The sequence below is a fragment of the Setaria viridis genome, chromosome 3, assembly GCF_005286985.2.
Source record: "Setaria viridis chromosome 3, Setaria_viridis_v4.0, whole genome shotgun sequence".
Taxonomy (NCBI): domain Eukaryota; kingdom Viridiplantae; phylum Streptophyta; class Magnoliopsida; order Poales; family Poaceae; genus Setaria; species Setaria viridis.
The window spans coordinates 46,018,700-46,087,625 of NC_048265.2; the positions used below are offsets into that span (position 1 = coordinate 46,018,700).

The 68,926-nt window shown below is 43.1% G+C and overlaps 6 protein-coding genes across 9 annotated transcripts; 2 read left to right on the forward strand and 4 right to left on the reverse strand.

The window, feature by feature from the left end:
• The first annotated feature begins 4,381 nt into the window (after window positions 1-4,381).
• LOC117850374 (uncharacterized protein At2g34160) lies at window positions 4,382-5,987 on the forward strand. Its single transcript, XM_034732200.2, has 5 exons — window positions 4,382-4,911; window positions 5,053-5,101; window positions 5,208-5,270; window positions 5,368-5,432; window positions 5,521-5,987. Exons 1-5 carry the CDS (start codon window positions 4,609-4,611, stop codon window positions 5,617-5,619), a joined length of 579 nt encoding a protein of 192 aa, XP_034588091.1. The 5' UTR covers window positions 4,382-4,608; the 3' UTR covers window positions 5,620-5,987.
• A 2,882-nt stretch (window positions 5,988-8,869) lies between these two features.
• LOC117848201 (ubiquitin C-terminal hydrolase 12) lies at window positions 8,870-21,722 on the reverse strand. 2 transcript variants are annotated; one of them, XM_034729531.2, is made up of 31 exons: window positions 21,572-21,722; window positions 21,317-21,401; window positions 21,009-21,159; window positions 20,758-20,915; window positions 19,182-19,447; window positions 18,874-19,092; window positions 18,700-18,808; window positions 18,499-18,614; window positions 18,216-18,314; window positions 16,979-17,088; window positions 16,019-16,093; window positions 15,361-15,439; window positions 15,108-15,254; window positions 14,937-15,017; window positions 14,737-14,856; window positions 14,238-14,360; window positions 13,637-13,714; window positions 13,442-13,530; window positions 13,246-13,354; window positions 12,954-13,022; window positions 12,739-12,849; window positions 12,283-12,338; window positions 12,018-12,195; window positions 11,801-11,902; window positions 11,653-11,724; window positions 11,409-11,474; window positions 11,165-11,230; window positions 10,818-11,018; window positions 9,996-10,070; window positions 9,824-9,910; window positions 8,870-9,439 (listed from the first exon to the last, which is right to left on the reverse strand). In XM_034729531.2, exons 1-31 carry the CDS (start codon window positions 21,599-21,601, stop codon window positions 9,398-9,400), a joined length of 3,369 nt encoding a protein of 1,122 aa, XP_034585422.1. In that variant the 5' UTR covers window positions 21,602-21,722; the 3' UTR covers window positions 8,870-9,397. The 2 variants fall into 2 exon arrangements, with proteins under 2 accessions (XP_034585422.1, XP_034585423.1); XM_034729532.2 differs by having other exon boundaries at window positions 21,317-21,398; window positions 21,572-21,616.
• An 11,013-nt stretch (window positions 21,723-32,735) lies between these two features.
• LOC117850030 (small ribosomal subunit protein eS6) lies at window positions 32,736-35,424 on the reverse strand. Its single transcript, XM_034731809.2, has 6 exons — window positions 35,291-35,424; window positions 35,087-35,151; window positions 34,067-34,124; window positions 33,875-33,983; window positions 33,507-33,779; window positions 32,736-33,259 (listed from the first exon to the last, which is right to left on the reverse strand). The coding sequence occupies exons 1-6, from the start codon at window positions 35,294-35,296 to the stop codon at window positions 33,015-33,017; spliced, it is 756 nt and encodes a 251-aa protein (XP_034587700.1). The 5' UTR covers window positions 35,297-35,424; the 3' UTR covers window positions 32,736-33,014.
• Window positions 35,425-37,295: 1,871 nt separating this feature from the next.
• On the forward strand, window positions 37,296-39,870 carry LOC117846978 (uncharacterized). 2 transcript variants are annotated; one of them, XM_034728109.2, is made up of 6 exons: window positions 37,296-37,455; window positions 37,938-38,045; window positions 38,206-38,323; window positions 38,435-38,587; window positions 39,277-39,549; window positions 39,668-39,870. In XM_034728109.2, exons 1-5 carry the CDS (start codon window positions 37,325-37,327, stop codon window positions 39,499-39,501), a joined length of 735 nt encoding a protein of 244 aa, XP_034584000.1. In that variant the 5' UTR covers window positions 37,296-37,324; the 3' UTR covers window positions 39,502-39,549; window positions 39,668-39,870. The 2 variants fall into 2 exon arrangements, with proteins under 2 accessions (XP_034584000.1, XP_034584001.1); XM_034728110.2 differs by having other exon boundaries at window positions 39,277-39,503.
• A 9,491-nt stretch (window positions 39,871-49,361) lies between these two features.
• On the reverse strand, window positions 49,362-61,378 carry LOC117848046 (ubiquitin carboxyl-terminal hydrolase 26). Of its 2 annotated transcripts, XM_034729350.2 has the most exons (16): window positions 61,226-61,378; window positions 60,188-60,295; window positions 59,144-59,294; window positions 58,451-59,047; window positions 57,484-57,739; window positions 56,658-57,349; window positions 54,968-55,076; window positions 54,582-54,763; window positions 53,769-54,044; window positions 53,469-53,676; window positions 52,900-52,971; window positions 51,647-51,880; window positions 50,747-51,010; window positions 50,396-50,537; window positions 50,130-50,306; window positions 49,362-49,738 (listed from the first exon to the last, which is right to left on the reverse strand). In XM_034729350.2, the coding sequence occupies exons 3-15, from the start codon at window positions 59,221-59,223 to the stop codon at window positions 50,191-50,193; spliced, it is 3,228 nt and encodes a 1,075-aa protein (XP_034585241.1). In that variant the 5' UTR covers window positions 59,224-59,294; window positions 60,188-60,295; window positions 61,226-61,378; the 3' UTR covers window positions 49,362-49,738; window positions 50,130-50,190. The 2 variants fall into 2 exon arrangements, with proteins under 2 accessions (XP_034585241.1, XP_072148995.1); XM_072292894.1 differs by lacking the exon at window positions 60,188-60,295 and having other exon boundaries at window positions 61,226-61,329.
• A 4,887-nt stretch (window positions 61,379-66,265) lies between these two features.
• On the reverse strand, window positions 66,266-68,116 carry LOC117847092 (myosin-binding protein 7). Its single transcript, XM_034728251.2, has 3 exons — window positions 66,809-68,116; window positions 66,683-66,729; window positions 66,266-66,584 (listed from the first exon to the last, which is right to left on the reverse strand). The coding sequence occupies exons 1-3, from the start codon at window positions 68,114-68,116 to the stop codon at window positions 66,479-66,481; spliced, it is 1,461 nt and encodes a 486-aa protein (XP_034584142.1). The 3' UTR covers window positions 66,266-66,478.
• Between the last annotated feature and the right edge of the window lie 810 nt (window positions 68,117-68,926).

Consider the following 68,926-nt stretch of genomic DNA (forward strand, 5'->3'; position numbering starts at 1 on the left):
CGGCTAGCTGGAGTTAAACCACCGATCCATTCGGTGGTGCACACTGAGGTGCACCGAATCGATCGATGACTGCAGTTTTGGTGACCGTTGGAGCAACGGCTAGTTCTTGGGGTTGAGGCTATAAATACCCTATTGCCCGACCATTTCAAGTGTGTTAGAGCTTAGTGAAGCTATATGCTTGGTTCTAACATATACACAAGTTCTCTATCCACAAAAAGTGCTCAAGAGAAGAATTTAAGGCAATTAGCATAAATCTTAGGTCTTTATTAGTGCTAGTTTAGGCCTATTAACGCATTGCTTTATGGATTAGCCTCGAGTTAGGCAAGGTTTGCACATCTCCTTGTTATCGGTGCTTGCATTAACCAAGAGTTGTAAATTCGGAGCTTGTAAGTCTTGATGGCTCTGTGACAAGTTGGACTGAAATTGTCTTATACGAGACCCCCCAGCCGCGTTTGTGGAGTGGCCGCCGGTGCATGTGAAAGGGAGGAGAGGCCCTTGACGTTTTGCCGGAGCTCTACCAAGTGAAGAGTAGCAATGAACATCCGAGAGAGGCTACATGAAAACCCACATGCATGTAGGGAAGGACCATCGGCTATCCTACGGAATTAGTTGACCAACCTTGCGTAGGCATTCCCCTTAGAGAGGGGCTCCAACACCGAGGACTAGTGGAAAGTTTTGCTTTCCAATACCTTGGTAAAAATCACCGCGTCACCGTGCCGGGAGTCTGCCTTCTCTACCTCATTTACCTTCCGCTTTTTATATTGCACTTTACGTTCCATGTTACCTTTCCTTGAATTGTCATATGCAGTTTATAGGATTGGAACCTAGGGTGCGAAACTCTTTTGCGGTACATATAGAAAAAACTAGTGCACATCTAGGTAGAAATTCGAATAGGTTTCAGAACACCCAGCCAATTCACGCCAAGAGGGTGTCACAGTCACTTCACAAATGATGAGTAATACAATAAGAAACATACGTTAATTTGGTGAACGGATTCATTCATACAACATGGACCCACTTGTTCGTCATGTGTGTTACTTGTTCCTCATTGTCGTCAAGTGTACATGTTACGGAAAAGATTTATGACATTAATTTATACAGAAACAGACATTCATTTTGTGAACGGATTCATTTATACAACGTGGACCTATTTGTTTGTTATGTTGCGTGAATGGGATTCATTCATCTAAGCTTCTCTACTTAATATATGTAACAAGTTTTCTCTACACATAGCCATGTGCGTGTTTAATGCTGATAGACGTATAGCTATATGCTCATTTATACAACCGTTGCCGGATGGCCCGCCATACTTAGAAGGAAGAACTAGCTACGGATAGGAGGTATCAGCGAATTTATGCTCACCTGGTAGCAGGTCCGTACCTAAGTTTACTGCGAAATACAAAATGGTAGCCCCATATTTCCAAAATGAATAACAAAAATGTATTTATACTTCATAATGTAATTATCATAAGCATTAATACATGCTACAATACGAGGATAATAGAATTGAACTCCAAACTGGCCAAGCATCCACTGTAAGTTATTGGGCTCGATGTGAAAAAGATTGGATTATAACATGCTTAATAGGCTAATTGCTGCTTAGAATGGCTTCTGGAAATTGGAGGCCCACCGCGGTCGCCCCATTTGCACCTCCTAATGTACGGCCCTGCCAGCTGGTGGCAAACCCTATATCCCATGGAGAGGTTTGAGCATTGCCCACCCACCATCTATTTTGTGCATGTTCAGTTCTTCGCTGATTGTAACAGTTCCCTAACAACGTTTCACCAATCCATGTGTACAGAGTTTGAATGGGATACACGCAAATGTATACATGCACTAGTAGAGAAATGACTTCGATCCTTAACAAAAATCTCGGAACGAATTGGACCCAGGACTAAAGAAGTTTTAGTCCCGGGTCTAAATTTCGTAGTCCGTGGAGACCTCTTTAGTTCTTGTTTGTAACACCGACCAGGACTAAAGGGTCACTTTTAGTCCCAGTTGGTATTACAATCGGGACTAATGGGTCCCCACGGATGACTACCAAAGGATAGCATCCCCTACTTAGTTAGATGTGTTGTGTAGGTGAGATGGTAAGGAAGCTACACGCAAGGTAGAAGGTTGTGGGTTTGAATCCCACACACCGCACGCTCGCGTGACTTGTGACTTGCGGCGCCTCCCAGGAATTTTCTAATTTATTTTTGCGCAAAACCCTTTAGTCCTAGTTGTGTTTTTGAGCTCTATGCGGCTCTGCAACCGGGAATAAAAGCCATTTCTCTACCAGTGATACGTTAAGATTCAGATATTAGAAGGGAAATATATACCCCTAATAATCAAACTATGTCCAACAATGTCCCCAACTTCATATGCATACCTCAATTCTCATTTATCCAGATAGTCGTCGTCCCGCGATTATCAATTCATATGGAATGGGAAGAGTGCTTGTGAGGAACTGAGGTTGTTTATATGGAGAAACTAATTGCATGAGTACATTTTGAATAACACACTTAACATTGGGTTGCATCTTAGTTGTCACAATTTGTATTTAAAATTAATTATTTGTCAGGAAATAAACACGGAGTAAACGATGATGAAACGAACAAAGTTCCGTCCATGGACTCCAATGTAGATCAAAGTCAGTATGTATATACTCCATGGGTTTGATAGGTATATTTTACTTTGACACAATGATCAAGAAAAATAATCCTTCTTATCATCTAATTAGTGCAAATAAGATTCTTCTCATTAGTTCACCATTTGCTGCGATAACTTCTTGTTCAATACAATTTATTATTGCAGTCCACATTTATGACGAGTAGGACTGTTTGGTTCACAAAATGGTAGTACAAACAGAAATAGGATCAGATCGTGGCATATCTGCTGGCGTAACACCAATACCTCTCTTTATTTGGTTGCACTCCTAACATTATCAGATGACATCCTTGAGAACCAAATCAGAAAACTGACAGATGAACGAGAAAAGATCCAAATCAGAAAGGAATCATCGATCCAACACCACTGGAAAACCAATTGATGACGTGAGGAACTAATTGATTTGTAATTGGAGGATGAATTGCAACAAAAGAATCAGTAAAAAAAATCAATTATTTGAAGCTGCAGAGCATGTCGTCCATTGAGAACAAGATCCATGAGGACAAATCCAACCAAAAACAAAAACTGACGAAGAGAGCCACAACCCAAGGATACATACTTGCTCTTGCTGCGGATGGCACCATGGTTATCTCCTTCACCCTCCTTTCCTATCTCCTCCATCCTCCTGCAATTCCTGTTCTCTCCCTCAGATATAGGGGTATGTGGGAAGAGGTGTTTTGCCTACAGAGTGATGGATGAGAGAGGAGGGAACTGTGGCTCGCTTGCAAGCATAAGGACGATGGAGCGCCGAGGCTTCTCACCATCGGCCATGTGAAGTTGCTCTCGCTGCCATGGGTGAGAGGACGTGGAGAGCCGGAGCCCGAAGAGAACGCAGAGGCACTGCACCGTGTAAAGCAGAGAAGAAGACTGTATCTGATTACACTGCGTCATGAGCGTTATGAGCTTTATGAAAGCCCGTATCGGTTAACGGTGTGAACCGATTATGCGATGACCAAAACAAGCAGCATGAAATGGGATTTGTTTAACATATGTAATCATATCGCATTAGACATTACAATCACCTAACCCAAACGCCACCTAAGAAAATATGATTTTGGAAATATGCCTATCAAAAGAGATTGGAGGGAGTAGTTATCTAACATATCCATAATGTCCATATCAAATAGAACGTGCATGCTGCACATTAAAACGTTTCTAGGGGAAAATCAAGCCAACAGTAAAGTAGAGCAATTGTGTTCCGGGTGCATTATTAGTGGATAAAACTAGTCGACATTTCGTGCATTTGCACAGGCTAGAGTTGACCCAAATTACTCCACATTAGATTTTGTGATTTTCGCTGGGGCCGAGCTAGAGGGTGGTCCGGGTGGGCCATGGACCACCCTAGAATTTTGACCCAAAAGTCCCTTATACCTTAGTTTTTTTTTAATATCTCTTCTGTTCGTGTCATTTCCTTACGTATCCCTGGTGGTGTGCGCAGATGGTGGCTGTAGGTGAATGGCCGGTGACGAGCAGCAGCTAATTCCATCCAGTGGCAAGCAGCAGTTAACTCCAACCCTGTCTCCATTTGTTAAATTGGACCACCCTATCATGAAATCCTAGCTACGCCACTAATCTCATGTGCCCCATAATCATTGACTATTACAGTAATTTGTTGTTGGTGTAACTACAATAATAATTTGTTAATACTCGTAATAACTAATATTGATTTACTATTCAGGTCCAGATCATGGACGCACGTACATGTCATCCATCGGTTGCCGCACGCACGCATGCATGCGTGGGGAGGCGAGTGGGCGGGTCTCGAAATAACCACCGGGGCAACCGCCAGGCCCGGGCAACCGCGCGTCCCCGCGCAACCGCCGGCGCCACGCATCCCGGCGCTACTTAATTCTGCACCACCGCCACCACCACCGTCTCGATCGGCCTTCCCCTTCTCCAACGCACGCGAAACCGCCCCCCACCACCCCCCAGCGAACGAGTGACCGGCGGAGAGACACCATGCAGGCGGTGCGCCCGGCGGCGGCGGAGGAGGAGGCCCATCAGGCCCAGGCGGCGCAGCAGGAGCAGGCGGTGAGGGAGGAGGCCGCCGCCGAGGTGAAGAGGGAGGTGGCGAAGGCGCACGAGGAGGAGGAGGCGCCGGAGGAGAAGGACGTGGCGGTGGTCGGGGAGGAGGCGGAGACCGAGGGGGAGGCGGAGGCGGAGGCGGAGGGGGAAGGGGAGGCTGGGGTGTCGGCGAAGAAGAACCGCATCCAGGTGTCCACCAACAAGAAGCCGCTCTATTTCTACGTCAATCTCGCCAAGGTTCGTAGTAATAATGTCGGATTAATTCATTTTTAGTGAGATTTTAATTTGCGGGGATTATAAATATGCATGTGTGATTATGAATTATCGAAAGGGAGAGGCCTCTGATTGAACTGATGGACACATGAATGTTGGGTGCAGAGGTACATGCAGAATTACGACGAGGTTGAACTCTCTGCTCTGGGCATGGGTAACAATCTATTCTATTATTCCTACTTGATCTTGATCACCTCCCCCCTGCATGGTTCAAAGTTGATGGCGCTGTTTTTCTTTTTCTGGGCCATCTTTGGTTGCAGCCATTGGCACCGTTGTGACCGTCGCCGAGATCCTCAAGAACAACGGCCTCGCCACTGAAAAGAGTAGGGCGTCGTCATGGCTGTGGTTTTTCTTTCTTTTTTGAAACTCCACATAATTTTCTTAGCCTGTGTTTCACTCCCTTTGTTTTATCTTGTTCAGAGATCCTGACATCAACCATCGGCACCAAAGACGAGTCAAAGGGTCGGCTTGTCCGTAAAGCCAAGGTGAGATACGTCTTTTATTTGCTAATTTCTGAACCCCTCTGAGACTCGGATTCTGACCATATGCATGTGTCTTGCATTGGTGTTTCAGATCGAGATCCTGCTTTGCAAATCGGAGAACTTCAACAGCATCATGTCCAGCAAGAAGTCGGACCGCCCGAAATCCGCCGAGGAAGAGATCAAGGTGTGATCTGATCGATCAACTTCATTCTCCAGGCCTCCTCCCGTTCCTTTCCAGAGGTTGGCGAGTGACGACAACATGGATGGATATGGGGCACCAGCAGTCTGATTACGTACCAAGTACTAGTAATTAGGGTCTTAGTCCTTATTGTTGAGATGGATCAGATCTTGTGAGCTGAGCAAGCCATGCAAGAAGTGTCAACGGCGTCCGTTTGAGATGATGTAGGATTTGATCAGAGGCTGGAAGTGTTATTCCTTATGTCTCCTTAATTACCAGTTTGTGTGTGCCTTTCACTTATGTAAGCAAAGGCTAAGGTTTATGTAAGTTGTGCTGGCGAATTCAATTAATTTTTCAGGAGGGGAACCGTTATTTATTAATTTAAAGCATAACGTGCTAATTTAAAGCAAGCTGTAGTAGTACTATATATGCAAAGACATCGTTATTACGCAACTATAGTTTCACACACACTATCAGTAAAATATGCCTGCTGAAACGCTGGAGATGTGTATTTGCTTACGATTATCTCACTCCATCGTCATAGCTCAATTGTTTGTTGAAAAAATACTGATTATTTATGCTAGCGGAGGGGTTACATATGCCAGTTTAATTTGCTCTTTGAAAAATGAATTATCTCCTAAACGTGGACGGAGGGAGTAGTTCCTGATGCCTGTTCTAAAAAATAATAATGAAATGTGTGTGTTACCTTTACTCACTGGATATATAAATGTTTAAACTTGATTTTATTTTCTTCTTTACGTGGAGCTATCATAAGCTTCATTATTAACAAAACATGGATCCATTTGGTGGTAGTCCATTTGGAGTTTTTAATTTTTGGAAGTGTCTATTTCGTGAATCCTTTATAATAAGCAAGTTTGTTTGCTAGAACCTGCTACGCAGATGCTGTTCACATAAAGCGGTTCCAACTTCTGCTTCTATCAGGTCAGGGAGGACAACCTGTTTACAGTCTCTCAGCTGGTTCCATTTAACAATAATTATGCTTTCATTCTTTGCTTACCAGCTTGTATTTTGATCTATATATTTGTTGAAATGCGGCAATGGATTTGATTCTGGAGTTGACACATGGATCGACAACGCCATCAAGATAAGGGGGGTTTGATTTCAGCAACTGGGCCTGCATATTAGGGTGGTTTTTGCATGGCCTGGTTAGCTAGAGTTGGTTTTACTTGTGCAATATAGGTAACTGATAAGAGCCTGACGTGCTGCAACTGTAGCTTCGTGAGCAAATATTGAGTGATTAAGCAGTCGACAAGTCAGCCTGACATGGGAGCCTGACTTATTGTTGTGCAAGCCTGTGTCGAACGTGTTAATTCGGATTTTTGCTGGTTAGTAGTCAACCACTGCCTTTAGCTAGATCGTGATCTAAATTTTGCTTGCTTAGTTTGGAAAGGAGGTGCTAAGTTTAGCCAGAGTATCAACCTACTTCAACTGGCCCCATCGTTTTTAGGTGCTGTTTGCTTCAGCGAATTTGCCATGTGATCTGTTTGCACCGCTCACCTCGCTGTCTTTGTCCGCAGATACGTCATCCTGCCCACTCCACCCCCAGCCCCAACCCTAGCTCATGTTCTTGATTTTGATAGGGATCCTTAGTGAAAGGCAAGCTCTACGAGGGGAGTCGGCGAGAAGATGTCATGCATCAATCAGATCGGAGAGGAGGATCTATAAGTTGCTTGTATTTTTCCATCCCCTCGAGCCTTTTCATATCGATGTGGAAAGTGGTCTGATTTTGAGCAAAATTTTTCATATTTATGTGTTTGCTTCATGTTGGTAGATTGATTTTTGTTGGCTAGGCCGAGATGCTACTGTGGAGACTTCAATATGATTGAGTGCCTATCTTAGTCAGGGAGGATCTAGCGGTGGGATGGTGGGGCTCGAGGCCCCACACACACACCCACCCACCTCGGACAAGTGTTGTTGCCATGCAGAAGTATGTTTTTGCTTTGGCGAGTGATAGTACATATAAGATAAGTACACATTTATCATACATAAGAATACGACAATATATGTTACATCTGTGCATACACAAAAATTATGGAGGTTTCAATTCTTTACATGTAGCTAAATACGTACACTAGTAGTGGTAGTGAAAGATTCAGGGTATATTGGTAAAGGAAGTGGTGTTTTAAGAGAATATTACTGTCATGATTGCGAGGCTCCAAGTCTCTGTAGTACTATGACAAATATTCTGATATATAACTGTGACAGTGTGTGTTCATGACATTCGTAGTACTACTATGATTTGCCTCATAGCCTGTCTTGAAACTTCTAGGAGTAAGAATTTGAAAAAGGCTAGCAAATCCTGCTTGCTCTCATGTTTATATTTTTTTTATTCTTCAGATGAGGCTCAAAGGAAGAAGCTAGCAAGGAGTTATCGTCAAATGTCACATAGGAATCGCAGAAGCGAGACCTGCTGTCAGTTTTTTCCCCCTAGAATCTTGAAAGCTAATGTCCAGACCTATCTTGTGCTACTTATTCATTTGAGTTTCCGGATTTGAGAAATTACTTGGAGCTAAAACTCCAAGACATGTCCGGATCCTATAAAAGCTTTGATCGATATATGTATTTGTGTAATGCATGTGTTCTGTAAGCGGTAGTCCAAAGTATGATGTCCGTTCTTAATTATCAGTAATCGTTTACTGTGTTCCCAGCCAAACAGCAGCGAAGGGAATGAAAAATGTTACCCAAGGAAACTAAACATTACACTGTAACAAATAGCCGCGGCAGTTGATTCCATTGCCGTTACCACCCCATTCGCTGAACCTAACAGCACCTTACACTCCATGCGCATAGGCCTCCAAAGTTATCTTGCCACAAAAGACGAACGAGCTTGTCAAGCTCCAGCACGACACGACACGTAAACTCTGGTTCACCTTATTAGCACGTTCGTCCATCGTGCAAGACCACTCAAAAGAGGCAACGACGTCGACGTCGTTGATGCTGATGCGTCCTAATCGGGACACCACTTTTTACCGCGCCGTCAATAGATCCAAAAACATCCAAGGTGAGTGTGAGACATGCGTACTCCCAAGTCCCAACTCTGCAACAACCCCACCATGGGGCTGAGTGGCTGACACACGCATCAGGAGTAAATTTCAACTATCTGTCCTCCAGTACAAGATCTACTACGATGAATTTTCTAGTGTTCAGTTTGCAATTGGGAAGGAAGAATTACTGGACCCTCGTACGGCATGTTGAAGCAAAATTTTCCCAACAGGTTTTATCTGTGAGGTGCTAATGCAAGTTTGCAAACAAGACAGCCTACGCTGGAACTCAAAACTGTACTATCTGCGCAGTTATCCTTACATTTCTCATCACCACGGAAAATTGGAACCAATACCAAACCCATTATACAATCTCTCCCATTGTTCCCCAAGCTACAAGAGAGGCGCCAATTCAGCAATAAGTCTCGGCTATAATCCTGTATACATGCCCCCTACCAAAATCTTCTTCCTTATGTACTAGCCTTTTGCTCTACAAATTAAGCAAACACCTATCCTAGCAGGGGCCATCATACTCGACACAATGAAAAAACCAACACACATGCTTGGTTGCTCGGAAGCAAGATGGGAATGCCTCGAAAAGAATACCCTTTGGCCAATCGACAACAGGAGTAATGCCGATGGTTCACGCCATTGCTGAGTCATGCAGGCCTTGGCACACAAGCGGCATTATATTCATCTGCCATTTTTTCTTAGTGACGTCCCTTATCGTCTTTGGCAGACCGACTCGAACGAGGCCTTTGTTGGAGTTAAGTCCATATGATGGTTTCTCAATTATAAATTTTCACAGGCTTCTCATAGGTGTGACGATTCTGCAGACAATGCAAACCAACACAGAAGAGGTTATTTGCAAATTGCCAGCGTAAAGGAATAACACCATAGGTCACCCCAGGTTATTTGCACAGTACACATACATAAACCATGGCAGTTCATGTGGGTAGTTTAACGCATGACTATGTTTATTAAGTTATTTGTACTCACTTCTCAGCTGAAGGTCTGCAACATTTTATACCAATTAATTTGCTAATGCAAAAGAGCAAAATCATGTTTAACAATATTCTAAATACCCAGCATCAAACGCTAGCACGACAACAGAGCAAGAAAGATGCACATAAACGTGACCAGCATCAGCATGGAGTCCTAGGACACATCAAACATCTATTTCACTCTTTTCACAACAGGGTAGCATTACCTACCTGATTGGCTGTGTAAGACCTTTTCGATGTTGTATCAGTGTGCTCCAAGCCAAGGTATTGTTCCCAAGCACCGTATACGTCTCTCCTCTGTACATTGAAAAGAAAAGCATCATACATGAACTTAGTGTACAGGAGAAGGTATGCATTTAAGTATGCTGAACCAATCGCTTGCCTGAAAACGTGCAGATACAACATCAGTATCCTGGAGGTACTCTGGCCGGTTCATGGATATGAATGCAAGCTTCCACTGATCAAATAAGCATTATCAGGGATAGTGATGCATGTTGGCAGTACAAATTGGTGTGAAGATAAATGTAATAATTTGCTAGAAATACAGTATAAATCAGGTAACAAACTAAATACAGGGAAGATCATGAAAGGGACTGGAGAGAAGCAGGGATGGAGGCGGGACCAAGGGGAGACATGCCCTGAAGGGCGAAGGCTGAACTGATGCTTAAAAAGTTAACCCACCAACCAAGTTCTTTCATTTATTTTCCGGGGTTTTTTTATTGGCAAGTTCCTTCATTTCTGGAGGAACAAGGTGTTGATATCTAGCTCCTCCGAACAAACAAAAGGTGCACTACACCTTCCAGTGGCCTAAAGATTTTGGCACCCTTTCCAATCAACTTGAAACATTGTAACTGGAGGGACTAACCCCTTGATGTGGTTTTGCCACATTGCACATTCAAGACTACACAGAGCTTTGTAACCATAATTTGGTTTCATTTAAGAGTTTGCCAATGCCTCAGATGACCAAAGCATGTCACACTGACAGGAAGGGGCCAGAATGCGGCAAGAAGAATAGGCAGTCAAAATTAGTGGCAAAATGATGAATTTAAGTCAACATTTGTGGCAAAAATAAAATAACACCTCATCGAGTTGGAGCAATAAACAGTTTCTAGATTCAACCAACCACAATATCCAAATATAAAAAAGTCAAGACACATCTGGGTAAATCCATTCAAAAAATAATATGGAGATGAAAATAGAGTACCTTGGAGAATTCCTCATCGGGGACTCTAAGTTTTCTTTGGATGCGCTCCATTACCTCAGCAGCAGTCTCACCTTCACGGATAACCATCAAAAAAGGATCTCCAAAATTCTGAATCTGCTGATTCTGATTAGGGTCTTTCATGAAATGGTAAACATGAATCAATCGATCATGTGGGCCAAGATTCTTCTCTTCCTCTGGGATCTGTTTCAAAATTGATAGAGGCAATGTCATGCATAACTTCACATAAGTATCATAGTTGAATAAATAAGCTTACGTGAACACAACTTAATGCCAACAGATCAAAGGGGCAACTTCATCAATTACAAGAAAAATTAAATAATACAAACCTCCTCAGCCCGTAGTGTCCAGTACTGATCATTTATGTTCTCTATCTTCTCATGAGGTGGAAAGATCTGCAGGGAATAATTAAAACATCCATAAAAATGCCAAATGTAAGGAAAGATGTAGAACAAATGTTAGAAAGTTATACATAAACTCCAGAACATTACATTGAAATAGAGCATACAGGAATCTTCATTAGGGAAATATTTCACACAAACCATCTTAATTCACAAATGTAAATGCACGAACCTTATAAATCTTGTGGTAAAATACTTCAAGCAAGCGGAGCTCAGCATCAGGATTAGACAGTTCAACCTGTTGGGCATTAAAAAGAGCATGAAGACATGCTTTAACCAAAAAAAAACATATAATATAGTAACAAGGCAAAGGTATGCAGGAACCCAACCAAAACCATCATATTCAAATTCAGCTAAGATTTCTTCTCAAGAGAAACAAACAAACTGAATAAACTGAAAGACAAACAAGTGATCACCTTGGTTTTCAAGTCAGTAATCACGTCGCTGATGGTGCTATTCTTTGGAAGTCTTATGCTATGAACTACAACCTGACAAGTCATGTGTTTTTGCATATGTTAGCAATAAATGATGGGCATAGGAATTAGTGACGAACATGAGACAAACCTCATCTTTTGTTGCATGATGGAATGCAACTTTAAGTGTTTTCAAACACTGCAATTCTGGCAATGGAATGTCCAGAACCTCATAATACAAGATATCAGAAGTCTGCAAAATGGAGCATGAAAATGAAAGTAGAATAAATCAGTGTCATGTACTCATGTTAAGTATTCTTCAAATGCAGTAATGTACTCAATGGATAAAAAAAGAAAGGGAATTCAACCTGATTATAATGGACAAGCATGTCCAGTAGATGTTCTACTCCCCGATATCTGATAGGCTGCGGTTTAGGTTGCTGAGAATAACAATTGTGAGATGTAAGCCGAATCTTTGATGGATCATCCAAACCAAGTTGATGCGCAACTTTCTCAACAACATCATCATAAGTATGAAGCTTTGACCTAAGTGAAAACATGAAACACATATATGTAAGTTGAAGAAAAACTAAATATAAAATCAGTTTATTGGTTTGATTTGCAACCACTTACAATTCCAAAGAAAAATCATCATCCTTAGGTTTGTCCAGAGACCGAAAGTGCACAACCTACAGTACAAATAACACAAAAGTACTAAGTGAGCTCAGTAACAGTACATTTGTTTGCAGTGTACAGAAAACAGCAAGCATAATTATGATGCCATAGTAAAACAAACAAGACACAAATATATCCATATATACCCATCCTATAGCAACAGATGAGAAAGTATTTTACAAAGAAAACCATATGTGCATGCAAACACATGCTCACCAATTATGCCACCTTTTTTATAATGGTGTTTGGATTTGGGAAGCACATGCTCACCACGATTTACATAAATGAAGGCGAAGAGAGAACAGCATATCAAAGACAAAGTGAAACAAAAGGAGGAAATGGTATAGTAGTCTAGTCTCGGTAAACAATGAGATAAATTGAAAATATTACAATTGATTTTTATCCAAAGTATACCTGCCTATTGTGAACATACTCCAAGAATGAAGGAACATCTGGATAGCGCACTTGTGTATCACCATCAGGAACAGGAGCCTTTTGGAAACAGATGATGTCTCCATCTTCAAGCTAAAGCATGAGAAAACAAATTCAGAGAAAAATATGAATACCTTCATTAACTGCAGAACTAAAATAAATATATGTATCTAAAAAAGAGACTTTTTTTTGCAAACCTGACTAGAACGGAAAGTTAGTTTCTTGTCAATATGTTCACACATCACATTTGGCTCAAACTTAATTTCCTGCAGAGTAAGAATGTCAAAAGCCTCAGGATACTCATCTTGGGAAGAGGATAGCTACAACATTATTAGGTGCATAACATTATAAGACATTAACTATCAAGCAAGGTACGCTTGAAGAATTAAGGACTCAAACAGAACTGTATGAGCACATGGTAGAACACGCATGCTGCAAACTTGAATGCTTTCCACACTCTAGAGAAATAAATACAGAATTGTGAAGCACCTCGTATAGCTCTATTTCTTCATTTGGAGAAAACCCTGCCATTTCATTTAGCTTCGTCAATATTTCAGATGGCTTTCCCAAAGCCTTCACGAAAAGTCTACCAACAAACCTGTATAACAGACCGATGTCACCAGGCGAGTCATCTGTAATAGATTTTCAGCACAAGGATTGACAACTAGATTAACAAGAAACATACCTGAGCTCTTCCTTCTCAGCATCATAAAGCTTGAAGAAAAGTAGTATGTCTTCTTTGCTCTTCTCTGGTGGACGAATTGGACGTAACTCCTGTAGAAGTAATAATTAGGCACGATCATGCATCTCAAATCTAGCAGGCATAATAAAAAAATAGGAGACATAAGAAACTATATATTGCAATTGCTTATGCTATTACCGGTCCAAGTTCAACTTCCAGGAACAGCTTCAACTCAGCATTGTGTGCCTTATTTGAGACTTCCCTAAGCTGCCCGACCTGTGCAACAAAAGTAATGAATTAAAATCACAAAATAAATTAAAACAAGTTAAAGAAGTAAAAAGCAAGATAAGATGCATCTTATATTTCACTATTTCTCGAACGTTCTCTCACAGATACATCCTTAAGTCTATTGCAATAATTCTAGTATTCTGCATTCAAGCAATTCAACCAAACAGGATAGGATAGATCATGAATTCAAATAAGCTAATGGTACATGTTACATGCAAGGAAATCTCAAGGGTTAAGAAATGTGCACTTCACTTGTCTCCAAATTGCAAGTGAGATGTGAAGAATTGAAGATACAACTTGCAATTGACATTGGAAAATAAAAGGTTACCCTTTTCACATTAACATATTGGCAAAGAGGAACAAAAATTAAAAAGAAAGGATCAAGCAATTGGTAACAAAACTAAACGGAAGTAAGAGATGAGGACCTCAATAATGTTGAACCAAATAGTATTCCACTTATAAGTATTTGAAGGATCATAAGTGTGAACTTCTAGAGCAATAAATGACTCACCGATTGTGCTTCTTCATGGGCGGTCAACGGACGATTTGGCCGGTATGTATGGTTCTGCCTCTTAGCCCACAACCAGAAGCGCTGAAACTGTACAGGTATGCCATATTCCTTTGCAACTTCCTCCTATTAAACAATTCATTTGAAAATCAAATGAGACTAAATTCAAGTCAAAGGATGATTATTAATTATATAGGAAACTTTAGCTTTGACGCAGATCATAGAGCACAACTGTAAAATTAAAGAAATTTGGAATGCGATAGATGGAATGTTCCAAATTGGAAGTTAGACAAACCATAAAGCAAGTGCACTGCTTATTTCTGGTAAGTTTCCCAGTTAAAGATAGAACTAGAATAGAAAATAAGGCTGTGTTTGGAGGGGCTCAAACTTGAGTTCAAACCCACCACAAATGTAGCAGGTCAAACCTTGCAAATAGGCCAAAAATATCCAAAAATCTTAACCATGAAACCTTGATATGGAATAGATTTTTTGGGGTCTTTACCTTGAATGAAGTAAAAGGCAACTGCTTCTGAATGCGGAAGCTGCGAACTTTTTCGTGGTCCACCAGGTCAAAATATATGTTCTTACCAATCTGATCCTTTAAATCTTCATCTCGAGCAATCTGTGTTCATTTTTACAAACAAAGCTCTATCAGAAAAAGTCACCAAAGAGAAACTGGTTATGACTGAAACAAGACCGGACCTTTATGATAGTGTAGAGGTGTGCTTCAGCCTTTTCCTTTTTCTTGTGTTCTTTCTCTTCTTGTTCTTTCTTCAACCTTATCTGTAAAAGCACAGTTGAACCAGTCACTATCTTCAAAGAAAATGCAACATGATATATAGAAAAGGGGGGAATTACACACAAACTACTTACCCGCAAATGCTCCGCAATATCCTTCTCATCAACATTACACATTATTTTCTCCTTGTCACTCTCACGAATGTAGACAAGCATGTAGGCATTGGAATACTTTGTGAACTTGAACGGCGTGTTATTGAAACCAGGGTTTATTTGAGGCAACTGTTGCATGAAAAAAAGAAAATAAAATAAGATGAATGAAGTTACTACGACAAGTCAACAAGTAATCGTATTATACTGAATGAACTGTTGTTAAAAAAAGTGTTACCTCTTCCTCACCCCCATACTGCTCTTCAAGTGCCTTTTTCGTATCTTCTTTCGTAACCCGCTCATCATCAAATTTGTACCTGAAAAGTGAGTATCCAACCAAAAAAAAACCATGAAGCGCATTTGCAAAATATATTTTCAGAGATATAGTAACTGGATGAACTTGTGTGCATAAGCGAAGTGAGTCCATGCCCCATCTGCTTAAAGAAGATATTATTGTGAAATGCTATTCAGCACTGTGTACTGTCAACCTACAGTGAGGTTGATGGAACATGCAGACTGCTAACCAACAGATTCCGAGGATTGCATCTTGACACGAGAAACGAGATAGTGATGTAGCGAGAATGAGTAAACTGAAGTTATTAGCAGAGGAGAGTGTAAATATACTGTATCCCAGCTTAATATCACAACTGTTACATATATATCAGGGCCATATTAGCCCATATGCTGTATATATCAACATATAAACATCAAGTCTAAATAAGAGAGATCTTCCCGCCAATTATTTCAAGGTAACAGCAACATGGGGTGAAGAACTACTAACGTACATAGTAATTATGTCCTCAAGCTTTAGAATGTCAGACCACAATCAAAATAAGTAAAACAAACAGAACCAGAAAACACTAGAAATAACTGAAACCCATAAGATAAAAACGCACCACTGATCTGAGAGTGTCGGCCGAATGAAAGCATAATAGTGACCACCATGTACTCCTCCACTATGAACAAGAACACTGACAAAAGAAGATAGGCAACATCAGTACAGAAAAAATGGGCCATGTCATAAGAAAAGATTAATAATGTTCTCATATAAACTGTCAGCAAAAGGAAGAGAACAAACTTTCAAATTTGCACATTTTCTAACACAACTTAACAATGTAGGCCAAAAGGACAATATTGAATAGATACATATAATTGGCCAATTTCTACAGTCAGGTTCTTGTCTTCCACAAGAAATCATCAGCATCTAAAGGAACAAAGGAAAATAGGTTTGGGCCACTGTCAATTACAGTTTCGATATCTACCATTGCTTCTGTAATATTTTGACTCATGCCACCACTGTGTAAAATGTTCGGTTTATGGCCCCGTTTGTATCCGCTTATAAGCGGCTTATCGGTGGAAATAAGCGAGAATCCCGCCAAACGCTTTGCTTATTTTCACCGATTCTCGCTTATGTGGTAAGCCGCTTCAACGATTTGAACTACGAGAAGCGAAAAGCGAGAAGCGAGAAAATCTTCGCTTAGATTATAATCCAAGCGTGGCTAGTAAAAGCGTATACAAACAGGGCCTATGCCACTGCCATACCAATTTTAGTGGCAAAACTTGTTCAATTTATGCCACTCGATGTGGTACAGTAAATCGGTAATGGCATACATGGAAGAAGTTTTACATAGTGGTGGTAGTAGTCTAAAAATTGTAAAAGCAGTGGCAAAGATTGAAACAGTTTGACATGGTGGCACAAGCCTAAGTTCTCCTGTAAGGAAAGGGACACCTTTTAAAGGAGAAGTGCTACATTGGTTGGAATTTCTTCATTTCTAAAACAGATTAGACTTCTTTATTATAGCTGGTGAGACTATATTCATTCAAAGAATTAGAACAACATACGATAAATAAATTACCTGTGAAGCGTATAAAGGTTTCTAATACTACGATCTGCATCTGGAGAAAGATATTTTCCTTCATCTCTATCAAGATCAAGTTGTAGCGGGAACTCATAACGGTCATTAATCTGCAAAAGTAGGGGGGTTTGCCATCAATTGTAAATAATCTCATCCATCATTTCTTAAACAAAAGACATGTCATGTTAATTTCTTGACCATGAGAACAGAGAGTTCAAAAAAATGAGAACAGAGAACGGAATGAAGCAAAAACAAGAACATGTCAACATGAAACAGAGAATCATAATCAAAAGAAAGAACAGAGCAATGGAACAATATCATGTCTGAATGAGGCATGTTGTACGCAGGGTATTGGATCCAAATAATAGGCTTCTATGTCATGTTTGTATATCCAAACAAGGACTTGCTGATGCAAAATACAAGGTGATTGAGGTGTCATTTGTCACAGCTTAAAACTCTTGCACCTTAAAGAAGTCTCCCAAGTCATTCGACAGTCCCTATTCAAGCAGTATGGTCCTAGGCTACGTGCATCAACCTAAATAACTGTCAGAAGAATCATCTATTTATTGACAATTTTCGTAATTCTAAAGCAAAACCGCAGTTTGCAACAGATGTTTGCGCTTACCACATCGTTCACGTGATCCCCAACAATGATATGACTGAACCCACAAAAAAGAAAGGAAAAAAAAACTGGTTGTGACTAACCTAGAACATATTTATTCTATTTTGGTGCACTTCACTGCAAAGAATTAATTTTGTTGGTGCCAACACAGGTTCAATAGCCCCAAAAATAGAAAAATAGGTTTATCAATGCATAGATAGTCCCATTGTATGGGTTCAGGAGTTAGCAGTAACAGAAATTGACAAGCACTTCATGGCATAGAGTCGCAGATACAATCACATTAATTTTATGTAAATTCTTGCCAAACTTTTGAAAATTGTTGCATGTGATCTGAAAGAAATTACGCCAGTCTGGCCAATATCTAAAAATACTTCATGTAACTTGAAAGAAGCAAAATTGGTACCAGTGCCCAAATGGGAACAGATTTGGAAATCTCAAAAAGAGTGTCTGTATTTCATTAGTCTAAAGGCTTACAGTTTGGTCAATGCCAAACCCTTGGATCCAGATGCACGCCATGATAACAAGCATTTTGTTAAAAAGAAATATACTTGAAAAACCATACAGATGTAAAAAGTGATTTATCATTTTGACAGTGACGTTCAGCACAGTTCTAACCTTAACCATTGTATCTCGCATGTAATCATATTCAAAACGCTTCAGTTGAAGTTGCAAAACAGGAGGGAAATCAAGGAAGAGCACACCTTTCTTTGCATCCTGAAAACAAAATTAAGATTTGGAATTAAGGGATGACTATAATAACAAAAGGTTAGGAAAAGCTAATCATCACATAAATTTCCATCATCTAATTGAAATTCCTGGAACTTTCTTAAAACTCTGAGAATTGGTAATCACTGAATATTCAGCTATAAAGCATGCATTGAACAGGATTTGTGGGAACCTGTAAGCCATATTGCTCCGCATGATATTTGTTATCACCCTCTAAACGCTCCACTTCCACATATTTATCAAATGATGCATAAACGTCACGACAACCTTTCACATCAAGTTGCAGATCTGCAAGGCCATGTCATAAGCAACTATTATATCATAGATTAATACATGGTTTTCATGCAAGAAAAGAATAAATGACAAAGCCTACCATAAAATGATTCTTTTCTGCTAGATTTATAGTCCACATTGATGCACTCGATATAATTAATGTGGTGGCCTTCAAATAATTGTTCAATTGTTCCTTCCACAACAGTTCCCTGTGGAAAAAGCAAAGTTAATAAAAAGTAATCACCATATTGCAATTCACTATTGTCATATTTACCTTCATCTTATCTTCAAGCTTCTCACAAAGAACTCTGTTGAGCTCTTGCACATCATGCTGCATGAAAGAATCATAAGTATCCCATCCAAAGGATTTGGTCAACTCTTTCGTAGCCACACTGTTGTCACTATACTGGAGCTTGTAAAAAAGGCTCTGAAGGGCTAGAGGAATACTCCCAGATGGCATGTCATTCTCAGTTGTTGGCATATGATATACAGCCTACAATAAACATTTAACCAAATTAGTTCAATATTCGGAGTTCAGACACTTCGAAAAAACATGTAGGATTGAACCATGCTTGACCTCACCTTTCTGAAGTATGGTATATGGTACAACGTTTGTAGGAGAGAGTTCATATAACAGGTAGCACCTTGATTCTTGAGACCTACATAACCTGTTTCTTTTTTCGAATCGTAAGTCCAATAATCAACCATTCTTCGCACAGCCACCTCAGCTTCTACTACAACAGTGTCATTCACAAGATAGCCCCTGCTTGGGTCATACAGGTCACTCAAAGGCATAAATGATGTGAAACCCCAGTCGCTCTCACGTGCATTAAATTGGTGCTGGGTATCTGCCAAACATGGAACCAACATATATATTCAACAAAATGAAATGTTGCAGAAACACCAGAATACTCATCATATGTAAGGTGTAACTAAAGCAAAAAAAAAAAAGTTACGTACTACACATAAAAATTGAACAGCGGATCTAAGGAATATCTGGAAGAACAAGATTGGAAATCAAACCCATGTATACAACAACAATAATAATAATACCTATGCATCACTTAATATATTTTAGCAACTGAACTGAAGGTCAGGGCTTCAAGCAACTTTGAGTTGATAATGGAGCAGTAAAGTTCAAAGTAGGAAACAAAACTGTTGGGAGTTATTGGGAAAACTGAAAATAAGCATGACTGCAACCAATGCAGTTTTGAAAACAATCGTTTGTGATGCTGACATATGGGTCCCATACAGGCATCCACCTGTTCACACATGTCAGTAAGACATCCATTGGCAATTTTCAAAGTGTTTGATTTTACAGAAGCATTTATACAGAGTTCTATTTATTTGAATGAAACATTATTGAAAATATTATATCATGCATCATAAAAATGATCAGCTATGTACGTGATTAATGATCTAGATTCATGATTCATCCTAATAAAAGCCACACTCAACAATATTAACACAACTACTTACATAGGAATAAAAGTCAAACGAATCTTTTACAACCAACACAATAATTACATTTTTTCGAAATAGACAGCCAATGCAGTAAAGGCAACAAGCACACATGACCTTAGTTTAAGTTGCCAGAAACGCAAGTAAAAAAGAGACTCGAAGCAAAGGAACATCCTACAAGAATAAAGTAAATAAATAAATACAAAATACTTATCTAGAAGTGAACTAGCCCCCTTAAAGTTGAAATAACTTAAAAAATAAAGATTCTATTAAACTTAGAAGAACTTTATGTGCCCTGCATGTGCTACATGTGTTTCAAATATTATCTTGATTCAGAATAGTAAACTATGTCTCATAATAAGGGGAAGGGGGGGAGCTGTCTATCATCTTGCATAGTAATTGTCATTAGTTACAGGCAAATAGCCTGTGCACCTCATTTCCAGTTATAACCTCATCCAACCAGGGAGATTTTTGACTCTCTACATATCGCCATAGAACCTAGGCATGTGCTGTGTTCCCCCTTGTTGCACTGCTAAAAACTGCATCCCACACGCTATTGTGATAAAAATTGACATTTGTAAATGATCAAATAGCTGCCAATGGTTCCAGCTCAGTTAAATACTTGTAAGATATAGCCCCTTGAAACTTCCATGCACTCACAAGACACGCAGGCAACAATAAATGACGAAAGAGATACCTTTCCGTATCGTATACTTGGGATGGATTTGGTTCACAACGGCCAAGCTGAACTGAGCATAACGGCTCCACCCGTACGGGAGGTTCCCCGAATCCGCGACATCCAAATACATCGAGAAGTGATCCACATTGTTCCCCTTGGGGAAGATCAGCACACGCCTGCGAGCAAAAATAGGCACTTCAATCAAAACCCCCGAGACCTTTACCCGTGTTTCCAGCAGCAGTTACGGTGGTGAGAGATCCTGATCTCACCATTTATACCCTCCGACGACAAACACGTCGGAGTAGTGCTTCTTAGTGTTGAGGCGGCTGAAGCTCTCGATCGTCCAGGTGAAGCGCGACGTCTGCGGGTCCTCCGCCGGCTGACTCTCAGCCGTGTTGGCGGGCTCCGTCTGCGCGACGACTAGCAGCAGCAACCACAGCAGAAACCAGCACGAGTGAGATGAGATGAGATCAACAGGAACTAGAAACACATAAACCCAGCAACACCACTAACACACGCGAGCGCAGAGGGAGAAGGCGGGAGGAGAGCGAGTCGCGAGGAGGCCCTAGACCCTCACCTTCCATCGGCTGCGGGGCGGGTTCGGGGCCGGCGACGGGGAGCTCCTGGTGCGGCACGAGCATCTCTTCGTCCTCCTGCTGCTGCTGCGGGGAGCCAGAGCGCGGGGGTGTCAGATCCGGCGATGCGCGTAAACCCTAGAGCGAAGCCAAGCCCTACCCGATCGTACGGGGGGGCGGGGCCAGCGAGGGGAGCTTGCCGCCGAGATCGGGGCGGGCGGGCGAGAGAGCGAGTGAAGAGGGGGGGGGGCACGTACCTCGAGAGGGGGCGGCGTCATCATAGTCATGGGGTCGTCGTCGCCGGCGACTGCAGTGGACTCGCGAGAGGCGGCCGCCAGGCGGCGGCGGACGGCGGCGGGGAGAGGAGGAGGAGGAGGGGGGTGGGGGGGTCGAGGGCGGATGCGGGGCGAAGGGAAGTTGCTGATGCGGGGAGGGGGGAGCAGAGGTCGGTCGCGTGCTGTCGGAGGGCGATTTGGGGATTTTGCTGGGTCCAGCAGGGCAGCACAGGAGGAGTCTTTGCCTGTTTTGGGTTGGGGAGTTTTTTTTTTTTTTTTTGATAAGGAGATTGGGGAGTTTAGTTCCGAGCGTTCTCTCCTCTCCTCCCGCTCCCACAGAAAGTCCAGAACAGCCTGCGTCGCTCGTGTAGGAGGTTTTTTTTTTCTTTTTACGCCTATAACACTTTTTTACCTCGTTTCGTGATTTCTCTTACAAATTATCACACGAGTACGCGACATGCATAAAGTATTCGCGATTTTAGCAAATCAATCATACCCACAATAAACAATTGGTAGTGCAAGGAGGATGATTGACCAATTATTGTACATACCGCGTTTTTATTATGTGCAACTCTATAGTAATGGTTCTCGAATATGCAGTTTCTATAATAAAGCTCGGCAAAAAAATGCAGGGATAACCTAAAAATCTTTTTTGCTTTAGTTAAAAGCCACGTAGTGGAATTAGAACTCTCTTATTCTTAAGATAGCACGGGCCAATGGAGCTCTGCTCCTATGGCGCTTCCCCTTTCGTTGTGGACTCATGTTATTGTCGAGCAAGTGCTATGTTACTCTCTTGGCATGGTAAAAATGAAAAAATTGTTCCGATTGGAAAAAATACTTTGCTCCACTTAGGAAGAAAAAATTCATTTAAAGGAAAAAAATCATATCTCACCACCATATGCGACATTAGTGGCATATACAGTATTTCCCGTCTCTTGGGTATTATGATGCCTTATCACTTGTGTGTTTATCCGGCTCATGCGAGAATTGCAAAAGCAATCTAATGCTCATTTGGTCAGGTCAAATGCATGATGCATCAACTGGTTACTTGAAAGTGCCATCGTGTTTACTGTTTAGTGAACCAATAGAGATGGAATCGTTAATGAGCAAATGAAAAATGGCATTATCAACAAATGTTACATGAATTGATAGTTCAAATCTTACATCATCACGAGGAAAGTGTCAAAATATTCACTATGTTTTGTATCAAACCAAATATTTGAGCTTCTTTCCATGCCGCAACAATATTTACTGGTAATCGACTTCTGTTTTACAACTACTTATATTGTTTGATTTTACATGCAAATGAAAATATGAACACGTTGGTTAGTGATGATTATATCTTTCATTTAAACCTATATTGGAGGGTACAGTATCTAGCACAACAACATTTAGAGAACACACTGATAAGTGGTTATTAGCTACCAAAATTTCATTTTAAATCTATATTGGAGGGTACAGTATCTGGCAAAATAAACATTCAAAGAACACACTGATTAGTGATTATTAGCTGCCAAAATTTCATTTTAAACCTATATTGGAGGGTACAGTATCAGGCACAATAAAGAGAGAATTCCCTATATAACACTGAAAAAAACTTAATTCCTTATATGGCACTGAAAAATTTTGTCGTCCCTATTTGACACCTAAATTTTTCTTTCATTCCTTTCTTAGCACTTCCATCAGATTTGTTAGCTAATTCTGAATTCTGTTAGGGATGTTTGGATACACCTCCTAAAGTTTAGTACCCGTCACATCGGATGTTTGGATACTGACTATTTACAAAAACTATTGCACAGATGGAGTCTAATTCCCGAGACGACTCTATTAAGTCTAATTAGTTCATGATTGGACAATGTGCTGCTACAGTAAACATGTGCTAATCATGGATTAATTAGGCTCAATGGATTCGTCTCGCGAATTATTATAGGAGTTCTACAATTAGTTTTATAATTAGCTCATATTTAGTCCTTCTAATTAGTTTCCGAACATTCGACGTGACACTCCTAAAGTAACTTTAGCACCTCGTATCCAAACACCCTCCTCCTCTGAGTACACGCGGTTGACACGGCTCTTCACCGTTAGTTCCTCCCGACCTGTACATGTGCGCGGCGGCCTCCTGGTCCTCCTCATTGCGGTGCTTCCCCTCGTACATGTGCATGCCAACGAAGTCGACGAGGAGCGTCCCGAGCGCGGCGAGCATGGCGACGAACCCCGGGAACGGGAACTTCCGCCAGGGCACGGCGGGGAGGCGGCGGTCCGTGAGTGCCTCATCGACGTCGGGCAGCACGTGCACGAACCCTGTGGCGAGGATCACCCCGCCGCGAACGCCTTGGCGAGCACGAATAGGCCGCCGCCGCGCCCGCGCCAGCGGCGGCCGAGGAGGAGGATGGCGACACCCCCTGCGCCGGAGACGAGGATGGTCGCGACGGCCACCATATTGAGCCCCAGCGCAGCTGCCTCATCGCGGCACGCCTCCACCTCGCCGTCGGACGGGGCACCGCGCGGCAGACCACGCGGTGAGCCAAGCAGCAACCCGCAGGCAAGCACGCGCCGCCCACCGCTCCACGTCGCCGCCACAGATGTGGCCAATGACTGCCTCCGCCTGCTGTGGATCTAGGATTTAGGGAGGGAATAGAGGAGAGAAACAACGAGGGAGAGGGGCGGGGTTGGGGACAGGCGAGAGGAGAGAAGGGTCGGGGACGGGCGGGTCAGGAGGAACTGATGGTGAAGAGCCGTCTCAACCGTGTATTCTAACAGAATTAGGGGGTGTTTGGCAGACAGGAGCTAAACTTTAACCCCTGTCCAGTGCCGGCCCTGCAAGGGTGCACCGGGTGCGACGGCCTAGGGCCCACGGGAGGGAGGGGCCTAGGCCCACAACTCGAGGTAGTATACAACATCGGTGGGCCTTTAGACTGTGAGATAGTGCTCATTACAGAGTACAGATTGAGAGAGAGTAGAGACCCAGTGGACCCCGGCCGAACCTTTGCCCTTTAGACCTGCGACAGATATGAGACGGATAGAGAAAAAGAGGGTCAGAGACTCAGAGTCAGAGGCCCTTTAGGCCAGACGGTCAGAGTCAGAGGTCCTTTAGGCCTTTAGGCTTTAGGCTTTGCGAAACCTACGCCTACGGGACAGACGGACAGTCACGCGTGCGCCCTCGGCGGAAGGCGAAATTGCGAATCGCCCGCCGCAGTGCGACTGCCGACTGGAGAGTTTGTGTCACCGTGCGCGTGCGACACTGTGGCTCATCATCTTGGACTCACGGCACCGCGCACGGCAAGGCAGCGATCAGGCTCTAGGTATTTTTTTTCCTTGATCGTTTTTTAATCTAAATTAATTACTTTGGACTTCTAGTACTTGGTACTCATATAGTCGTGTTTTTCTTCTAATTTAGGTGTTAGAATCTTAGTATGTTACCTAAGAAATATTTGTCGGGGGCTCAGAAAAGAAAACAGAAAAGAGTAGAAGATCAATTTATTGAATCTCAAAAAGGTGCTATACATAAGTTTTTTTCAGCTTCAAGCAGTGTTGTGCCTGATGATAATCCTGTAGATGCACTTGATATTGAAGAACAAGGGCAGCAACAAGTTAATGATAATTTAAGTAAACAAGTTGATGACATTGATGATGCTATAGAGAATGAAAATTTACAGCCTTCCTCTCAACCTGAAAATTCAATTGATGATGTGCAAGAAGTTTCTATTCATGATGTCTTTGATCCTAGAACTTGGGGAAATCTTGATAATAAGGGTAGAGATATATTGATTGAAAAGGGGCCGGTGAGAGAATTGAGTCTTGAGTTCCCTGCAGATGCTCTTAATAGACATTTTTCATATGCTTACTACTCCAGAAAGTTAAGCAATGGTGAGGTGGTTGATAGAAAATGGTTGGTTTACTCTAAACATGTGGACAAAGTTTTTTATTTTTGCTGCAAATTGTTCAAATCAAGTCAGAGCAAAAGTTTGCTAACGCATGATGGATTGAGGGACTGGAAACATCTTAGTCTTAGACTCAAGCAACATGAGAATAGTGTTGAGCATATAATAAATATGAATACTTGGAATGAACTTAGGCTAAGGTTGAGCAAAAATAAACAATTGATGATGATTTGCAACGGGAAATTGCAAAGGAGAAAGAGCGTTGGAGATAAGTTTTAGTAAGAATTGTTTCTGCTGTCAAGTTTCTTGCTAAACATAATTTAGCTTTTTGAGGAAAAAATGAGAAACTATATCAAGATAGCAATGGTAACTTTTTGGGCATAGTTGAAATGATGGGTGAATTTGATCCCGTGATGCAAGACCATATTAGGCGGATTCAAAATAGTGAGATTCATCATCACTATCTTGGGCATAAAATTCAAAATGAAATGATTTCTCTTCTTGCAGATTGTGTGAAAGAAACTATACTAAAGATCATCAAGGAGGCCAAGTATTTTTCTGTGATTTTAGATTGTACTCCAGATGTGAGCCATGAAGAACAAATGACTCTAATTATTCGGTGTGTCAATATGTCGAGGAATGTTCCAAGGGTGGAGGAGTTCTTTCTAGAGTTCTTGAAGGTAGATGACACATCAGGATTGGGTCTTTTTAATGAATTAAAGAATGTATTAGCCTCTCTTGATTTGAATATTGATGATGTGAGAGGACAAGACTATGATAATGGTTCAAATATGAAGGGTCCTCACCAAGGTGTTGAGAAGCGCTTGCTTGAAATTAATCGAAGAGCACTATACATGCCGTGTGCATGTCATAGCCTGAATCTTACTCTTTGTGATATGGGAAAATCTTGCAGGTAAACTATTATTTCTATTATACATTGTTTTCATATAATATGCCGTAATTCGGAAAAGTTTCAAACTTACTATTTGTTAAATCTTACAGGCAAGCTATTTCTTTTTTTTGTCTCATCCAACGTATATACACATTGTTTGGAAAATCTACCAAAAGGTGGAAGATTTTGGTGGACAATGTCCGAGGATTGATAGTTAAGTCATGGTCTAATACACGCTGGGAAAGCCGAATAAAAAGTGTTCAAGCTATCAGATTCCAAACTCCTCAAATAAGATCAGCTTTAATAGCGCTAGAGAAGGCTTCAACTGATGACCCAATGGCAGTTAGTGAATGTCAATCTTTGGTGAGTGCACTAGAGAATTTTGAATTTTTAGTTGGTTTGGTTATTTGGCACGATATTTTATTCTCTATAAATAAGGTGAGCAAGAAGTTGCAATCTAAAATTGTGAGTATAGATGATACTCTCAAACATATTGAAGGTGTCATATCATATTTTAAAAAAGTATAGAGATGAAGGTTTCACTTCTAGTATGAGTACGGCAAAAAACATTGCATCTGAAATGGATATAGAGCCAAAATTTCGTACAAAACGTCAAGGAAAGAGAAAGAAATATTTTGATGAACAAGATGACCAAGATGAGGAAATACAACGATCTGTTGTGGACTCATTTAGAGTAGAGTACTTCAATGTTATGATTGATGCTGCAATTGCTTCATTGACAAGTAGATTTGAGCAGATGAAAAAATTTGATAACATTTTTGGATTCTTGTTCAACTTAAAAAATTTGAAATCCTTGGATGAGGCTGATCTTTGGCTGTATTGCAAGAATTTTGTGGAAACATTTTCTCAGGATAACTCATCCGATGTTGAGATCAATAAGTTTTTTCAGAATTAAAGGTGCTACAAGTGACTTTGCTAGATTCTTTGATGTCAGCACTTGATATTCTGGAGTTTGTTGTAGCTGCAGATTGCTATCCAAATATTTCAGTTGCCTATCGAATCCTCTTAACTGTACCTGTGACTGTAGCTTCGGCTGAAAGAAGTTTCTCAAAATTGAAGTTGTTGAAGAACTATTTGAGATCAACTATGTCACAAGAAAGGTTAAATGGATTGCCTATGTGCACCATCGAGAGGGATATCTTGGACACTATTGATCTCAATACCGTCCTCGATGATTTTGCAACAAGAAATGCCCGAAGAACTATCTTTCTATGAGAAGCAATGGATATTATGGAGTTCTATTTTTTCTTAAGGTAATCATTTTAATTTTCAAACATGTTAAATTAAAAATATATCATTGGATTTGTTTTCACTTTGTAAGAAAAATTAACGCTTATATATATTATAAGATTTATATATAGTTTAGAGGGTCTCGCGACGAGTTCGCCAGAGGATCCTCAAAACCTTAGGACCGGCACTGTCTGTAGCGATTAGGCTAAGGGGTATAGTTCTAGTTTATCAATAAAGGTGTATTCCAGTATCAATTCATGAACACTAAGCTAGTTTAAAAGACAAGGCATTCATCATTATTAGTACATAGATAATTAGTAGTCACAGGCTGTGTATGTATTCATATGCCAAAATAATATTGCAAATTGCGATGCTTGCCTAAGTTTTAACTATGTCATTTTTCACTAAACCTACAGTTCACTGTGTAAATATAACATTTACATTTGTATCTACTCTTGTACCATGTGAATGCAAACTAATTTGCTACTTCTGGGTTCTGAAAGTGCAATGCAAGTAGTATGTACAATCTGCTACTGGATTTATTGTCGTGTGGTATCCTCTCTCTCAATTCTTGTTTATTAGTAGATGTTACTGATTTATTTAGTAGCTTTGGGACGTGGCTTGAATATTGCATTTATTTTATTTGCAAAAAAACATTCGTCCAGTTGAATAGTAATCTTCTTTTTGTAGGTACAATATTAATCTTCTATATCATGAATTTACATTTAATAATAGCAAAAGTAGTGATATATATGACGATACAGCTGTCGTATAGCTAATAATATACTTAGTTCTAAAAATATTACTAGTCAAATTTTAGAAAGTTTACTATATGTGTTCTAAAATATTAAATGAAAAGGAACATGAGAGTATTTTATAACGGAATTAAAAACACTAGCGTGTGAGTTGCAAACAGTTTTACGGGCAGCAAAATTTGTGGTATGCTGTAAGTGATCTGTACTTGTGCTAAATGGAATACTAATAAAAAAAAGAATCCAAGCAAACTGAGCAATTTTCTGAGCCCCACTTTTATTTATTTTTAATTAAAACACTGCAAGGGCTCGCGTGGGCCAATCATCGTCGGTGTGATGTATTGTTCTGAGGATACATTTCCATTGTCAGCTTGTGTAGTTTTACTTGGTCTCTTTAGCTGCAACCGGTTTGCCTCTGTTTTCCACAACTACTTACTAGTAGAATGACTTTGTGGAAGTCTCTAGGTACGTATAGGATGACTTCAGAAGCTCAAAAAAGGGTGCCAAAGAATCAGCCTAGAAGATCAGGAAGGAAGGATTGATGCTTTACTTTAGACAGAGGTTAATCTCACATTTGTGGTTGACATGACACTTCACAGAGGTATGCATATCTTTACTTCTTTAGGGGTTAGTTGGCTAGTGGAGCCACCACATCATTCTCATAATTAGAATGGGTGCACACTTTATTGAAATTTAGCAAGACAATGATAGCTTCTAAGTTTGGAACTTATGATGATGCTCCACGCTATGAATTGCCTCAATAGAAAAACTCAAGTTTCTTTTGATAGATACCCTGTTCAAAATAAGTTTGGAGCCACCATAAAAGAAGCTGAAATGAACATCTGAATATAAGGCTACGAGTGCGCCCCGCTCAGGACCTGAATAGTCTAGCTATGTTTTTTTTCTTTTTCAATATGTATGTTCTAAAAAAAACTTATTCCTGGAAAAAAGACCCTTTAATGTTCTCTTTATCGTATTCTATCTCACGAGATGTACAGATGGAAAATCGCGTCAAATTGGAATTGGAAATGCGCAGTGGTGTTGTAATTGGCTAATTGCACATTGAAAGGAAACACAAGCCATGTTAATGTCGACATCTGACCAACTGGAGGAGTGTTTGGACTTTTGACTTATGCAGCAGCTAAAAAAATCGAGTTTATACATGGAATTGACACATTGGGCCATTGTGTGGCTGGACAGCAGGTAACTAAGGTCAGAAAGCTTCGAGAACTAGAAGTCTAGAAGTACAGCGATTCAAGTCACCGTACCAAATCAAAACATTCATGGACCAGACTTAACGATATGTACAAGAATTCCTTAGCCAAGTCTACCCAGTCCAGTCTACAGACATCTCCAAGAAGCTCCAGTCAGAGGCTGAAACTTGTTCTGATGAATCCAACATCTGAAGGACTTCTGCACTCTGAAAGAGACCATGCGCATGGCAGCTAGCTAGGTGAGCTGCCAAATTAAACACTATGCCCCTGCAGAATTGTGCACTTCAGGGATAACTTGAATTTACTTAACCTGGTAGTTCGCATAGTTTTGCAGCAAGAACTAGAGAAATATTAAGAGTACAGATGAAACAAAAATGAATTGTTACAAAACAAAACCAAGGTGAATGAGTAATAACAATGTTCTTCTTCTGATGCCTGGACGTTGGAGTTGAGACCAGTCAGTGTGGAAATGCTGCAAGGCATCAGACAAGAATAAGCAGAGTTCATTACCTTTTTGCAAAGCTCAGGCAGATGGTTCCTCATAATTTAAGATGATCTAATGAATTATGCAAAGAAAAAATTTGAAACGTCTATCACAACGTTTGTGGTATTCTTCCAAAACAGGAAAAACTAAGCTGAAAAGAAACTCGAAAAAGATAGTACACATAGCTCAGTCTAGAAACTCATGGTTAAGAAAGGGGAAACATTCCGCAAAAAAGCACAAAACCATTATTTGCAAATGCCCGGAAGGGCACGATTTTTTCTGGCTCAACCAGGAGCACTGTGTGAGGAATGAAGCCTGGTCCGAGATCCCCGGTAGCAACCACGAAACCGAAAGGTGGCTTTCCTAATGCTGTCGCACCCGAGGATCTTGGATCAGCCTCCATTCCAGACACCCTGCCCCCCTCATCTCCCCTTCCACTCTCAACATCTCTTGAAACCTAGTTTCCCTCCTCATGATTTCCCAATCACCACAACACACACAGAGGGCGCCTTAAAAAGAGCCTCCAGAGACAGTCGCCAGCGGAGCCCATGTCCTGGAGGCCACCTTTTTTAGGGATAATCCATTAACTAGTGTTTGATCCAGGGGTTAGGTGAGCTGTGTAAGCTTTTGCTCCTGCGTTAGGCCTTGTCCCGTTCCGGCGAGTGGGCAATAGAATAGCGAGGGGTGTAAGCTTTTTTGTGCAGGGGGACAAGCGGAACGGGGCGACGCCCGGGGGGAGCCTGAGGTAGTGGGGGAGCTGAGGCGCCGGGTCCTTTCCGGCGGTTTCCGTGGGCTTTTTGCTGCTGGTGGCGAGCGAGCCGGAGGAGCTCGCTGGAGCCTGGATGGAGGAGGGAGGGGAGGAGAGGGTTTTAGTGGCCATCAGGTCGCAGGGGCATGTGGTGGTTACGTTTGGGCGGCAAGGGATGGCTGCGGTCACGTGGTGTGGCGTGCCTGCTACTGCCTAGTGGTGTCTAGCAGCTAGACAGCTTGTTTCCCGTTAACTCCCAATTAGATGCACGAATTCAAAAGTTTAGTCTTGCATCTCGTTAGTTTAGAACAATGTTGCAAATCGCGGGTTATATAACTTAGCGAAATGCTCCCGAAAAAGCTATAGACATTATAGCGCAGCTATAGCGGAAGCTATGACCTTTAGCGGTATAAAAAAAACTAGCAAGATTTGAACCTGAACATTATTAATTTCATGAATTTCAGCTCATATTTCATAAGTATATGCAGGCATAAGTGCAAACATAAGCAAATAAGTCACAACTCATAAGATAAGTCATAAATCATAACTTGTAGTTCATAAATCACAAGTATATAAGTTCGTAGCTCAACCATAGCGGTGTTAGGCTATTGAATTTAGCAGGGCTATATATTTCACGCTTTAGCAGAGTTAGCGGTAATATTTGCAATATCGTCGCGGCATCTATCTCAAAAAGCTATAGTAGCGCTATAGCAGGCTATCTACAACATTGGTTTAGAAGCATTAGACTGGTAGTCATGTATCGATTGAATTTGTGTGGTAGCATATCGAAGAAAGATAACATACTTGTAATTAGGGTTTTATGGTGTTCCCCGCGCGAGTTGCAGGAATCTAGATCGTATCGGAATGGTCATCATGCAGGGTTAATAGAGGTGGTCTTGTACTATGAGATTTTAATTAGCAATTTGCATTCTTTTTGTGTTTACCACCGTTCCATTTTGGGGTTGGTAGTTTTCTCTTGCTCCCTGCTATGATTCTTTCCTTCATCCACCCTCTTGCATCGGCCTGTTAGTTGCTATCGTCCGTTTTTCTCTCTTTATTATCTTTATGTATGCACCATCCTCAGTGACTACTTAATCAAGGATCTTATTAGTGGCGGATACCGATGCTTGCCTTTGATGTTGGGTGCATGGAGTTAGAGGTATTCCGCGCATTCCTACTGTGCTACATCTCTCCGATTATATGTTCAGGCTATATGGGAGGGAGCTTCTATGTATTTTACTCTGAGATGGTGCTAGGCTCTCTTGACAGCTTAGAGTCTTGTATTAAAATATCTAGGTTGGCTCCATTAGGGCTGGGATCTTCCCTAAGGTAGGTGTCATGTTCAGCTTAGTTTCATCGTCTTCCTTAATCCGAGTTGGTGTTTCCTTCCATTTTCCTTTTGCTATTGTAAATAAATTGGTTATACACTTAGATGGCGGTCACTTTTCCACACTAATGTTGTTGCTCAAAATACCCTCCACAGTTACTGATATAATATTGCCATCATGAAGATTGGTTATACGAGTTAAAATTGAAGAATTTAAAAGAAGTTTGCTTTGCTTGTATGATTTAGCCAATATAAAGTCTCTGAAATGGCATTCCACTTGACACATCAGCATAACTAGGGGTATTTTGATAACTTTAGACAACACTCCCTCCATTGTACCTCCGCTCCAAAATAATATTCGTTTTGACATTTTTATTCCAAAATAATATTCGTTTTGACATTTTTAGATGCATAATATAGTATATATGTAAGTGTGCTGCATTGGACGAAATTGCAAGAATTCTTCGGGATTGCTTGGACAAACGCAAATTGATCAATTCGCATGTGTGAGCATGTTATCAGTTCATTTCTAACTTTTGTTAGCATGTTAAAAAGGTTAAAAGATCATTGCATGTTTGGATGAATGTAGGAGCTCAATTGAACCAAATAGAATTCTTTGTTCAGGACCGGGGTCGACCTGCATGAGTTTAAATATTCATATTTGTCAGGGAGAAACACAATAACATCGTAACAAATCTCAGGTTCCAGAAATATTTCGACAAGCCTGCATCATGTCCACGCAAAATTGCACCGATGAAGCTAGAAAGTGGAGGTTCTGAACATTGCAAACATAGCGCAGGGGGTTCTTCAGCTATAACATTGTTCTTAGATAGGTAGGGGCCTTCATAAAAGAACTCAAAAGCATCTGGACATTCCTTAGGCGGATGTGGCAGCTGAGGCCTTCGCAGCAGTAGAGAGCTTGGACCTCCTCTTGGCCAGGCTCTCGCTTCGGCGTTCCCTCTGCTCCTTGAGCCTCTGGGCCAGCAGCTTCTGGTACTCAGCAGCGTCAGCCTGCTTCTTGGCGATCCTCTTCTTCTTCTCCGCAATCCTGGCGCGCTTCCTCTGGATGACCTGAGGGGTAACAAGACGCTGGATCTTGGGGGCCTTGCTAACCTTCTTGCCTGTAGCACAAGTAACCATCAGGTAAAATGAAAGTTGTAACGATACAATATCAATAGCAAAGCTCTAGTCAGAATAAAATCCATCTCAACATTAACAGTCAGGACAGGCAAGGACCACAACACAATTGTACGTCTTGATTAAAGAGAAAATTGTACAGCAGTGAGCATTGCAACAGACATCTAGATGTGTTGGGGACCAAGCAAGACTAACCAACGGAGCAAAGTGCCAAGCAAAGAATTGACTCACCATTCTTGGTAGTGAATGTCCTGCGGTATGTGTTGACATACTTGCGGACATCGTCATCCTTGGTAAGGTTGAAGAGCTTCCTGATCTTGGATGCCCTCTTGGGTCCCCTCATCCTGGGCTTCTCAGTGTCGGTCAGGCCGGGAAGATCATTCTCACCCTTCTTGACAATCACCAGGTTGATAACAGACAGGTCTTGGCTGACAATGCAACCACGGACCGACTTCCTCCTACGCTCACCATCACGCCTGCCATACCCACGGAAGCATGGAGTGCCTACAGAAACCATACAAATGCCTCAGATAAGAACAGGTGCAAGGACGGAAAATAACCGTATCTCAAGTCTGGAAGCAAAAGCAGAAGTCCCATACCCCTGTGGAGCAGAAGGCGGACACGCCCAGAAGTCAACACTCCTTGCTTCATCGGGAAACCTTGCTTGTCACAGCCTCCCATGAGCTTGAAGACATAGCCCTTGAATTCCTGCAGTAACAAGAAATGTTAGAAATGTACAAATCTAGGCACTGGGATTGCAACTATCAAGAAATAAATAGTCAGTGGTTTACCTCGCCAAGAGCATCACCAAGAACCTCCTGGGAGATCCTTTTGTCAAAGAAGGCACGCCTATAGTTGACAAAAAGGCATTAGCTAATAAGCAGGTAATGTTACATACAGTATACAACTACATAATCACAGTTGGAAGGAATATCATATGCAAAATATTCACAACCCGAAGGACAAAATTAAGTCAATTTACAGGGTACACAAGAAATGTTATCACATTATTTCAATAATAATCAGACAACATTCGCCTGGTGTGCTGCCATATTGATTTTGAGAATGTACTTGAGTTGTTTCTTTGAGACGAAACAATCACTTTCCTAAACAAACGTTGCCATTACTATAAATGAACAGGTTAAAACAGCAGTTTTCATCTCCTTGATGATACCATAACATTTCTCTATAATCCACCAAGGACTTGCTGAGTTATAAAGAAGCCTGCCAATCATCACAGAAGGGTTGCATGGAAAACAAACAATAAAGATTCAATCCAGCAACCATCACTATTTACTACACAGCTTCCCGTAAACCCTACAATGAGGTACAGACTACTATAAACATTCTGGAAAAACAACAGCCTGCTCCAACACAGAACCAATAAACTTAGAATGTTAAAATTTCAAAATTTTGAACAACCTTAAAAACAGTAGATTCAATTGCCGTTCCCTAGCCCAACAATGGACTTCCAACAGGACATTATTCTAAACCTTCAACTGTGAAAATAGTGCGTAGCACTGGCACGCTGGTCTAGCAAGCAGAATAATCTTCATGTCGGATAACGTTACGCAATAAGCAGCTACTCCTCCAGACACTAACTACCGGATGCCCAAGGCCAGGGGAGCCAATAGGCGATTGCTAATAGAAAACTGTGGCTCCGGCACCGAGCCGCCAAGAACAGTGCACGGCAGATCAAACCAAGAGGCACCGACTCCCACGGATCTAACTAATGGAAACGACGAACGCGGCCGGCGGCCACGGAAGTAGCGTTAGTAGATGAGGTAGGAAGAGGAATGGGGGGTACTCACAGCTTCTGGTCGTCATCGATCTCGAGCTTCTTCTGGCACCCGGTGGTCGGGTTCGCGATGTTGAACTGCAAGCAACGCAACCAAAATACAAGGGGAAGGGGGAATCAGAGATCAGAAATCAGGCAGCCACGAATCGAGGCGACGACGGGGATTCTATTCACGATTCACGCAGGGACGGAGGGGAGGGCGAGGCGCGGGCGTTACCTTCATGGTGGCGTCGCGGAGGCGCGCTGCCGGGTGACCAGCACCTCGAGCGCTGGTGGCGGTGGCGGCGGCTGCGGGCGGCGGCGGCGCGAGGGCTAGGGCTTTGGGCGAGAGGGGCAGCGGGGAGGGATGGGCTATTTTTATACAGGGTGGGCAGCGAGTGGGCGCGGGGCTCGATCTGGGCCGTCCGTGGCTGCCTCTTTGCTGGGCTTGGGATATGTGGGCTGCATCAGCGGGCCTGCATGCGCTTTCCGTTTTGTGTGTGCGTGTTTGTGTGACGTTGTTTTGTTTTTTCTGAAACCGGGTCCCGGCCTTTTTTTTTTTTTGATAGGACCGGTTCTGGGCCTTGACACAAGAAGCTGGCAATCTGTACTGTGTTGTATCCTCTCACTCAAAATAGTGCACTATTATTGTTTTTTTTAGATAATGGAAAGTTTATTTCCACCTTAGCAAGTTGCACTTGACCCAAAATAAAATAAAATTGCCGCTTTGTACCTGTGCTCCTAATTAATACGTGGTATAAAAAGTACTAGTGCTACTTTATTATCTCACAAGAAAAGTAGTAGTAGTAGTACTTAGCATAATAAGACAGCGAAAAGACTAGGACTAGCGCTGGTTGAAAGGCAAAGCTGATGGCGATGCTGGCCAGTAAGAGTAAGAGCGGTAACGAAGGAACCCTGGAAAAACAAGCAGCGATTAATTCCAGCACTTGCAATGCGTATGCTCTTTCTCATCACGTCACGGGGCAAGATCTTGTTGCTGACCAATGATTTTCCCGTTCCAGCCAGCTGTTGTGCGTCACTTGAAAGGTTTGCACTCTGTTCGCTTCAGCTTATCAGCTGACTTATCAGCCACCGACAGTGTTTTTCTCTCACAATAAATAAGCCGTTTCAGCTTTTCAGCCAGCTTATAAGTCCAGCCGAACCGGCCATTGAGGTTTGTTTCTCTTTTCTACACCATCATCGCCGTGCTCGCGCTTGGCTTGACACGCGCCCACGCGTAATTAACGGTAAGTGCAAGGGCGACGAGCAGGACTGCAGGCGGGCGGGACAAGGGCATCAGGCTGCCGGAGCCCGGATTCTGAAGTTGGGTATTCCCACCATAAAATATGTAAACACAAAAATATATACAACAACATAAATTCTAGTGCAAATGATTTACATACGCATAGACATCATATTAACTTAGAAAAAATAGTTCAATAATACTACAGATTTTGGACTTGAAATATGAAAAAAAAAATCAGCACAGCAGGTTTGGATCCTTGGGCCTGAGCTCCTATCTACCCACCTAGTTTGATCTGTTCCTGAACACACCACCTCTTGGCCATCTATGTGGTGCCTAGCCCAAACTTTGGATTTGAGAAGTTAAGGAGATAAAGCCTGAGCGTGACACAAGTAACTAGGACACTAAATATGTGTTTGGTTGTATGTAACATGATGCATATATGATGATCCTGAATGGTGTGGTTCAACCAATTTATTTGTACCATATAGTTTACTCTTGTTAATAGAATAATATATTAAGTAGGATGACTTCATCCTGAATAAGTTGTACACGAACCAAATGATACGAGCAACCAAACCTACTCTAAGAAGCGATGGTCCGGATAATCTGCTAACTAACTTACAAACAACAGAATTAAGCCTAAAACTATGTATGTCTCCATACTTTATATATACTTGCTCTTTGACAAAATAAGTTGGGTATTTCTGGGAATACCAGGAATACCCCCTAGTTCCGCCCAGCTGGCAGCTGCCAAATCCGGCAAGGCCGGCATGCATCATCATGGCCCGTCAACTAGCTGTAACTGTACCACAGTACCAGAGAGAGAGTTCGGTGAACTAGCGAAATACTCGTCATTACACGAGGCTCCATCTAATTCTTCTGGGGAAAAAAAAAACAAAATCATCGATCACACGAACCCTCCGATGATGCGTTCGCCTGTGTTTTTGCAATTTGCTCCCTCCTACCATCAAAAATTGAGAAACTACGGTCCCAACGAAAACCCCTTCCACATTTTCCCTGTAATGTATGCAAGTCCCTCCCCTGCCGGCCGCCCCTTCTCCGTCCCGTCCGTGGTCAACAGCTCGCTCCTCTCTCCTCCTCCGACGCTTCGTGCTCGTCCCAACTCCGGTGGGTGGTGGTAGACGGCCGGCGACGAGGTGGGCCTCCTCCTCTTCCTCCTCCTCCTGCTCCTGCTCCTCATTGCTCTCTCGGATTGAGGCATGGTGGTGACTGGGTTAGGGTTTCCGGTTCGGGGTCATCGGGGGAGGGCTCCCGGGCCGGCGGGCTCAGAGTGTCTGGCGGCGGCAGTAGGCACGGCGGCGGTGGCGGATCGAGGGTGGTGAGGTGAGGCGGCGTGGGAATCCATCCATCCATCCATCCATCCATCGAAGCTCCGTTTCTCCACCCCTCCAGGCTCCACGCCTGCCGTTTGCTCGCTCGCGCCGCAACTGGCGGCTGCTGCAGCGGCGGCGCCGGTGGCCGCCCATGCGTCCTCCGCGCCCTTCGCAACTTGTGTTACCGAATTGCATATTGGAGTTTTGGCTAGGCATATACCGTAGGTTAAATTTCTAGGTCCGGATTGCTACGCTGCGTGCTTCGTTGCTAACCCAATCCGTCCGTGTTTTCAACTTCCAACTAGGCTATCCTTCGTCTTCTTCAGCGAGCAAGGTGAATCTAGCCGTGGTGCGGGCACTGTCAGTTGCCAAGGAGTTTCCATTGGCCCCTGGACTGGAGCAGCAATGAAGATGTGAGTGGTCGTCTCTCAATTTCCTTAAGGATTCATGGGGCAGCCTGTCATGAGCTCCAATTTTGCCACTCAATGATGCAAACGGAACGACCCTGAGTGCAGACATCTTGAATGCCCTGTGCTGTTTATCAGCCTTCATGTGCTCATTGTTGTTCTGCAGACTGAAAGAAAATGCAGGGTCCCTTACAAACTTCGAAGTTCTTGACTTTTTGCGATCAAGAGGAGCCAAAATTGACCCCATGGGATGCTTGGGGGCTGTTGCTGCATCAGAGTGTAAGGTGATTGCTTGCTCTTTTGCTGCTCTGTACCTGATGCTTCACCGCCTCAACTTGTTTTTGTATGCTGTTTTGTGCCTAAACTGGTCTAATAGTTTGTCATTGTCTCACTAGGTGTATGAGTACCTCTTAAAAACCCCTGCTTGCAACCAGACAAGGGAATCAATCTATGAATTTGTGAAGAGAAGTGAGGGTTTCAGGCTTGCTGATGCGGATAAGCTAAATGTCATCAACTGGAGACCATCCTCAGCTGCTGATGCATATGCGGTACTGTTGTGTTTATCTTGCCGATGGATACTGAGCATATGATTCTTTTTTCTAGTTTTGCTATATTGCTTGGTTAATGCCAAATAAGCTATTGGAGTCAGCTAAAGTTTATTGTTGTTGAAAGAAAGAGAGTATTGGAGCCTATGCATATTTCTAAATATAGAAGCAAATGAACTTGATTACTTTTAATAGTGCACATTTTAGGAAAAAAAGTTTTTTCCCTGAAATCACATGACATGAGCTTGAAAGAATATACTGTATGACAGTTATACTTGTTTCATATCCTTGAGAAATTTGACTTGTCCGTAGGTTGGTTTTCTATCTTATCTTTATCCATGACTATGACTTTGAAAGAGGTTCATCTTTTAGCTTGAATTTTCCTTGCAACAATGGGCAGATAAAAATAGTTCAAGTGTCAAATTTTAGGCAATGGTTGTTACTAGGTTATTATTATTATTGATTATTACACTTCCAGGAACTGCTCATTTTAAGTTGTAACTACAGTGATTACACTTGATAGCTTTATGTTACAAGGAATCAAACTGATTGGGATGTCCGCAGAATTTGGCTGTTATTGTTTACTGTCAGAACAGACTATCTGCAAATAAGCACAGAAATCTGTTAATTGTTTAACCATCATTCTGATTTTTTCTCCTTTTTGGCCTATTTGATTTGATCCTCCACTGCAGATGATAGAAGAATGCGGGAGGCGATTTAACAGGGACGAGCGAGGAGAAACATGCAACGAAGATAAACGGGTCCAGGAGTTTTTGGATATAGTGAAGGAGGTATTACCACCACCCCCTCCGAAGGCAGAGGGTGAGGGTGAGGGTGAGGGTGAGGGTGCAGAGGCAGAGGCAGAGGCAGAGGCAGAGGCAGAGGGTGAGGCTGAGGCAGAGGCAACACAGGAGTGAAGGTGGTGTAGGTTAACATGTTGGAGAGTCAGATTTCATGAAATCCTGGTGCTAAATTCTGCGTTTAGCTTTTATGCATATACATGTTTTTCACTAATATCACAGGCAGCTGCTGTATTCGTTACCTTTGACTTGTCGGTTTTCTGCTTGGTGAAACATGATGCAGAACATGTCTGGACGCTCCAAGTGAATGCAACGCTCCAAGAGAATGCAATGTTACGTACTGGTGCCTAGTGGTGAGTGAAGGATAAGAAGAAAAGATGTCCTATGCGGCAGTACTTTGCCACCAAGAGTCCCAAAATTTTCGTTTCGCTATCATGCCTGTCGAAACAAATTTCAACTCGATTCCGCACTGCTGTTACCATGTCAGATATACTTCGTTTCAAATTGTAGGTCGTTGGTCGTTTTAATTTTTTAGTTCATAAATATTATTATGCATTTAGATATAGTGTATGTCTAGTGCATAGTAATATCTATGAATCTAAAAAAATTAAAATGATTTACAATTTAGAATGCTTTTGAGCTAACACAACTGTGGTCGGTGGAGCTACGATTGTAGAGAGCCAGACCGAGATCGTTTCCTGCGGCCTCTTATCTCCACGAACCCTACATTTTAACCCTTCCGCTAACATACCATCCTATAAACTCCCGACGGACAATTTGACTAAAAGTTTTATCCATCTTGAGCAATTCTTCCCATCGACTTAAACCCACTAATAAAGTGTCGGCCCGGCTTACTCTAAATCATTTTAGTTACTCCAATCTATCCACTAATGATATTCGTCGTTTGTCAAGGTGTACAAGCCAAGTCTTTAAGTTCATATTTGATGCAATGACAAAAGACATAATGATATACGTCCATGAAATATATTAAGCCTTTTTCATTATTATTTTTATAGATTAGGAGCATTTGCTACCAAATTAACCCTAAGTTTAAATTTGAATTTAAACTCAACTTGCACGTAGGAAAAAAGACGGATTATATCAAGGAGTAAAAATAGTTGAGACAAGTAAATTGAGCCGAATTTTTCTAGGGGACTAGGTGGATAGTGCGAATTGTCTTAGTAAAATATACTCTTTTCTTACCAAAATAGAACAAAACTTAGAATTCGCTGCTTTCCAACTTTTGTCTGTCCGAGCACTCCATCCAACCTCATATCTCCTACTTCCGCACATCTTACACCCCTCTGCCCATTAACACCCTCTTGAACGCAGCCACACTCATTATCCAGCACCTTACCATGCCACTACACGAGAGACTTCAAAATTTGACACTTAATACGCATGCTTTACCAGAATTTGCCATTCAATTTGCAAGTCTTCAAGAATTTGCTATAGGGATTGCAAATTTCTTGGTTTTGCGTTGCTGTCAACTATCATGTACTCTTAGTCATCTTAGTCATCTGGAGCGGATACTCCTTTTTCCCTGCGTTGCTCTCCCGTAGGCGGCACAGGGCTTCCCAGTTGTGCCGCCGCCGGACTCCCTCCCTCTGCCCCCTCCTCCTCCTCGCCATCGCCTGAGCGGGAGGCTAGAAGTCCAGCACCCGTAGGGACTGTGGCGGCGGGGTGTCGCGCGGCCAGGCGGAATGGCGATTTCTCCGGCGTGGCTGGGGCAGATGCGGTGCTCCGGTAGCCGGATCGTAGGTGTCACCTTGGGCAGATCCGTCGCCCCACTCGGCGGATCTATGGCCTTGGTGGCTGGTGGTGGTGTTGGGCGGCAGGATGCATGCAGGCAGTTTCCAGCTCGGTAGGCGGCGCCAGGGCGTGTTGCCGCACGTATTGGGCCAGCGGCGTCTGCTGGCGTGGTGCGGTGACTGCGCAAGGCCGGGTGAGGCGACCGGTGGTGGTGTGGCCCTGCTGTGGTGAGGCCGGTGGTGGATGGTTGGCGGGCGTTGGTGGCCATTGAGAGCGGCGTGCTGTTGATCGGTGACGCCATGCCGGAGAGTAGTGAAGCGGTGATGCGACGGTTTCACTCATTCGTTTTCAATCTCCATCAGGTTCTGTGCCTCCAACCTTGTGTTGCGCTTGCTTTTCCATCGGGGACGCTATTGTGGCCATTGGTGCTCGCGTTTGGCTATGCACCGACGACTGCTCTTGCGGGGGTAGGTTGGTTGAGGATAGGGCGAAAGCTCGGACAGCGACGCCTATGAGCGCCGCTTCCTCGTTGGAGGCATCCACCCCATCCTACCCTGTTGGTTTTTTCTTAGGTAAAAACCTTGCCCATTACGATGGCAACACACTTTCAGCGTCGTGATCTTCTCGAAGGCGTCGTCATGGAAGCCTAGCACCATGTTTAGTATCTCTCAATCGGCAGCAGTGTCCAATTACTGTCTTTGAGAAGTCGGAGCTGCTTCGTCCGGGTCGGCGAGCTCCGCAACGATGACTCGAAGATGTGATTGGTCATTGGTGGGTGGCTGGCAATGAGGACCTTGGTGGACCTTGGACGATGTTGTGGTCCTCATTGTGAAGTCGGAGCTGCTGTCTTCCGTGGCAAGCTCAGCAACGATGGCACGTGATGGGCGCGGTCTCATTTAGATAGTTGTACTAGTAGGCGGCTTGATGGTAGTTGTAGCTGTAGTCTTAGGTGTGCTGTGTAAGTGGTTATGATAAAGGCTGGTGGTTGTAAGGTTTTTGGATCCGGTTTCCCTCACAAACGGATTAACTCTCTTCTTCTTATTAATATACACCATATACGCCGCACATGTCCGGGATCTTTCGAAAAAATAGTCATATGGAGCGTGGAACCATGCCAAAAGGAGGAGCAATTTAGTCCCATTCTTGTGGAAACCTTTCGCAAACAGCTTATCACGTTTTTCAACCTATGAACTTAGATCTAAGGTGCCTTACTTATTGTTCCAAATTGCTTCTTTGCTCCAGCTTCTGAAGCGTTGTGGAGCATGGCAGCACGAGCAAATCTCTTGACTGTTGACTCGAGCTGAAGCAAATCATATGTTTTTGAATTATTTTTAAAAGTTTGTATTTTATGAAACAAATCACATGTATTACTAGACATATTTTTATACAAGCCGAAACATTTTTTAGTTCAGCTAAAACATTTTTTCCTCTAATTGAACACTCTCTATGGAAAAGTTTTTCTTACAACCTAAAACATTTTTTCCTTCTCAGTGAACAATTTTTCCTTCCAAAATCGTAACATCTTTTCATTAAATTTTTTCATGGTACGTAAAATGATTTTTCTTTCAAAATTAGAACATATTTTTAGTGAATATTTTTTTTTGATTGGCGACTTTTTAAAACTCCCTTTGCCTATAACCCCTTTTAAAATGAAAAATTCTGTCCTACAACTTCAATGGGGTGGGGGGGCACAACTCTATCCTACAACTCCAGTGGATGCGGCGAGATTTGTCGTTCGACCGGGCTAAAATAAAATGGATGTTATGATGTGGTGGGTCAGAGATTTTCCAGTAACATAAGCCACCTCCACCTCTTTGTCACTGGAACCCGCTGCTGGCTCCTCTAGGACAGCACGGATTCTCTGATGTGCTGAGTTTCCTCCTAGAAGCCATGCATTGCCTATCCAACGGCTGCTGAAGCAATCAGCATTTTCAACGTACATCCGGTTAACGGCTGCAGTTACCAGCCCAAATAAGAGTATAAGACACGGTTCGGAAGTGAGACAAGAAACGGGCATTTAATCAAGACATTTTACTTAAGTACTGCAGATTCAAACAAGCATTTCACGTAATTATTTTTGCACAGTTCCATGATCCAAATAAACAAAATAATCTCCACCAAAGGCATTACTACATCAGATATGTTTATACTAGTTGAGTTCTCACAGCTAATTGATGGCTTTTTGCAAAGATTATGTTGCTGTGAACAGTGGCGGAGCTGGCCGATGTCCACGCCTAGGGCCACTTATCCAAGCGCCCAAACTAACCCATGTAGCGATAGTCACGGTAACAAAGCATATAATGCATTTTTTAAATTGTATGTCAATTCCGTTCACTGGTTGCTGCTTGGGTTTCCTAAGGCTACTGCTTGGGCAGTGAGACCCCCCCTCGTCTATGCTATTTGTGCTCGTCATGGAGTGTTTTAATGCTATTCTCATATTAGCAGATGGTAGGGGGCTACTCCAATCACTACGTTTGGCGGTTATAAAGCAACGAGCTTCTCTTTATGCTGATGATGTGGTCGTTTTCATATCTCCAGTCGCTTAGGATCTCATTCTCATTAGAGAGATCCTATCCTTATTTCATAAGGTCTCAGGGTTGGCGGCCAACAACTCCAAGAGTCAAGCATTCCCAATCCATTATTCGGAGGAGCAGGTTCACCTCATCATTGTGATGTTGAGGTGTCAGGTCACGGATTTTCCTTGTACTTACCTGGTGTACCCCTCTGCATTCGTCATCTACCAAAGGTGGCCATGCAGCCACTGGTGGATAAGATCGCCAAGCGCCTACTAACCTAGAAAGGTGTAGGATGCTTAACGGAAGTGGTCTCTTAATCCTCACCAAAACGATGCTTAGTGCCATCCCCGTCCACATCTCTATGGAGATTGAGAACGCACCTTGGGCTATCAAGGCTATTGACACTCTCATCAGAGGCCTCTAGTGCGGGACTGAAGTAGCCTTGGACGGCAAGTGCACGGTCGCTTGGATCAATGTTTGCTACCCAAGGAGTTGGGGGGCCTAGGGATTCCCAATCTACAGCTCATGGAATTGGCCCTCTGATGCGCTGGTTGTGGTTGTCACGTACGGATGGTGATAAGACTTGGTCGGGCTTCACTTTCAAGGAGAAAATGACTACAAGGCATTTTTTGAGGCCTCGGTGACGGTTCAAGTGGGTGATGGGGCTACCACCCTATTCTGGATCACTACAAGAAACTATTTAATCTATGATGGAATAAATTTATCACAGATTGCTGAAAAACTATCATAAAGCAGTGTCTTTGACGATTTCAGATAATGTCATGTATTGAGCATCAAAGATTAAATTGATCGACGTTTTCTTCGAAATCATCACAGATCAGCACAATCTATGACGTTTTTTAACTGTCACAAAACACCCTTAGGCCCGTGCAACCCAGCCCAGGCCCAGTGTTTGTGACGAAAATAAACGTCACAGATGGTTGCCACGTGGCTAGTGATGTGGATAATGATGATGACGTGGCTGGTGACGTGGATGATGACATGGCTAGTGACGTCATTGATGACATGGCCAGTGACAATAACATGGCTAGTGACATATATGCTAACGTGGCATTCATGACCCATTAGTTAACAGGCCCATTTTAGAACTGGGCTACTCAGTTGGGCCATTTTTTTCAGCCCACTGTATCATATCGAAACCTACTAAATATGCCTATTAAAAATTAAACCCACCATATTCAATCTAATTTCTCAGCCCATATATTAGAATGATCATTACAGCCCAGAATACATGTCAAATTTTATTAACCCATCAACCAAAATAACAGATACAATCTCAGATTTATATTCAAATCAGAGACAACATCAATTACATTCATGTTTCATCTTCGCTTCTAGAAACAAGAATAGTTCCAGAACACCAGCAGGACCTGCAACACCAAAAACAAAGTACCAGAAACAACTTAATTAAGCCACTATCAGTGCACATAAGGCACTCCAGCACCAAAAACAACAAAGATAGGTTGCAACAGCAAAAGATTGGTTCCAGCAAAATCTAACATACCATCGTGCCAATTAGCTTGGTCGATTTTGACCCAGAATATTGACAGAAGCTTAAGTAATAAACTAATCGAGCATAAAACAATTACTTAGCCATTAATATTGACAGAAGGGACTAGGCACTAGCAAGTAGCAAAATATTATTAGCAGAGAACCAGTACATATAATAGGGAATTAGTCAATTTTTTACTGATAAACAAGCACAGCACAAAGAATAAATTAGTAAAAGGAACATGGCAAAATTAATAATCAAGACACAGGCGCATATCACAAAGGAGCAGATCAATAAACTACTGAAAGGCAGTAGCACAGCTCGAGCATCATGCAGACAAGCCATCCACCATGTTGGATGGCATCAGTGACCAAAACTTATTCTCGATATATTTGTAGAAGAGAACTAGTAAATAACAGAGCAAAAGACTGTGACAAGGAAAAAGCTATCAGGTTAACATTTCAATACACCATCATCTCTACTAGAAGTTCATGCCCAACAAGTTGAAATAACATTTGGTCAACATTATTCTTTTTGTGCAGTACTATCTTTTACCTCACAAAAGAAACAGAAGGTTGCATCCTCTTGATGCTACCTGAAAGAAGAGAGACAACTTTTCATTACATGCACGCTACTACTGATTTTTTTTACATGCACACAGTTTGATGTGCTGAAATAAAAATGGCTATCATTCTACTACCAGATGGAAGGGTTTAAATTCATATGTGCCATCATCAGCTAGAGCAAAACAGAATGCAAGCAAGGAATCATTTCTGTAGAATCATTTCAGCTAGAGCAGTATATGAATTTCATATGCATCCCATATTACTCAATTTGGTTTAGGACTATCACGTGATATGTTAAAAGATCGATTTCACGAATGATACTACAATTTGATTCTTAGGCATCTAAACTGTTCAGATATTAGAACCAAAACTGAAACAAACAACTTATAATTACTGTTAGAAGCAAAGAACAATGACATAAGAAGCACATACACATCAATGCTATAACTCTGAACAGGTTATGTTAGTAAACTGAACCATATATACCTGGGCAATGGTAAAGGGGGCAATTCACGCCACTCTTTTGTAGGATTCATTTCGCAATGACCTATACGTTGGATGCTGGCCATAGCAACTGGGTCCTCTGGATTTCAAATGGCATGGCAACATATTTTGGGTCCCTAAACCTGTCATACAAATTTCAAATGGTTTTAGTAAAGTAGGGATATACATTGTTTACAAATGGATATATCTCTCACATAGTTTCGTATAATGTTTGTTGAACATTGAAGTTTTTCATACTTTACAACATTTTCAAACTCATTTGCACCTCAAAATTGGACATAACCTTTTGTTTACCTTAATATTACAAAATACAAAGTTACGTTCGTAATGGTTGTGCAAAAGAAATATTTTTCTATTTTTACATAGAAGGAAGAAGACAAGGCATATAAATAAGATCCACAAAATAGAAATCTATATACAATAAGTCATTAAAGAAAAGATGGTGGTTTTAGAAAAATTCAGAAAAAAAACCATCAAATTTGGATTACGTATGACGGAGAAATACCAATTACAAATTTTGAGTCTACATTAAAAATAGAAATACCAACTATTCATGTGTTCTTCATTCCAAATCAGTTCAGCCAATTGTGTGCTACCATCTCGGCAGCGGCGCCGAATCTTGTTAAGTAAAAATAATGCAACGGTTTGGCAAACGGTGAAGTGGTGTGGTGGTGATGCTTGCGCTTGAGACCCTGCTCTCAGGTTTGATTCCCCTTCAAGTCACTATTTTTTGTAGGTGTGGTGCCATGATGTTTTACTGTTTAATTCCAAATGACCGGACAGAAATATTATTTAAAGTAAAATTCCAGAACCCTTTCACAACTCATGCTGTAGCCTGGTTGTTATACTTCCTAAGTTCCTTGTTGAGGTCTTGGGTTCAAGTCTCAACCAAGGCACAATTTTCTTTCGATTTAATTTGTCTATTCTCTAACTTACATAATATAAAGGATATTTGTTACCAAAACCAATCACAAATCAACGAGCAGCACAGTGGTAAGTCGCGCGAGTCATATCTTGACGACCTGGGTTCGATAACTCCTTACTCTTGGTGTGTCCTTTTATTTTTCCGAATAAAACACAAGAATAGGACTATAAAATGGTAATATCGGACTTGGACACAAACCTCTCGCCTGAGATGCAATCTTAGAAGGAACTTATTGGCTCTTTTCTCTCTCCTTCATCGGCTGTCAGAATCTTATCCGCATCCGTCGCCGACCAATCCGCCACCACCGCCGGGCCTCCGCGCCACCCCCGCCCCCTCATCTTCTATGGCCGCCGACCATTGGAGCCCCCAGAAACCCTAACCCTAACCCCACCGCCACCTCGACCACCACCCACCTCCCACCCTTCCTCAGCCTCACTCCGGCCAAGCAACTTGCTAGCACACACGCAAGAGCGGCGGCGCAAGTCGACGGCAACGGCACGAGTCTGCGGCAGCGACATGAATCTCAAATATTGGAAGGTTCAACCTCTTCCTACCTTTCGGAAGATGGACAGGTTTTCCGACCTAGCTGGACCATGAAAAATGAAGCTGGTTATAAGTGTTGATTTGAGCCATGCCTGGGGCCACGGGCCCGAATCCGCCCTGGCTATGAAAGCCCCAAACTTATGAGATTCCGTAGGAAAAAAAACTATCTGCGTGATTGGTAATTGGATGCCTGTCCAACTCATAAGCCTGGCCCTGGTGATGCAAAAGGAGCTCTCATAGCCTGGGCTAGCTGGAAACGGAAACGAGATTCGTTTCCGAGCCATGCAGGCTGCACAAGCCCATCGGTGGCTCTGACGAGGATTCGCCTCACCTCCCCTTTGCGTCCACCGCATCCTTTTTTCGTCAGTGCCTGGTCCTCCATGGAGCAGAGGCGTGAGGGGCGGACCTCGACGGGCGGACAACGAGCTCCTCGCCGGCGCTGCGCTCATGCGACTCGAGGGGCGAGGCTGTGTTGCGGCACCTCGGCTGTGCGGCTCATCGACTTCTTCGACATGGCCGCGGGCTCCGGCGCATTGGAAGTCCTGCCGCCATCGAGCTCGTGGTGGCCCTGACGAGTGAATCATCTCGCCTCCCTCTTCATCCCGCCCGCCCTCCGCAGCCGCCGCCGTCGCCGCGGCGGAATCCTCCTCTGGAATCTACACCCCCTCGCGCGCCGTCCCGGCCGCTTGAGGTCACGGCGGTGAGAGTGAGAGGAGCGGTTCCCAGCGGCGGCCATTATGCAAGAAGATGAGTTCTTGGGGAGGCGCGGATTCGCGGGCACGAGAGCTCAATTCGTAGCGACCTCGAGCGTGGCCAAAAACAATCTCCGTCGCCACGAATTGCGCTCTCGTGACCTCAAGCGGGTGGTGCTCTGTTTTGTTTTTCGTCTTCTCAGCCTCCGCTTTCGGTCTGCTCTGCTTTGACTTTGAGGCTTCCATGGTGGAGCGAATTGATGTGCTGCTGCCGCCTCTTGCTTACTCGATGGTAGATGGATTTTGTGCTTCCTGTTGCTACTTGAATGGATGAGCTGGTTGCTGGATGGCTGGTGCTTTGATTGCATCCGTGACCAGAATCGAGGCCTCGGGGGAGAGATAATTGAGCTGTTGCAACAGGAACCAATGGAGGGAGAGTTGTTGCTAGCTCGGTGGAGAAGAAGCTCATAGCGGTGATGGTAGTTCAACTCACCGAAGCAGAAAGGAGGTAATCCTAACCAACCAAAGCCAGGCATCCAACCGTGCACAGCCTTAGCCAGCCCTAAGTATCAGCCACTCAACCAAACAATGGATGCTTGCATTGCATTAGCCTGGCTTGGGCTGGCCTTGCATATCTCTTGCCCAGACTTCAGCTTGGCCAATGAACCAATCACTATACCTATATTGCTAACTGTACAAATTCTAAAGTGCATGTGAAACCCGCAACACAGACGATGTCGCAACAAAGACTGATGCGAAAAGGAAAACAACACACATTGGACCCACCTACCAGCAGCTGTCAGTCTGTCACCCATGCATGGGCGATAGATAGCTATTTGTCTCACTGGTGACAAATAGTCGTTCCAGGAGTTGGGGCCAAAGCCAAGGCGCAAGGAGGCAACAGATTGATGCCGGCCTGAGCCACGCATGAACCAGCCAAAAAAGACAGGATGCAAAAGGAACACATGCAAAACACGAGGGATAAAGGCCACCCCAGGCACTACGATCTCATCTAGCAAACGTGACAAGCCGACGACTGCTACCTCAGCATCCGTTCAAGGCCCCAGCCTCTCAACAAACCTCTGCGTAGCAGGCCACCAGGTAGGGCAATTCACTCATAGCCCTCCAGCGAAAAGAGAGGAAAAATACTACGGGTGCAGCCAGCACGACGGCCGGAAATAGCCAACTTCCTACTAGTCATATAATTACAACGGGGAAGACCGACAGCTTCAGGAGGAGCCTCTTCTGTTTTCCTCACTAAAATCAGCCTGACAAATTTCCGCCAGGGCGGCTGCTAGGACCGCCATAATTCTGTGCGACAGTCTGCGAAGCAATCACGATTTCTGCATCACAAGAGTACAAGACACCATGAGTTAGTGTTTTGTCGATAACAGATCACAAGATGTGAGCACCAAGCAGGGAGCTAGGGTATTGAGATAGAGTAAAAAGGTAGGTAGCAGCAGTGAGTGGACAGAAAATAAAGCTCCAACTTTGTTGTTTCCTAACGACTAATCTCATACATGAAGCATGTAACGGAACTTGTATATATATATACAAAACAATAGGTGTTCGAAACAGTAGCTAATTTAAAAGTGCCATTGGTTCAATGATAAACTGTTGAACCAGTTCATATACATGCTATATGCTCAAAGGGAAAGGCAACACTATGCAATAAAAACAAACAAAAGGCAACTATATGAAATAAAAAACAAAGAATAAGTGAGTCAGCATCACCTCCCAGCAAGCTTGATCATTTTAATCAGAAGATATGCAGCTATACATCTGATGTGGGAACTCATTCACTAAATGCTATATCCTGACAAAGCTGAGCTGAAACACTTGATGTCAACAGAGTTCCTCGAAAGCCTTCCTCAGCCTGTAGCATATCAGCCTTCTGATCTGAAATCTCATCTGAAACACACAAATGACAAATGCTTGAAACCACCAACAATCTCCAATTTTAAGAAAAATGATTTTTCACAACATATTTGGTTATTCACCTGCTATGTCACGGTTCTCATAGATTTCAGAGTCTCTGACCCAAAGAACATCCCCGGGAAAAATACTCTTGTCAGCAAGAGTAGCAAAGTCATCTTCAATCTCAACAGAGCCTTTGTGAAGCTTCTGGTTCTCCTTCACGATCTAAATGCATAAGAGTTTCGGCTATTTGAATAATTTGGAGAGGTTCAAATAACATGCAAGGATAAACAACAAAAAAGAGAGCACATCCCAAAGCTAGATAGAAAAGTAAAAAATGTCTGCAAGTCTCTTTTGAAATACGGAGAAGGAAACAAAATATAGTGCATCAGTAACTGCGCTCGCAAAATTTTATGGATTCAGCATGTGCATACCCCTAAAGATTCCCATATCATGAGTTTCAATTGATAGACGGATGTAGAACCAGAGACTTTCAAACTGATTGAAGTTCCAGAGCTAGTTCTTCGGGAACGCTTCGAAGTCCGACGATCTGATACGGCAACAGCTTTAGATGCTTCTTTGATAGACTTTGGTGCTTCTTTTCCACGTACTAAATAGACGTGGATGTCTTCATTCTGGTAATTGAGCTTCTCCACCAATGCACAGCTCTCTCTTTCTCCAATACAATCTTCACAAACCTACAAATATGAAGTAACTTTATACGCATTAGATGTAAATTTTTCAGAGGCAGAAAACATTTGACTATTGAAGTTTAAGCATTGAAACAACTACAACAAGCAATACCACTTTTTTGAAGCAGCACAGAGCTAAAGACCCAAATTTCATCAGAAGATATAACACAACTGCAAGTGCATGATTCCCGAGATTCTGTAGTTTGTTCCCTCCCTTGGATGGGGTACAGATATTTGAGGTATAATTGTCAAAGCTAGACTTAATATTTGTTCTTTTGGGGGTTGGAATGGGTTAAACAGGCCATGTTGCTGTGCAATTGTTAGTGTACATGGTACTACAATTTTTTTGTTAATAAAATAAGCTCGCAAAATGATTTCCATAACATCTTTGTAAATCATGAAAGCCTACATTGCTCCACCAGTAACATCAGTATAGCATGTTTCTATTATCAAAAGAAAGATCAACGTGCCAATTACATTCTTACTTTAACTACCAACAAATTTATCATTTTCATTTACATGATACAGCTCCTATTAGGTCTTCCTAGTTCCTAGCATATTATTTTTTTCAAGACTCAACCAAGGGGACCACTAATACTAGGATTCAGTGATACACCGATACCTCTAGAACAGCTAGTTTACCTCAGGATCAGTTCTGACATAAGGCTCTCTGGCCCCCAAATCATCATTAGCATCATCAAGAGATTGGTCTAGGTCACCATCCATAATTGGCATTGCTTCAGATGACCCGGGCAGTTTCTCTTGAGAGCTCTTGCTAAAAGCAATTTCAGCAGATATACCTTTTTCAGGTGTGGCACTCCACTCTTCAGAGAATAACTTCCAATTGTACTCTGGGATCATTGTTAAACCATCACCCTGAAAACAAAGGAAAATGATCAACTCACGATGTTCTAACATTCATTTTCATCATGAACAACAATTTATATTAGCAAACACAGAAAGAAAACAACAAAGGCTGTCGGACAGGCAAGCTCAGTACAGCAAGGTAATTTTTTTTTTAACTCTATTTAGCTTCTTCAAGTGGTAAAAGCATAGTGCAAAACAGCAAGAGCCTCATGTTTCCAACCTAGGGGCATGGGCATGTTTGGATGTTATGATTTTCAGAAACAATAGTTTCAGAAAATGCCATGCATTTAAATACTACTTCCTCCATCCCAAATTACTATTCGTTTTAGCTTTTCTATATACATAGCTTTTGGTGTGTATCTAGACATAAGTATATATCTAGGTGCATACCAAAATCTATGTATCTAGAAAAGCCAAAACGAATAGTAATTTGGGACGGAGGGAGTACAATTTAAGGTATAAAAGTATTTTACAGTATCGTGAAAACAACGCTGTGCTTGGAAGCCACGGTATGTAAGTTCACGTTTCCATATAAAAAATTCTGCTAAGCTCATTACTATTCATGAGTGTTTGTGTACATGATAAATATCATCAAGGTTCGAGGAAAAAAAGGGATAAATATCATCAAGATCTACATTATTATAGGAATGGCTAATGTACATGCATACTCTTCACATCCAGGTTTTCAGATGAATGAATGGAGATTGGACAGAAAGGACAAGAGAAATGGCTTTGGTTTAGTAAAAAGAGGGCAGAGAGGATTTTCAGAAACTCCAAAAAAAAAAATACATGGTATTGGAGACACTGCAGTTTTCGAAACTATAAAATATGTTGAAACTAAAAGTTTTCCATAATACAGCATTTTAATGAAACCAGTGTTTCAGAGCTGCTAGTATGCTTCAGTTTCCACCATTCAAATTGAACCATGATTGAAAGCATACTTACTTGCTATGCCTATCGACAAAGTTTTGAGTTTGCAGCCAAAGGAGAAGCAGAGCAAGGAAGCTCTGTGAAGAGCAAGGACTTACATTTGATGTTTTCTGAGTAATGCTTCCGTGCTTACAAACAAGATCCAAAGGCCTTTGCAGCAATCTTGAATGCTGAAAATTATCAATCCTTATGTTAAAAAAGGTAATGCGGTCACAATCAACAGAACACAGATATCCTATCAAGACAAAAATGAATTCACAAACCATGTAAAACTTGCACCCATTATACTCACAAATAGACATCATTTAAATACAGATTACACAGATATCTGCATTTGAGTTAAAGCAGTATACCACACTACAATTAAAATACAATACAAGCATACAGCTCATTATATGCAAAACTGTATTATGCCAGCAATCAGGTTTTGTTAGTCCTTTTCTATAAGTCATTGTATCTTGAGAAGTAGGTTATAAACTTTACTAACAACAATCTCATAACTTTGGTATGGAAGTTCTGACAAGGATGTCCTTTGAAATTTATAGGAATCCAAATTGTTCTCCACAAAAAAATTCTCCTCTCGAATTCAAACATTAGAGTTCCACTCTTTTATTGCCTTCTAGGTTTAAGAACCAGACACGTATCAACATGTGACTCATTCGTTTACCTTTTCACATATAAGTGAATTGACAATAGCTTCCAGACTTTGAGGTTCTAGTAATGAAGAAATATTTTTCCCGGTTGCTGTAACATAAGCTCTCCATTCTGACAACCAAGATGAAGGAACCAAATAATATTTTTGACCGGGATGAAGTGCAAAGCTTTTCCCAGATATTAACTTTTCATGATTCTGTCGTTGCTTGAGTTTCACTGCTCTGCAAGTCATAGACATATGAAAATTTATGTTAGGCATAAATTTTTTAGTGAATGACCCAACACGTAACATTGATTTTTGACTCTATATTACCTAAGATTACCCTCTACAGAAGCAACATCAGACAATTCCTGATTGCAGATTTCGCATGGCTGACAATCTGATGGAAAAGTCATAATATCATCAGCCTTCTTCTCATTGATGGTTTGATAGAGAAATAACCAGAGGCTCTCTGGTACAGATATCCGCTTTGCCCCTGGAGCGTGCTCTGGCAGAAGATCCCCATGGCAACATCTTAAAGCACTTGTTGGTCCACTATCAGCATCAGATGTGATATCAGTATTTTTCCTCCGCAGCCAATGAGTCAACCTAGGAGTAACAGCAAAGAAGTCAGCATGACCATACCTGCAGGTTGGTGACATAGTGCAGCAAGTGGGCCAGCAAAAAGGTAAAAAGGAAAAGGAAATTAATCAAGAGGCATGCACATGAGGGCAGATTCAAGTGAAATGAGCTTAAGCAAAGTTATTGAAATGACAAACTGCCAGGCAACCTTATGACTACAACTAGCTAAGGCGTAAGAGCTCCATCAAGAAAAACATGACATAACGTAACAAGAGGTATAATAATAATTGCATTTGCATAAAACCATGATCAACATTGAGCATTATAACCTCTAAAATGTAAAAAAAAGAAACATAGAGGCGGAGACTATCGATCAAAGACTGATTGACACACTGGTCTATAATATGTCACCACAAGGGATCAAAGGGCTATAAGACAAATAGTTCACATAAAGGCAGACAACATATGAGTGGAGTAATCCTAAGCGTACCAAAACTATTAGCTTATACATAAAAAAATACAGAACCAAGATTAGAATTCAAGATAACAATGCACTTTGCATACCATGTCTTTGAGATAAAGTAAGAAGGACCATCTGGACAGCTACCAGCAAGTGCTGCTTCTGCAATATTTTTTAATGACGCTTTTCGTTCACGGTAGACATCAGCAGATACTGCATTTTTTGCCCCATCTTTAAGACACTCCATGCAATAGTCATCATTGCTCAATGTCGGTCCCCCTCCATACTTAAATTATTGCAATGAGAACAAAAGGAAAAATATTCATTAATATTATGCCACAAGTATTACAAAATGAGTACAAAATATTTTATATTACAGTTACTATACTACATCATGCTCCTGAATTACAGATAATCATTTAACATAAGCAATTTAAGGAAAAATTCAATGAAGTGCAAACCAAGACTAAGAAGCGTGGCAGCTTCTTACTTTTGAAAATAGTTTCTGCCAAGCTACAGATGATAGTCGCTTCATTGATGTGACTTTAGATGCTGGAACCTTTCCATGCTCGCATTGAATTGGACCATTGTCAATAGAACTGCAGAAACAAAATACAACTGTAAAAGGCCTATATTTCAGTTCAGTAAAGAATATGGAAAGGCCACACGGTAGCTAAATAAAAGCAACTCATATTGCAGTGACATCAACTTTCTGGGTAGGGACCCTAAGTCCTATAAGGTGCCAGTGATGGAAGCTGTAACACAGAAAGTTAGAGGGATAGAGTAGATACTTTGGTTTACTTTTTGCTTCTAGCAAATAGTGTGACCCCTCTCTGTATATTTAAACAGAGTCCAGCCTACAATATAAACATGATCTAATAGATATAACTTGATCTGAACTAAATGATCTTATCATAAATTACTTGATGCAGAAGACTAAAAAATTAAGGCAAAATAGCCATTTTGGTCCCTCAGTTTTGCACTAAGGGTCAAGTTCATCCCTCAACTTTCAGATCGGCCAATTTAGTCCCTCAACTTTTGTTTTTGGGTCAAATTCATCCTTGCGCAGATGTGGTGCTCTTTATTTGCAGTACACTAATGAGAAAAGTCCTTTATGCCCTTGGCTTATGCAGGTCAAACATTTATGAGCTCATATTCCTTTGATATGCATGCAAAATATGTAGTGAAATAGTATGTGTATTTTTGACAAACATTTCCTGTAATCTAAATCTTTAACACTAACACCAAAAAGAATTGTGAAGTGGTATTAGAAGGAATGAATTTGCTAAAAGACCAAGCAGACTACTATCTAGCATGAACTTATCGTGCATGTCGTATCAAGTTGCTTGGCAGAATGCTAACGTTTCGTGTACCGTCAGTCTCTATTCCCACTGTACAAGTGATTATTCAGTTGATTCCCAAAATCCTGGACATTTGCATAAGCATCGCAGGCAGCAAACGAGAGGCTCAGCATTACCCAGATTAATCTTTTTTTTCTGAATCTGATCTTCCTGAACATTTGCATAAGCAGGCAGCAAAGGGAAGGCACATATTTTTGCCTGTATATCAAAAGAATATGAGCACATAGATATTTGACCTACATAAGCCAAGGGTAAAAAGGACTTTTCATATTAGTTTAATGCCAATAAAGAGCACCACATTAGCATAAGGATGAATTTGATCCAAAAACAAATGTTGAGGGACCAACTTGGCCCATCTAAAAGTTGAGGGACGAACTTGACCCTTGATGCAAAACTGAGGGACGAAAATGGCTATTTTGCCAAAAATTAATACTATTTCTATGCCAACTACTGCTGCAGCCACCGCAGGTGAGGGTAGCCAAGGTGCTGTGTGCTGAATTTACAAAAAGAGGGATTAGCATTAATGACCCCATGGGAAAGCACTGAACCATAACATTCAGATATCACAAAAACTAACACGAAAACTAAGGATGCTAGAGCCAAAAGGGGATTACTGCCATGAAAACTATCATTGATGCTCTTAACTTTTTGGGGGTGTGCCAATATTCGCCCAGCAAAAATTTGGTACCAACACTTTGTTCATGGTTTTGCTTGCCAAACGTTTTAGCCAAGTTGGTAAAAAAAATGTAGCAAAGGGGCATGAGTTTGTCAAAATTTTGGCAACCATTGGCAACAAATCAGGTGCAAGAATAAACTTACGAGGGAGGAGCAGTGTTATCTGCCCATTGGCGAAGCCAGTCTGTTGAGATCCAAAAATATGAATCATTCTCCGGATCCACAGGTGCTTCTGTCAGAATAGATTTTACTTCTTGACGCCTCTCTGTTATATATGCCAAATGGCTGTCTTTCTTGCTTTGGTATTCCTCACACGATTTTACATATGATGCATTTAGTTCATTAATTTGATCCGAAAGATGGCGCGGAAGTGACTCATTAATTTCCACATTTTTATTGCTTTCAGTGGCATTGACATCCCTACTGGTACATTTGTACATCAGCATATAAGCATCCGTAGATGAAAACATCTCTGCTGTGGTAGAAGTGGGCGCTGCCTCCTGGTGACCATTATTACTATTGTTATTTATGATAGAACCTGCTGCGGACATACCTTGGGATTTCTGATCATCTTTATTTGATGCCTTTCCTGGCTTCTCACCAAAAGGATGCAAACCAAGTTTGGATACGGTCTCATCATCAAACTCCCACCACTGCCCATTGCTTTCATCTTTTATATGTGCAACATAGTGCCCACTATTAGCACCAGTACCCTTGTGAATTAAAATAGCAGCCAGTTCATAAGTACAACTAGATGAGGGGTTTGACAACCGCTTTCCCAAATCAAGCTGTCCTGGGAAACTGAATGTTGAAGAAATCTTTTTCTTTGTAGTTGTCTGGCAATAAGAAAAGTTGGACAAAAATTATTTACAAAAGAAAAGGAGAAGAATGCACAGGACTAAATAAATGTGGAAGGAACATGTTACAACAAAACTATGGATGAGCTTTGGGTAAAGGTATATTATATTACCTTCGGAAGGAATACATAACGCTTCAGCTGGAAATTGACAACCGGAGGAAGTGATTGGAGTTTTATGCAGCGAGTGGCATCTACCCTTTTCTGGCATGATTCACAAAAGTATTGGTTCTCCCCATCCAGTGCTTCCTCATTAAAGTAGTCATTCAGACTTTCTTCCAAATTATTTAAACCCTTAATATTCAGCTCCAGCTCATAAAAGTCCTCCATTTTTGAAGATGCTGCAGAATCCTTTCCACATGATGAACACCTTAAGCATTGATGGTTAAACATCAGTTTCCACAAGTTATATCGGTAACTTTTCCATAGCAGCAGTATGGAAATAACAAGATAAAGCATGGTCAACACTGAACACACGAACATAATGCAGGTCATACCATAAATGAGACTGCTGATCATTTTGCTTGACCTATTTCAACAACTTGATGGTACAACATAAACAGGTAAGTTTTAATTTTTTTAGGCATCAGCACCATGTACTGAACATAGTCACTTTGATGCTATGGGATATGAATGTGAATACACATACAAAACAAAGAAGTTGCCAGTTACAACACAAGAATCTACTTAATCTCTTTCTAACTAAGTATATGAGGTACCAATATAATCACAGAGCCTTGAAAATCTGCCTTGGCATGCTTGTCTAAGCACTAGATACAGTAAAATAGGAGTCTAGTCCAGAAGAAATTCATGCCAGGCCCATTTGTTATCAGACAAGTTAACCATACAGTGAGCCCAGATTCATGGAATTTGCATCTTCAGCTCTGTATTGGAAGAACTTTACAGAATGATTGAAGAGTGGAGTGTACTTAAGCAAAGGATAGCACTACAAACATAATTATATCAAATATTGCTAATAAAAATATCCCAGCAGCTCAAAGCTTAATTTTCTAAAATTCCAAAATTCAAACCTAAAACTGGTAAGAAAAGCACAAAGTTACTTCAAATTTGTATCCCATACCTTGTTACATGTGATACACTGCCGCAAAACAGATTTTGCACGATTGTTCTAGCTCCAGGAACCTTGGAGTGACTTAAAGATTGCTCGAGCAGAGACAGAAACAAGGTGAGGAATTCATGGCTGTCCTGCTGGACACCATTGTCTAATTCCAACGCCTTAATAAAAGGCGCTGAATCAATGAAAGCCATTTTGCTAGAGTGCAGCTGCGCAAACAACTGAGCCAGCTGATCCAGAACAGGATGCTTCCTCAAGATGTCCAGCTCCAAAGAGAAAATGCCTGAGCGGAATGAGCTGTTCATGTAGAGGCACTGAAGTATGCTATTCGCATAACAGGTCGCGCCGAGATTAGTCAATCCAGCAGGCGTCTCGGTGGAATCTCGGAGGTCCCTGGATGGATTAGGACCTAGGCCACGAACAATCTCCTGCATTTTCTGCCAGAGGCCAGTTTTCCGGACCCCATTGGCAGTGGGGATCAACCCACAGAAACAATTGGGGGAGTCCTTGGTGTTCCCATGGCAGCCTTGGCAGAGTGGTTTCCACACCATGTAAAGCTGCCGTATATCGCTCTTTGAGATATTGCCATCTGAATGTATCTTCCTGAAATCGATAGCCAAAAAAGGAGAGCAACAATAAGCAATGCGAGCAACTTATGAAACCGCCACCACCCGAAGAAGAAACTAAGGAGATGCGTACTTGAACACAGCTGCGGACGGGCTACTGGATTCATCGGACCGTTGCCTCTTGTTCTTGTTGCGAGTGTTGTGCCTACTCATTGTCACAGCAACAAGGGAGACCGGAGGCTGCCACCAGAGATTCACCAGAGGCTGTGCTTGGGAGGTGTAGCCTGGGCATGAATCAAGCACAAGCTCAGAATTTGGACACCTGAGCTGTCGCACAGCCCTTCAAGCATGACCAAAGAGCATTCCCTCAACCAGTGCGGAGCACACTCTAAATTTGAGGTGGGGCGAACAGCGAGACAAAACTTGTAGTAAAAAAGATCATGTACGCATGCCACACATTCTCATTGAAATCACACAAATAAGAGTACAAATGATTAATACATTGATGTTAAAATATTGGAGATGGTACCTCCTATAAAAAGGTAGCAAAATCTTTAATGCCATAATATAATTCCTTAATTCAACACAAACCAGGATCCAAGAGCTAAACGAACCAAACCTTTCGATTTGAAAAACAAATCAATTAATTCCTATTTCCCTGCTGCTAAAATAAATCATCACATGACAAAGGGTGAAGGAGAAAGGCATGCCCGCCATGATGCGCAGCTTCGAGAAAGAAATAAATCGAGGACTTTACTAACGCCTGCCCATGCAAGATTTGTGGTGAAAGCATCCACAATCCAGGTTCAATGAACCGGACTGCCCCTGGCACCGCTGGCCACGCCACCCACAAGCTCACCTCCACCCCGCCATTCGCTAACTGAGGAAGCCGCTCACCCCCACTATCAGCCCTTCCCGCCGGTTATCGTCCGCCGCCCGCGGCACCCACGCCGCGTCACCTCACCACCCTCGATCCGCCACCGCCGCCGTGCCAACTGCTGCCGCCAGACACTCTAAGCCCGCCAGCCAACATTTGAAGCACTAGCTGGACCCCATATTTCAAGAAATTCCATAACAGAAAAATATGTGCAGGTGAAAGATTGACAGCTTAGTGCAGCATAAAAGTAACAATGAACAACAAAAGGTCACACGTAGGTGGTGAGAGACGACCACTCACATCTTCATTGCTGCTGCAGTGCAGGGGCCAGAAGAAACTCCTTGGCAACTGACTGCGCCTGCACCATGGCTGGATTCACCTTGCTCGCTGAAGATGACAAAGGATGGCCTAATTGGAAGTTCAAAACACGGATGAATTGGGTTAGCAACAAAGGACGTGGCGTAGCAATCCGGACCTAGAATTCTAACCTAAGGTATATGCCTAGCCAGAACTCCAGTATGCAATTCGGTAACACGAAGTACAAAATTCCCAAACGATTAGGTACACAACACATTAAACTCAACAAATAAGTCTGAAACATGCATAAATTACAGAATGTATAAATAGTGCAAACAGAATATTACAATAATAGTGTAGGGATTTGGCTTCCTCATGGCCATGATTCTAGGGGTGGGCGTTCGGATTCGGTCTCAGGTCTCGACTGAACTAACCAAGCTATTGGAGAACACAGCAAAAAAGCATCACGAAATCAATGCACCAGACTTGTCAAATCAGCACAGAAAATGACCCAAATTAGCAAAAAACGACACAAATCAGCACGGATGAAACAAAGGTCAACATGATGGAATACAAAACAAGGCAAATCTCGGTGCCAAGCTGCATCAGGTGCCGTCAGACGACGGCTGAATCTGAGGGGAAAAGGAGCAGCCCCCATGCCATCCAGTGCTGGCCACCGACTGCGAACAACAGCAAGATGCGAAGGGCGCGGAGGACGCATGGGCGGCCACCGGCGCCGGCGCTGCAGCAGCCGCCAGTTGCGGCGCGAGCGAGCAAACGGCAGGCGTGGAGCCTGGAGGGGTGGAGAAACGGAGCTTCGATGGATGGATGGATGGATTCCCACGCCGCCTCACCTCACCACCCTCGATCCGCCACCGCCGCCGTGCCTACTGCCGCCGCCAGACACTCTGAGCCCGCCGGCCCGGGAGCCCTCCCCCGACGACCCCGAACCGGAAACCCTAACCCAGTCACCACCATGCCTCAATCCGAGAGAGCAATGAGGAGCAAGAGCAGGAGGAGGAGGAAGAGGAGGAGGCCCACCTCGTCGCCGGCCGTCTACCACCACCCACCGGAGTTGGGACGAGCACGAAGCGTCGGAGGAGGAGAGAGGAGCGAGCTGTTGACCACGGACGGGACGGAGAAGGGGCGGCCGGCAGGGGAGGGACTTGCATACATTACAGGCGAGAGGGTCCGCGTGCGCCACGCGGAGACGTAAACGACTTCGGGCTTAGAATTTACGTTTTCCCGCGAATATTGTTACCGTACAATAAAATCGAATTAGGCCAGTACAATAAAATCGAATTAGGCCAGCTCTAACAGCGCTGGTTTCGATCAAATAAATCAAATATAATTACGGGGTGTTTGGTAGGTTTGATAAGCTTTCAGCCATACTTAAAATGATGTAAGTGGCTGTGATTGGTAATTCGAACGAGGTCACGGGTCAAAACTTCAATATGCAATTCGGTAATGCATGTAGAAAATTCTCCAAACAATTAGATACTCCCTCCGTCCGTGAATATAGGGCGTAACTGCTTTTTTTAGTCCGGGAATACAGGGCGGCGGCGCATGCAACATTTAACTTGCGTCGTCCTTCTCCTCGGCTCCCACGCTGCATGCAGCTGGCCGTTACTCACAGTGCATGCATGTTCTCTCGAGTGAGACTAGTACTCCTACTGTATAAAGGCAAGCACTATAAGTTCTCAGGATACATCTTCTTTTCTCTAGTGATTATCTTCTCACTGCATGAGTAAGCAATATCTTCTTATGTGAGATTACTGCAGAATCTAACTTGTGTGCTTGCACCTTAGCTCACAACATTTTTGTGCAGCGACGAAGATGGCAAAGGTGGCTGGGGCCAATGCTCGGTGCATGCGTCGGAGGGCACAGAAGGAGCTCGGTCGTGCTCGAGTGCTCCGTGTCTGCGCCATCCACATGCGACGGCAAGCGCAGGTCGAGCTTGGCCGCGCGCGAGCGCTCCATCTCCGTGAGCGAGTGGAGCTCTACCGTGGGGAGCTCCGTCCAACACGGGTGGAGCTCATCCGCTCACCGACTCCGACAGCATTCGGTACGTTCCAGACTCACTGGCCAGCGACACCTATGTTCCAGATTCATTCGAGGACATCGAGGAAGAAGCTAGAATTGCTACACATGTTGCTGCTGAAGCAGAAAAAGGATGAGAAAGCCCTTGCGATTGTCCATCCAATGATGTTTAAAATTTTCTTCCCTAATTTTCCTGAACTACACAAGTGATGCGAAACGAGCAATGGTGTACTCTTGTTTTTTTATCTAATCAGTTACATGCGGTAGAAGTACATTTTTATGCAGCAATGAAATTCACTGTATCTTGATAAATTTCCTTATCTACTTGTTGCCGTATTGGAAGTTGATGAATTCTCTCTAATGTTCCCTTCTTCATACGAGGGATACCATAACGTTACCCTCCTTTTGCACGCATAATCTCTATCATGTACCCTGCAGTGTTAGGAACACAAGGTTTGACCTCTCCACCGGATATTCTAAATACGCTTTGAACACATTCGATTCAATTTCCTGAATGTTTGATGGAGATGACTTTTCAAACAATGCCTGTAGAGCTGAAAAAACCCCAGATCCAAAACATTAAGATCCGGAGAGTTGGGTGGCTGACACATTAGCCGTATATCCCACCCATTTGTTTGTGTAGCATGACAAAAATCTGGATCGTGAACTGCAATATGTGTCTTAGTGTTATCTTGTTGGATGAATATAGGACGTCCTCGTTCTTCAGCAGATCATTTATCTTTGATGGTCGGCAAAACGAGAAACTTTCGGATAGTATCTCTCGTGACCGATGTCATGATCTTCAGCTGCATGGTTCTTATACATACAACCACGTAAGTAGAGTAACCAAGATTAGTAGAGTAATCCTAATTAAGTAAAATTAAATAGCTTACCTCTAGGTCTATTGGGACTTCGCCTCTTGGCTGGCTCCAAGTAAGTGAAGGGAAAAATCCCTATATTGCCATCAAATGTGCATAGGTCGTTCTCAAATCTGGGTTAAATGGGTTTTTTCGACCACAATTTTTTTTTGAAAGCTAAAATTCCACCACCAGTTTGTCCATCTCGCCATACGCGCTGGACAACTCTACACAAAATCCCCATATCAGCAGCAACGGACTTCGTTACTCCCTCCTTCATCATGCCTGAAGCTGATCTTTCTAAGCATATGGCATAGATGATCGTTTTATGTCAGGAGAGTAGTGCCTCCTCCTCTTGATATTGGTAGGAGTACCTACACACAAAAAAAAACATCCTCATGTTCAAACAGCCGTACGTGCATGGGACATGCAACAACAAAAACAAATGAGAAAAAATAATGATGCTTGCATCAGAACAAACATCGGGTACTAACCTGAATCGAATGCCACGAAATCAGCTTGATCAGCAACGACGTCATTTTGGTCCATAGCATGTGCACCGTTGTCCGTTTCTTCAGTTTGGTCCATGGCGTGTACACCGTTGTCTGTTTCTCCAGCTTCAGGTTGAGCCATGGCATCTCCTTTAGCTCCAGCTTCATCCATACCATCAGCTGCATCGTTGTCGTTCTCGTCGTCATCGCCATCACCTGCGATGGATGCCGCTAAACTATTACACTTGGAAAGGCACACATGGGAACACAATCGAAATATAGAAACGAAAACCAGGAATGAGTACCTTCGTTGCCAGGGTCCCAGACGAAATCATAGTTCAAATCAAGTATGCCTCCTTCAAATTCCTCAATTTCATCCTAATCAATAGGCTGATTCAGATCTAGACTGGGCATTATGAGTAGAGGGAAGATTAGAGGAGTAAGATGTGGTGTCCACTGTGAATAAGCATTCCCTGTATTTATAGGACGAACATATTGGAGGCATAGGCCGTGGCGCCACATGCAAATCAATTTCCATTAGCACCAATGAAAATTTTGTAGACGCCAAGGGACAAAATGGACACGCGCTAAGGAAGAAAATTTCGGTCATGCGAGAGAAATTAGCGCGTGCCGTGCATGCAATTCCTTTAGCATCCCAACGGAAAAAAATCCATCTGCATGCATGCAGGGCAGGGCAAGGGAATAGTCTGAGCCGTTGCTTTGGCGCCCGGAAGAGTGAATGGCTCGCGGTTAATGCATGCATGCATGCGCGCCAACTACTTAAATTAGACGTGGAGCCGAAGCACTCTTCTTGGAAGCCACAGCATTAAACTCGTTTATTGTTCTTTGTGAAAATAGAATCATGCCTTGTATTCACGGACGGAGGGAGTACACAGCATACTAAACTTACATATAAACTGTCTAAATAGAAGATTACAATAATAGAGCAGGGATCTATCCTCCGCATGGCCAAGAAAGTGCCAATTAGCTTGGAGCTCTGATTTGTGATTGCATTTTTCAGACTAAAAAATTACACATTCACAAGTTTCAAAACCTAAGCCCTCAATTTCGGAAACATTTCACAAATTGCTCACCTCAGCCTTCAGTAGTTAAATTGTTGCTCTCATAATCCAAATCAGAGAGGAGGTGAAGCTGGACTGTGAAGAAGAAGGGGGAACCGGAGCCTAGATGTCCGGGGAAGGGCAGCACCGTAGCCGCAGGCCTCCAGGCTTTAGGACACCCGTTGGCTCGTGCCAGGTGCCTAGGATGGAGCGTCAGCTGTTGGCACGCCGCACTGCATGCAGCCACGCACTTGCCACCCGTCGTATGGGTGCACGGCGCCTTGGCCGCCGCCGGCTGCAGGCCCCTCCGCCGCCGCCCGCCGGTGTGGACCTAGGGTTTGGGTCTTTGGGAGAGGAACTGGAGTTGATTCCGAAGAGACGTGGGCAAAGTCGCAACTCGCAGGAGCACGAGCGAGAACGGGAGACGGTCCGAGTGGTTGCGGTCTGCGGCGGCAATTTCACAGCGCTGGGAGCCGACGAGGGAGGAGGCGGTGCAAGGAAGGAGGGAGGAAGGGCCTTGTGCGTAATTGGACCCTACGTGAACTTCGGCATTCTGTAATTGGACCTCTCTGGTTGGTCTAAGTAGTAGTATGGGCCGCTACAGTTAGTAATTAATTACTTACCCATTGAATAGCCCCCGTTGCCCAAATTGTAGGTCGTTTTAACTTTTCTAACATACACCTAGATATAGTATCTACTTGTATAATAATATCTATGAACCTAGAAAAACTAAAACGACCTATAATTCAAAACGAAGGAAGTACGCAAGAATAACCTTCATGATATCGGTTGTTTTTCCTCTTTAGAATAAACCTATTCACAATAGGTGCAGCAGTCTGCTCAATTATTCCTTCTCCATCTTAACATTATCTTATTAATCTACCCTCTGTCCCAAAATACTATTCGTTTAGCTTTTCTACGTACATAATTTTTATTATGTATCTAGATGTATTATATATCTATATGTGCATATCAAAAGCTACATACCTTAGAAAAAATCAAAACAAATAGTAATTTGGGATGGAGGGAACATTTGTTTTTATCCACTATTGTAGATGATATATAGAAGAACTCGAAAGACGATCTTCCATATGGAGTTTTTGTCATCAGTCCTAAAGGCAAAGGTGATGCTGGGAGAATTAATGTGATGTAAATTAGCATACTTGAGATTCAGATTTTTTGTGGACATGCAAATGTCCAATTCTGCCAGTAGCTTATAGTATGCATCTACGTGTTCTAGAGTAACCGCTCTTAGAGATTTGGCAGAAGAGAACCTTTCCTAATAATTGAGATATTTTTGTTAAAGAAGACATTTAATTAACATGGGAGACTTCATAAGAGTTTGAATTCGAGTGCTAATGTGTCCCTTGTTCGATTGCTCTACTGTGGCAATCGGCTATTCACAATTCAACAGTTTTTAACAGTGTGCTGCCAATTTATCTGCTTTTTTAGCTTTCACATAAATCAAGTATCTCTTGGCAGGTTAAACAAGCTGCTCAAATGGCAAATACCTTCCAAAAGTATTCTGCAGTGAATTTTGATGAACGTAGTAGATTCGACGAGGGATTTCGTGAGTCAACTTCTGGCGTTCAAAACTTCAATGAACACAGTGTATATACAAGGCTCCAGTGGTATCCTATTCTGTACAACAATCTGTTCCATACCGATGGCGCAAAGAACGTTAGTGAGCAAAACACGTAGAAAAAGGGAAAAAAATGGCTCAACATTTACTAGACACGAACACGATCAACAGAAGAACGAAGGCGAAAGCGACAACAATGTGTGTGTTCCACAAACAAATGAGCTTTTCATAGTCACTGATGAGCGACCCATTTGGAGGTTAGATCAGATCCTCTTGGGAGGCTTCTGATGCCCATACGACCCTGCCATGGGAGCCTTGTCGAGCAGCAGCAGCAAACCCACATTGTTACCACACTGCCCCATGGGGTACCTGCCAACAACCATCGGTGAAGAAAACAACTAATGGTTAGAACAAAGAAAGAATGGTGCGTAATGAGATCAACTAGGTAACGGGAACGATGAACTCACTTGACACGGGATGATGTCTTTCTCCACCACATGATTGATGTAACCCACTGGAAAGGAATTGAAAGCAAGATCATTAGATTCTGTTTTCAAGAACATATATAATTGGAGGGAGTAGCCTCAGAATACCTTGACCACTGCAGCAAATAACGGCGTCTGCCTCTTGACCACCTTCCTCTGCATAAGCACCGGCGGATGCCGCGGCGGCCGCACGGTGACGGTCATGGCCGGCTGCGTGCTGCCCCCTTTGTAGAAGCTTTGCTGCGCCACGGTGGGCGCCGGCGGCGCGGCGTCCTTGCAGAGCTTCTGCGCGATCTCCTTGAGCAGCATGACCTGCGCCTTCTCGGCGCCCATGGAGATGATGGCCTGCCGCATGGACTCCCTGTCCGCCTCCAGCGCCTGCATCCGCGCGCTGAGCCTGCGCACCTCCTCGTCCTCCGCCCACGGCGCGCCGCCGCCGCAGCAGTCGCTCCCGACCGGCGTGGCGCCGCCGCCGTAGTAGCAGCGCTCGGCCACCGCCAGGGGCGGCGCGCCGTGGATGGCGTCGACGGTGTAGACACGGTCGCTGGCGCCGCAGTCGCCGTCGTCGTCGTCCGGGAAGCACTCGCCGTCGTAGAAGTCGAGGCTGCCGTCGTCGGAGTAGGCGCGCGCGTGGCGCGGGAAGTCGGAGCCCGGCGCGACGCGGATGATGGGCGTGGTGGTGGAGGCCATGGGCGTGGCGCCGCGCTCGAGGAGGTGGACGCGGTGGGCGAGGCGGGAGAGCTGGTCGTGCGGGGTCTCGAGCGCATCCGCCTCCGACGCGGTGCGCGGGTGGTCGATGCAGCACCGCAGCGGCGGGTAGTATCCGCCGCCGGCGGCGGCGGCGGCGGACGACGCCGCGGGGGACGGCGACGACGGCGGGTGACGCGGCGTGGCGGCTCCAGGGCGGCGCGGGGTGGACGCCCCCGACGGCGGCATGGGGTGGCGCGGCGTCGGGCGCTCGACCTGGAGCGCGCGCACCGCGGCGTCGCGCTTGGCGAGCGCCTCCTCGAGGGCGGCGAGCTCGGCGGCGTCGTGGGCCATCTTCTCCTCGGCGTAGCGGCGGAACTGGCGCGCCTCCATCATGGCCTCGGCCTTCTCGCGCTGCAGGCGGAGGATCATGGTCATGGCCTCGCTGGCGGCGCCGGCCGCGGCGCCGCGCTCGGCGTCGAGCTCCGCCTGCAGGTCCCCGAGCGCGGCCTGCTGCCGGGCCAGCGCCTCGCGCAGCGCCGCGGCCTCGTCGCCGATCTCCACGCGCACCACCGCGGGGGGCGCCTCGGGCGGCCCGGCGGTCCTCCGCATCAGCGGCGGCCTCGCGGGCGACGCGCTAGCCGACGCGGGCGCCGGCGGGGAGGCGGAGGAGGTCGGGTGCCCGCAGAGGGGGCAGAGCGGGGGAGGCGGTTCGCCGGCGGCGGCCATGGCGGTTGCGGGGGACGGCACGAGCGCATCAGCGGCGCTGGGAGGAGGAGGCGCGCACGTGCGGGACGGGTGGGGGAGGTATAGAAATGGGGGTGGTGGGCCCGGGGGAGGTGGACGCGCGGGAGGAGTTAATTTTTGGGTTTCTTGCTCCTTCGGTTTTGGACGGTTGGCTGCTGTTTTTAGCCGGGATGGTTTTTGGTCTTGTACTGCTGGACGAAGAAGGAAGGACAGATGAAAGGGACCTGGAAAACCAGGTTGAAAATGTGTTTTGAGCTTTCTTTTGTGAGGGCGATTCTGTTTTTTTTTTAAAAATCAGATGTGTACCTTGTAAATCCTTATCCTTTACAAGAACTAAAGAATATATGGCCCGTGAAACCATACTCACTCCGTCCTAGGACGAAGTAGATTTAGTTTAAAATTTTTTGCATGCTCGGTTCAAGTCATGTATATTTCATAATTCTCTTCTTATCGAGAGCCTAGGTAAATAACTAATGTGTTAGAAGTAGCCATCGGTGAACATTCCATGGCTGATTTCTACGCCTAACCAGTTACCCAGAGAAAATTAGATTGGACGGAAAAAAGGAATTGCTCCGGCCATTCTCATTTCTTTTGTCATCTAATTCGGAGACCAAGGATACAACGATGATAAATCAACTGACAATGGATCGCAGTAAAATGCACATTCCCATTAATAAAATCCTACTGACTGATAAATTCTTACCCAGTTTTCATAAACATGCGGCCATCCAAAAAGCTCTCAAGCTACAAAACGAATAGCTTTGCACTTGCAGGCTCATTCTTTTCAGTTTT

What these genes read in the sequence shown, in the direction of transcription:
- LOC117850374 (XM_034732200.2), top strand. Translation starts at nt 4,609, where the DNA reads ATGCAGGCGGTGCGCCCGGCGGCGGCGGAGGAGGAGGCCCATCAGGCC. An exon ending in ACTCTCTGCTCTGGGCATGG is followed by an intron (nt 5,102 to 5,207) that starts GTAACAATCTAT and finishes CTTTGGTTGCAG; the next exon opens with CCATTGGCACCGTTGTGACC. An exon ending in GGCTTGTCCGTAAAGCCAAG is followed by an intron (nt 5,433 to 5,520) that starts GTGAGATACGTC and finishes TTGGTGTTTCAG; the next exon opens with ATCGAGATCCTGCTTTGCAA.
- LOC117848201 (XM_034729531.2), bottom strand. Translation starts at nt 21,601, where the DNA reads ATGACTATGATGACGCCGCCCCCTCTCGAG. An exon ending in CGGAGCAATATGGCTTACAG is followed by an intron (nt 18,315 to 18,498) that starts GTTCCCACAAAT and finishes TTTTGTTTTCAG; the next exon opens with GATGCAAAGAAAGGTGTGCT. An exon ending in TTACTGACTTGAAAACCAAG is followed by an intron (nt 11,475 to 11,652) that starts GTGATCACTTGT and finishes AATGCCCAACAG; the next exon opens with GTTGAACTGTCTAATCCTGA.
- LOC117850030 (XM_034731809.2), bottom strand. An exon ending in ATCGATGACGACCAGAAGCT is followed by an intron (nt 34,125 to 35,086) that starts GTGAGTACCCCC and finishes TGTCAACTATAG; the next exon opens with GCGTGCCTTCTTTGACAAAA. An exon ending in CCGCCTTCTGCTCCACAGGG is followed by an intron (nt 33,780 to 33,874) that starts GTATGGGACTTC and finishes TGGTTTCTGTAG; the next exon opens with GCACTCCATGCTTCCGTGGG.
- LOC117846978 (XM_034728109.2), top strand. Translation starts at nt 37,325, where the DNA reads ATGCAAGTCCCTCCCCTGCCGGCCGCCCCTTCTCCGTCCCGTCCGTGG. An exon ending in ACTGGAGCAGCAATGAAGAT is followed by an intron (nt 38,046 to 38,205) that starts GTGAGTGGTCGT and finishes GTTGTTCTGCAG; the next exon opens with ACTGAAAGAAAATGCAGGGT. An exon ending in CAGCTGCTGATGCATATGCG is followed by an intron (nt 38,588 to 39,276) that starts GTACTGTTGTGT and finishes CCTCCACTGCAG; the next exon opens with ATGATAGAAGAATGCGGGAG.
- LOC117848046 (XM_034729350.2), bottom strand. Translation starts at nt 59,223, where the DNA reads ATGAGTAGGCACAACACTCGCAACAAGAACAAGAGGCAACGGTCCGAT. An exon ending in ATGTCAGAACTGATCCTGAG is followed by an intron (nt 51,011 to 51,646) that starts GTAAACTAGCTG and finishes TCATATTTGTAG; the next exon opens with GTTTGTGAAGATTGTATTGG. An exon ending in TGATATGGGAATCTTTAGGG is followed by an intron (nt 50,538 to 50,746) that starts GTATGCACATGC and finishes TTATGCATTTAG; the next exon opens with ATCGTGAAGGAGAACCAGAA.
- LOC117847092 (XM_034728251.2), bottom strand. Translation starts at nt 68,116, where the DNA reads ATGGCCGCCGCCGGCGAACCGCCTCCCCCGCTCTGCCCCCTCTGCGGG. An exon ending in TATTTGCTGCAGTGGTCAAG is followed by an intron (nt 66,730 to 66,808) that starts GTATTCTGAGGC and finishes ATTCCTTTCCAG; the next exon opens with TGGGTTACATCAATCATGTG. An exon ending in AAGACATCATCCCGTGTCAA is followed by an intron (nt 66,585 to 66,682) that starts GTGAGTTCATCG and finishes GGTTGTTGGCAG; the next exon opens with GTACCCCATGGGGCAGTGTG.